At 28.6% G+C, this 72089-nt stretch overlaps 1 protein-coding gene across 5 annotated transcripts; it reads right to left on the bottom strand.

The window, feature by feature from the left end:
* Window positions 1-18167: 18167 nt before the first annotated feature.
* On the bottom strand, window positions 18168-57003 carry LOC129971493 (cullin-2-like). 5 transcript variants are annotated; one of them, XM_056085315.1, is made up of 21 exons: window positions 56814-57003; window positions 54609-54746; window positions 53199-53301; window positions 47244-47338; window positions 44041-44140; window positions 43805-43887; window positions 42334-42430; window positions 38197-38322; window positions 36369-36531; window positions 35335-35468; window positions 33699-33806; window positions 33190-33252; window positions 31613-31741; window positions 31418-31504; window positions 30683-30829; window positions 27894-27971; window positions 26112-26178; window positions 25018-25217; window positions 22790-22894; window positions 20447-20566; window positions 18168-19024 (listed from the first exon to the last, which is right to left on the bottom strand). In XM_056085315.1, exons 2-21 carry the CDS (start codon window positions 54725-54727, stop codon window positions 18893-18895), a joined length of 2256 nt encoding a protein of 751 aa, XP_055941290.1. In that variant the 5' UTR covers window positions 54728-54746; window positions 56814-57003; the 3' UTR covers window positions 18168-18892. The 5 variants fall into 5 exon arrangements, with proteins under 5 accessions (XP_055941290.1, XP_055941289.1, XP_055941291.1 ...); XM_056085314.1 differs by having other exon boundaries at window positions 56818-57003; XM_056085316.1 differs by having other exon boundaries at window positions 35344-35468; window positions 56818-57003.
* Window positions 57004-72089: the final 15086 nt, after the last annotated feature.

The raw sequence follows: 72089 nt of genomic DNA, 5'->3' as shown, positions 1-72089 counted from the left end.
TTAGAACACATATACTTAAAAGAGTGGTAATGCACACCTCGGTACATTTTTTTTTTTTGAAATTTTGATTATAATTTAAATGAAACACTAGGCGAAATTTTAAGATAATTTCTCAAAATATTAATATGAAAAAATAAAATGAAATCTACGATCGCAAATTTCAAGTTATTACGTGAGAACATTATTATTTTGAAGTCATTATTTGCATCAATTAATTTAAGTCACTAACCAGTTTAAACCGGTTTGAAACAATCACGAGACTTCTCTATCGGTCTCTCTCTCTCTTTTTTAAACTTTTATTTTCAGTTTTTCTAGCTGGCAAAGAAAGTTTTGGACCTCGACCATTTTTGAGACGTAAAAAAAAAAACTCATCGTTTTTCTAAATATCGACGCATGCGTAATCTGATAGTCTCGTGATTGTTTCTAACCTGTTTAAACTGGTCAATGACTTAAATTAATTAAGACAATTCGTATGAATTCAGAGAATGAATAATTTAGAAATCAAGTTCTAACTTTAGTTGGCAATAAATCGCCAAATGGGACAACCTTCTGCATTATTTTCTAATAACCGTAAAAGCAAGAAATGGATGCCTGAAAAGCGGTAAATCGCCAATTTGTTGCCTACATATTTTGAGGCTTCAAAAACCTCAAAACAAAATAGCATCATGTTGTCACATGATAAAAAATGTATAAAACTTATTCTGATATCATCTTAAAATTCCAAAATTATCTTACCAATGTTACCATTTTTGCCGTATAAATTTTATTTCTGTGTTAAATAATTTTTTAACAAATTTAAGCACATTTTCCAACAGGAATACAAAAATACAAAAAAAAAAAATTATGAATGATGTTAAATGTATCATCAACATATAATACAAAAACATTAGAATTCTGAAAGAGAGCATCTGCTATAGATAAATGCCTCTATTAAAGCTGCAGATGTTTTTCCATGTCGGTTTATCAATCCAAATCACTCTCGACAGTAATACAAAAAGTGATGAAATGTGTAAAATACTGAGATTAAATTTCTAATTTTCACATGTAAAATGATTATCAAAACAGATTTCAAGAAAACAAACGATATATTTAATTAATTCTGAAAAGAATTTATAGAAGATTTAAATTTAATTTTAAAATACTATTAACAAGTAGAAAAATGTTGAATTTTATATTGTTTTGGTAAAAAATTAAATTATATAGTTAGAAGGCTAGAAATAGAAAAATGTATCTACTTTTTGTGAATTTTAAGAGAGACGACAGAAAATAAGAGAAGTTCATTTTAAAATGAACAGAATTGAGTTAAATGAAGTAAAACTTCAAGATATTTTGCTCTATGAATATTGATGCTTAAAACTAATTTTAAAGAACCACTAAAACCAAGTTACACAAGATATTTAATTAAAAATTATGGAAAGCATTAATCCAGGAGAACTAGACAGTTGCCAAAGGCTGCAAATAATAGCCATGATGGATGCAAATTTTTCCTTAGAAGACAAAAAGATATGCAATTGGAATTTCGTTCTTTACGAAGACGAGTGACAAGGTAATATTGTGATGAAATTCTATAACTTTTAATTCTCCATTCGTTGACACATCAGCTTAAATTCAACATAAAATTTTTAAAAAATCGTTTGCTATAACCTAATTGCATGATTTGATTAGATAAAAAAATTCTTCACAATCATTAACCCAATAATAAAATACAGGAAAATAAAAAAATAAAATCGTTTACATATCTTTCTAGATTCTTACTGAAAATTATATAGTGAGACAAAAAACAGAGTATTTATAAAATTCTGTGAGAACTGAAGGAAAAAAAATTAAATAAACTTAATTTTCCCGACATTTATTTTTCCTCGGCCACAATTTCTTTTTTCAAGTTGCATTCTAGTCTCGTATCTTCCCATTCACAAAAGACGTGACGACAAAACTAAGTTCTTTAAATGGTACTAGACATGTCTAGACGTGCTCCACTCTGTTCCACTATTTAGTTGTATTAAATTGTGAAACTTGACACTCTCCAGGCAGACATTAGCTTAATAGGGAACATCCAAAATGCTTTATCGTTCAGATTGAGGTTGCAAACAACCCTATTAAAGTGTTTTCTCTAACTTTGTGTTACAATTATTATTATTGCGTTATGTCCCACAACAGAAACTTCATTACTTTTGTAAAAGGAAAATATCAAGGGATGATGTGGGATATGCCAAAAATTGCTTTTTATATGGGGCTCTTTTTTTTCATTCGATTAGAAATATGATATTTGTTATGTTTTAGTCTCTTAAGTTCGAGTAATACATAGTATTTTAGCCAAATATTACACTTTAATTTATTTTATAACTACGTAAATTGTGTGTGTGTGTAAAAACATATTTTTTAAGAAGTATCGTGGCCGAAGATATATTTTTTTTTAACTTCGTATTATTTTATCCCGGGAGGCATAATTTACGTACAAGAAGCAAAGACGAAACTGACGTCCGTTCACAAGCAATGCAACAGCAGAAAAGTGATAAAAGAGAGAAATATTTATCCCCAGTGATTATATACAATGAGATTCTGATAGGGATTTCTTTACACGTGTCAATTTAGATAAGAGAATCATAGGTATCTTTTAAAAGAATTTGCGTAGCTTGACAGATATTTTATCACTTTACTCGGAGCGTGGAAACCGCTGCTTTAAGGATTTTTACAGAACTCATGTAGCATTAATTAAATAAGAAAAATGGAATTGGATCAGTAAATAAGAGAACATTTTAGAGTGAAGTTGATATGGGTAAAATTAAGATAAAAATTAGGAAAATAATTGTTTAAATTAGATTTTAAAATATCATTACACATATGTATATAAACTTGAGCGAAGGTTAGTTTTGGGTTCTAGCAACCACGATGGGCGATGAACTGAAGAAATTTTTCCGAAGTCTTGTCTTGAGAATTATTGCAGTCTTCCTGTTGGAAGCTACCTAAAACGAATGGAATGTTTTGCTGACTCGTATTTGCTATCTAATTAATAAAAGAACATAGCAAGCAATAGTGATGAAATTTCATATGCAATCTTTATATCAACATAGATTTTTATCGATTTTGAATGATATACTTCTATTGAAATCTATTCATCTTTGTGCATGTAAACAAAGTGCAACAGTTTACATATGTAGATAGAATTCAGGGTATAGAATATGCCATGGGCGTTGGTCTTCTAAGGTACCAAAGAAACAAAACTTTGGAGTATTTATTTCTTTATTTAAGGGTGGAATATTGCAAGGCGGAACAAAATTGATACCAAAAGAACTTTTTGTTTTGAAACAGAAAAGGTTGATAATATGCAAGAGGAACAGAATCAAGTCCAAGAACATGATATTCTAAGTCAAAATCGTAAATGTGCTCAATATCGATATGTATTAAGTCAAATAAATAGTCAAAATGCTTCTAGTCAAGCAAGAAAACTCTTATTATTCGCTTTGTGGTGGATTGTGATGAGTGACGATAGAACCTGGGACCTTGTGGTTCGCAGCCCAGTAACATGACCATGATACAAAAGCAATTGCTTGGGTAGCGTAGCTGTTAACTGGCTTATAAGCTATTCACTACAAACTCTCCCTCCAGTGAGTCGAACGATATGGTTGTTGAGTGGTGATGTATTTAGCTGTTGATTCTAATGTGCATGTACCCTTTTGAGCATTTGAGTTGCGGCGAGCGTGTGTAGCTGATGCTGTTGCTGCGTCAAGTGAGTCTGACGACTTTTTTTGGTTTTGCTGTGGGTAGATGGCGCCACAATAGCTGTACGAAGGTTGAAGGTTCAGTGTCCGAGGTTACCAATGTTGCGAATTGAGATGAGTGAGGATAGAACTTGGGATTTTGTGGTTCGCAGTGCAGTAACATGACCATGATACAAAAGCAATTGCTCGTGCAGCGTAATTGTTAACTGGTTTATAAATTTTTACCACAGATTAAAGTTTTCAACTCATTTTCTCCTATGAAACATATTGTCATACAATCGAAATCAGACAAATGTTCTTTTCATAAATACTATACGAGTATTTAAGAAGAAAAAAAAGGATAAAATCGATATTATTCAAATTTTGTTTCAAATGTATGAATAAAAATCGGTGGAAATGGTCACCCTAAAACTTTCTCGCATACTCACTAATAAACTTGTCATGCCAGTGAACATCTTACATGGCAGTTAACCTTTGGCATGAATTTAGCATTTTCACTGAATCTATCGTGTTACCCTTTTCGAGTTATTTGGCGTTTAACACCTGCATGCGTTAATAAGATCCAAAAATCAAATTTGTGTTTTACACAGGTTTTTTTCAACTGACTGAAATAAAAGTTCGACACAAAACTGCACCTGTAGTCACAAAATCCAATACCGCATTTGATATATTTAAGTCAGAGCGTTTTTTAATTTTTGCGTTTACATATTTCTGAAAGTACAGGTCGACAGACAGACATCCCGTGGTTGGATTTGGTACAAAATTTGACAGATGTCTACTCTATAAATTATAAATATGTACACCAAATTTTATCTATCTGTTTCCATGTGTAATTATCGTGTTAATTTATATAAGAATAACCGAACAGAAGGGCTTTCTTTGAACAGATTTTATCCACAATTTGATAGAAATCTACGTATTTGGTGTAAAAACCATATACCAAATTTCAACAGTGTAGCTCAAAGACTTTTTGAGTTATCTTAGTCACTGACAATCAGTCAGGCGTATATTTTCCAAAAATGAGTGTTTTGTACTGTGAGAGGTCTAAAACGCGGAGATTCGTCAAAATCTAGAGTTCGAATTTTTTGACGATTACTATACATTCTCTATGCTACGTATATGAAAAAGTAATAATCTCCTTAAATTCCGAACTTCTATTCGAAAAATTGTAGTATAATAATTTCTTCGGCTGTATTTATTTCCTGCCTTTGCCCGATTTGATTGCAGTGCTGAAAATAACTAGATATATTCAGATCTGTATCTAATAAGGCCCACATCAGATCTGCATCTAATTAGATCCGCATCTAAATAAAGCTTCATCTAATTAGGTCTGCTGCAAGTCTGCATCTTATTAGGCCTGTATGTGGTCTGCATCTAATATGATCCATATATAAATAGATCTGCATCAGGTGTGCATCTAATTAGGCCCTCATCAGACCTGTATCTAATTAGGCCGGCATCAGATCCGCATCTAATAAGGCCCGTCTCTAAATAGATATGCATCTAATTAGGTCTGGATCAGGTCTGCGGCTAATTAGACTCGCATCAGGCCTACATCTAAATAGAACTGCATCTAATTAGGCCCTAACCTAAGCATATCTGAATCAGGTCTGCATCTGATTAGGCCCGAAGAAGACCTGCATCTTATTAGTTCTGCTTCTAATTAGAACTGCATGTAACTAGATCTATTTAGATCTGCATCTTATTAGAACCGCGTAAGATCTATCATCTAATTAGATCCGCATCTAAATAGAACTGCATCTAATTAGGATTGCATCAAGTCTGCATCTAATAAGACTCCCATCAGAACTACATCTAATTAGATACATATCTAAATCTGCATCAGGTTTGCATCTAATTAGAGCTGAATCAGGTCTGCATCTAATTAGGCAGCATCAGTCCTGCATCTAATTAAGCGCTCATGAGATCCGCATCTAAATAGAACTGCATCTTATTAGGACCGCGTCTAAATAGATCTGCATCTAATTATATCTAAATCAAGTCTTCATCTTATTAGGTCCGAATCGGAACTGCATCTAAATACATCTGCATCTATTTAGAGCTATAAATAACTAGGTATACTCAAATCTGCATCTAATAAGGCCAACATCAGATCTGCATCTAATTAGATGCGCATCTAAATAGAACTGGATTTAATTAGGCCTGCATCAGATCTGCATCTAATTAGATCCGCATCTAAATAGTTTGCATCTAATTAGGCCTTTATTAGATCTGCATCTAATTAGATCCATGTGAGCCGTTTATTTTGAAAGTGGGGCAAGATCGTTTTGGAATATATATATATATATATATATATATATATATATATATATATATATATATAAGCATTATTTTATGTGAAGCAGGATGCAGTTTTGAAGACAGTGAAAAGACTTTTGATTCGTGACGTCGTTTTTGGAAAAGCAAGCATATGCACAAGCGACGAGCGACTAGTAACACACACACAACGCAGAAAGAAAATGAGGAAAAAGCTCTTGGACATTTTATCCCTGGTCTTATATAACCAGAGAAATTGATGGGGAAAATATTTCTTCATAGTGCTAATATAATGAGATTTCGAAAGGGATTTTCGCTACACGCGCTATCAAGGCAGGGGAAACACGAATTTGTCTCGTCAGTGGTACTTTGTCTCTTCACGCGGAGTGTGGGAAAGTTAAGCTTTTAGACGATCCAGCAATTTTACATAGCTTCTCTTGAATTAATTAAGTAGAGACAGTGGAATTGGATCAATAAATAAGAGAATATTTTAGAATAAAGTTACTATGGGCTAAATTAGATAAAACCTTGGAAATTAATTAGAAATTAAAGTTTTATATATATATATATTCGCTTCTTTAAAAAAAAGGACTTCAATCGGAAAACACAAGAAACAAATCTTAAGAAAAAACAGAAGCATTAAAACAAAAGGCTAAAATATCCAGAAAAAATACCTAACACCAAACAATTTCATAATAAATTGAGTATGAAATCCCAAAATTCTTCGCCTCGTTTCTGGTAATATATATGGTTTTTTTTTTTTTTTTTTTTTTTTTTTGCTCCAAGAAAAAAATTCTAATTATTTTACTTTTTTCAATGACTTTCACCTTGTAATTCAACCCACATTTTCTCTATTCTGCATTTATTCACCAGAAACATACAGAGTCCCTTTTTAAGGTCTATTAAGCTTTTAAAACCAGTCAACACAAGCACTTTCATTCTATTAAGTAATTCAATGTTGTTATTGAAAAAAGTGACTTGCTTGTGCTTAATTTTATTTATCGACCTCATTAAATTTTCTTCTTTTTCGCAACAAACATGTTTTTTTATTGATGATTATTTCTTCCTTCCCATAAAATGTTTTATAGGTGAAAAGGCAAAACCACTAATTTTAATTTCCTCTTTAAAGAACAAAAAAAGGAGGGCTTTCAATTAAACTAGTAGCGGTTTATTTGTTTAAGATTTTTTTTTTTTCAATCTCCGTTTCATACACACAGGTTAAAGAACTTAATTCATCGAAACAAGAGAACCGAAATAATTCGTGAATTTTTACTGCCACGATTCCACTAGTTTGGCAACAAAAGAAAACGAAAGTGCCTCCTCTCTCATTCCCAAAGTTTATTTAATTGCCTGAAGTCCTCTGCTCTCAACTGCGCTAATGAAGCAAAAGCTCGTTAAGAGAGACAGTTTTCCTTTTTATGCCACTTGCTTTAAACTGTTTTCGATTCGATGAACTTTACGCTCTTTTTTCGTTTCTAAAACACTCTTTAATCGTTCGCACCCGCAGGTGAAAACTCAACTTCAGTCTCTTCCAGATTTCTTTTTTTATTTTCACTTCCGAGCAGACGGGAAAGTTTTAAATACCGACAAATAGATGGCGCTACGTAACGATAATGGAATGTTTAATAAATCGTCTAAGCGAAAAATTTTTCCCTATTCATTTTATATCAAACGAAAAGTGTGAATCTTCGCTTTATTTTCTATATTTCTGATGATTTTTTTTTCTTCTTTTTTTTTCCTTCGCGTACCTTTTTCAATGTAAGAAACGAAAATGCACATCCATTTTAAAAAAAATTGTGAAAGAAAGAATTAAATTCTTTCAAATTGAATTTCCAATTCACTTCAGTTTGATAGATCAAATATATTTTTTAATTCTGAAGCAGATTTTTTATCTCTAATTTTTTTAATGTTAATGTAAAATAGGTAAATAAAAAAACAGGAGAACTAATTTCACTTTATTAGATAGTAATGAAATGATATTGAGATGTAATATTGTAATACAACAATGTTTGAAACAGAAAAGTCATAAGTACATTGATTTTCAAACAAAAACTTCAAAACTGATGCGATATTCCCATTCTAAATAATTAAAAAAAAAAGCAAAAACTAAGCAAAAAACAATGGCTTTATAAGAATTTGCCTTGAAGATGTCCTAAAAACTTTTAGACAACCTAAAATCACAGTACTTCTTTGAGACAAAACTCATGTTATTTATTATTTAGAGATTTTTTTTAAATACTTATTTTTAAAAAATGAAAAAGATTATTTTGTTTTATTCCCTTTTTTTTTTTTTTTTTTAATCTATTCTCACCGTTTTACCATGGCAATAAAGGAACTTGGTGTAACCTTCTTACACAAGCAAAATAATGAAACAATAATAATAAAAAAATCAGCGAAAAGGATCTGCAGTTGATTCTTGTAATTTGGTTTTTGAATCGTTCATTCAATATTGTTCTGTCTTTTGTATGACTTTCTTGTTCTGTCTTCTTTCTCCTTCAAGACTTTCTTGCTTGAAAGGATGAAAATTCTCGATTTAAATCTCCTAAAGTCTATTCCTAAGCTTTGGCATGTGTTAAAAATATGATAATTCAAATCCTATATTCTTTTTTTTATTTCCGTATAGCCGTTCTTTTAATTTCCAAAACCTCAAAGCCTCCAATTTATGAGGGGTCAACAATGTGTCCTGATTCCTTAGTTTTATTAAACTATGCAAAAAATAAGCCTTTTAAGAAAGCGTTTTTGTATTCAGTCTTTGTTTTTCAATCTTCAAAATGTCCATAAATATTAAAAAATAAACGCTACAAAGTGTACAACGTGTACAAAGGAACGAATTAAGATTTGCAAAGCAATTTCTCAGGAAATGATTGCTCTGGCGCGAAATATACTCTACAGAGTCATTTCAATCTTCAAAATAACATGTAAATGAGTTTGGTAAAAAAAGAGAACATGTGTTGACCGTGGTCAATAAAAAATTGAAGGAGAGAATGGATTTTAAATAAAAACAAAAAGGACTTTACTAAGAATAGATTATTTCAGTTTCGTAGGGAGTATAAGTGGAATCCGAAATATAATATGATTTCATAGCCCCGTCCCCGTCGTTACCAGCTACTTATAAAAGGAAAACCTATGCTGACACAATTCATCCTGATTAGGGCTTAAAATCCTGAGTGATCCTGCTGGGAAAAAAAAGGCAGTTCAACACGCCAAAGATTGCCGGTTCGGCCCCACCAGGGAGATTAGTTTGTTTGGTTTAGTTTAATTATATTAATGTTCCTTTTAAAATCAACACTAGGGCTATTTTGGGACCAGCCTCGTAACTTTTAACCATGGTCAGGTGACAAAGACGACACTTGAGGTGGCACCCTCCTCTCTGACCTTCCACAGCACACCAGCAGAAGGACGTTTGGCCCGACGGATTTAGCGTGCACGAGACGGTTCTTCGGTGGAATCGAGTCTCGAGCCTTAACCCCTCCGGTTCCGAGGCCTTACCATCAAGCCACCGAGCCCATACCCCACTGGACAGAGGAGAGCATAAAGTTCTTTTAAGAAGCGTACAAGCTGCCCAGGGCACCATTACATCCATTGTCACTCCTCCCATATTAATTTATTGAGTCACCGAATGGCTGGCTACATGTACTACCTGAATTATGGCAGTAATTATATAATCTTATAGAAGTGGGGAGAAAAGTCTTCTATTGTACAAGTGGTCAACTTACCGTTATGGTGAGAAAAGGAAACATTAGTCATTGCTATTTTTCGCCCCTTTTCACCAAAGACATAAAATAGAAATGACATCCGTCTTATTAACACATCTTGTTCTCATAGGGATTCACGATGCTATTCAATATCTTGAATACCGATTAATACTATTAGAATATAGTGATAATAATACTGGGCCTTCTATGCCAAAAGAATGGGATATGCTATTATTATTTTGACCATTTCTCACACTTAATTTCCAAAAGTGGCATAAATGCTCTAACATGTTATCTCCATCATGCCTCCTAAAACTGGTGTTCTAAGCATCTATAACCACCACCATACCTCTTGCGTCTCAGTCGCTAAACTGGGCTAAACTGTTGCACAAAAAAAAACGTCTTCCAAAGAAGATAAAAGGCAATTAAAGATTATTTAATATGAAATATCGCTTCTTTTAGAAGTATTTACTTGATATCTATTCCCTGCATTCATTGCAAGTTTTAGCATGCAGTTTCCCAAACATTTCTATCAATTTTTGTTTTAGATCTTATTTATTCATCATGGATATGCAAATATACAAAGGTTTCTTCCTAAAAGCATCTCACACATATTCAGTGATATATAAAAAGTAGAAACAGGCAGAACGATCTCCTATTCATGCGATATCTTTCTTTCCAGCAATTCAGCTACAAGAGTCTGACGTTGCTTGATATTATCATCCTTTAAAAAGGTTATTTGGTTTAATAATACTTATATTCTCCAAAAATGTAGGGTTCAGTGCTCTCGTACATCTCTATTTCACACTAGAACTCCAGGGCAGATAAAACGGTTTTTTTTTTTTTTAAGATAACTCTAGGGCAGATAAAACGGTTTTTTTTATGATAACTCCAGGGCAGATAAAACGGGTTTTTTATGATGATAACTCCAGGGCAGATAAAACGGTTTTTTTATGATAACTCCAGGGCAGATAAAACGGGTTTTTTTATGATAACTCCAGGGCAGATAAAACGGTTTTTTTATGATAACTCCAGGGCAGATAAAACGGGTTTTTTATGATGATAACTCCAGGGCAGATAAAACGGTTTTTTTATGATAACTCCAGGGCAGATAAAACGGGTTTTTTATGATAACTCCAGGGCAGATAAAACGGGTTTTTTATGATGATAACTCCAGGGCAGATAAAACGGTTTTTTTATGATAACTCCAGGGCAGATAAAACGGGTTTTTTATGATAACTCCAGGGCAGATAAAACGTTTTTTTTTTTGATGATAACTCCAGGGCAGATAAAACGGTTTTTTTTTTTTTTTTTGATGATATTGGAATGATATCCGTTTCCTATTTCTTAACCTATGTTAGCATCCAGAGTTATTTTTAACCGAGAGAAGAGCGTTGTCTCGTCATTGTTTCCCATCCAATATGAATTTCTTCTACATAAATGAAGATGGATAGGAGTCGTCTTCAATTGCCGATTATTGGATGTACCCTAATAATAGGCGAATCGATCACTTTTATGAAGACTCCAATTTAGGTCACTCACTTTTATGAAGGTACCGACCTTTAATCAATTGGACCAATTGCTCCCTACTGGGTTCTGCGATTAAGGAGTCTTGCGCCAAAAGGCTACTGATTCTCAGCTCCCATCAGTGGTAATAGCATAACAGGATTAAGTAAGGCAAATGTCTTTTCACACATTTGCAGAAGTTGGGAAAATTATTTTAAGATCCCTTTTTCCCTTGCTTTACAGCATATAAAATAAACACAAGAAAAATATTGTTTTCCTAAATGGATTAAATCCCAAAAATATAGTGAGTTTCTACATTTTACATCGATATCAGTGAATTTTTTTAAAATCATTTTTGGAATTAAGTCACTTTAACACAATAACACAAATGCAACAGAGGAAATTTGATTTGTAGCCATGCATTGCTGGTATAGATTCAATTTAAAATGAAATCCTTCGATAAGAAACCTATCTGTCCGTTTGGGTATGGGCCTGATAATACAAACACACACACACACATAAAAAAAAGCAAGAAAAATTAATTCTAGAAAATGATCATAATTCTAGATTTATACCATATTTTGAACCAAATTTATCAAATGGTAAACTGTTTGTCAGTCTGTTTGTCGCGAATATACGGTAACTATAATTGAAAATTATACTTAGGGAAATGAAATTATTAAATGTCATCGAAATTTTAGTTTTGTATAAAATTTTGTTTCCTAGTAAAAGAAGAAAAATGCTTGCTCTGCTGTCCTCATTTTTCTGCGAAGTATATAGCATATTGCATAGTGTAACTATAACAAAAAATATTGAGGGGTAAATATTCCCACTGGTTGTGTTTCCGTAATCCGATTCTGACAGATCTTTAAAACATAAAACAAATTGTTTTTAACAAATATCTAATGGATTTTTCCCCCCAAATCAGTAATCGCTTTCCCTAAAACCGGTCTTCACCTAGCTGTAGTAAACCATAATACTTGACGTTCGTTTGTCTCATATAAATGTTCTTTAAAGATCGGCATAGCGGAAATTTATTTTTAACGAGATATATTGGTAATTTGTTGAGTTTTTCAGAAACTGTACCAGTATGAGGAAATCTCTAAATGAGTTGGAAAATATATTATGTGAGGTAAATCAGTCCAACATTTTTTCGATTTCCTGTCCCTATCATAAATAGCACGTTATATGTCGGCTTTATCAATTCCCCCCATGTGTCCATTATAGTCTTTTACAGCAATGGGTGCGGTAACGTCAATCTTGATACCATTTTTGAGTCTCCTTTGGACTTTGCAAGTAAAATCTAGCTTATTTTTTATTCGGAATGCAAAAGCAAATTCATATTCAATACTAACATTTTCAAATGCTCTTGACAGTATTAGTGAAAAATAAATAATTTTAAAAAATCTATAATTGAAATCTATAAAAAATACTAAAACATATTGCTACACTACACTTTCAGAATTATATTATAACAAACAGAAATACTATAGATAATTACATGGACAAAATGAAAACAAGTTTTTCTCCAGCACTACGTGTACTGGCGGTACTTATAAGTACCACCGAATAATTCGACCTGTCAATCACATTACATAATCTGTTATCTTATAATGATTGGACAAATAATATTCTAAGACAATACAGAATGAATAAAAAAAAAACAACACTTAAATTTGGTTTGATATTAGATATTTATAGCAAAGAAAAGATAAGAGCGGCAATCCGTACAAAATGGCAGCAAAAGAACACCATGTCCGTTCGAAAATAGCTTCTTTCTTCCTCGCAAAATTCATCAGCCTAGAACAACTACTGTCATCTATCATGAAAAAGTAGAGTTAAAAGACTTTAAAAGTTTCTAAAACGTACCATCAGAATTTAAGTAATGGTTGCTATGCTATAAAGTTTTAAAGTGATTGGTACTTATAAGTACCGTCAGTAGATAAAGGGTTAAATGGCATTTTGTGAAAATCTAATAATAATACTGCTAAATCCACATACAAAGAATTGTCTGTGGATGATACCGCAGTGTTACTATAATAGTACTTTATTGAATGATTTTATTCAATCAGACATTTAACATTATATGAATTCGCAGAATGTAATACTGAATTTTGCTTCTGTGCTTTTTCTTTCTTTCTTTCTTTTTCAATAATTAGAGACTTCAAAAATATTTTCTTCAAAGTTAATCGTCTCCCATTTATGCTAAACAAAATTTCTCTTGAAATATAAGCCGAGGAATCTGCTGCGATCATTTTTTTTTTCTCTCACCTTTTCATTTCAAAAAGAATTATATACGTATTTAATCAAAAACAATGTTAAAAGACATATTTTGTTTGCAGTTTCTTTTTATAAATTGTTCATTCTTGCAAGAGAATACTTTTTTAAAGCTGAAATACTCCCCACCCACCCCTCCATAAAAAGCAAAAACCTCGCAGTTCTGAAAACTTTTAGTTATTGCTACATAACTTTAAAATTAATTGACGAAAAATGATAAAATTTGGAACAGTGATATTTTGGGACTTGTTCCTTTGATTTTTACCAGAATCCTTGTGAGTTTCTATATATAAAAAAATAAATAATAATAAAAAAAAATTAGATTGTGAATTAAAAATGATTGGAAAAATATAATATACATTTTTCTATTTTTTTAAAAGAGGAATTAATTGTTCCAGTGATACACATTAAAGTGATAAATCATCAAAGTCCATTCGTTTATAGGCTTTTTCGTAACTACTATTCACGAATGATATACATTTAGTAAGATACAAGAGCTATTATTAGAGAATGTATGAGAAAATTTCGCAGAGACGACTTCCGTTAAATTAAAACAGGCAAATATTTATTGGCAGACGTATTTTTACAGTTTTCATGACATCACATTAAAAAATGAGTAATTTGATATGGTACTATAGTCAAAACATTTCAAACTATTGAATTAATATCAGTTTTTCAATTCTGCCTTCTAGGGGTTTCTTCAGTTTAGTTTAGTTATATTAACGTCCCGTTTTAAAGCAACACTATGGCTATTTTGGGACGGTCCTCGTCAGATGACGAGGACGACGCCTGAGCTGGCACCCTACTCTTCAAACTTCCATACCACACCAGCAGGAGGACGTTTGGCCCCGTCAGATTTAATGCGAACCAGACCCGGTTTCACGATGGTTATTCGATTGAATCGGGTCTCGAACCTGAATCCTTCTGGTTCAGAAGCCGAGACCTTATCACCAAGTACTTGGCGGTTGAGTTGAACTGAAGTTCGCAGTATATCAGCAAGTCCAGAGACAATAGTAGCAGAACGAAATCTTTAGAATATTGATATCCCGTGAATTCTCTCCGCGAACTTTGGGCTGTTACAGTTGTTTATTACTGATTTGCTTCTTTTGAGTTATTTTACATACTGTTTCGTTTGTTGTCGTCGATGAACTTCCAGTACATAGCTATGTATCCGCCATCGACGACCAGTTTAAAAAATCAAAGATGCATAAGAATAAAAAAATCAAATGTTAAAAGTGCTTGAATTTCGCCTTCATTTAAATATTTTATGTAAAAATTATTCCACTGAAAACAATATAATGAATTATTAGTGAGGCATACACTATAGTCTTGTGAATTTGTAATATTGCTTTCCAGCGCAATTCTTAGTGGGGAAGAGAATTTTGGAGATATCTCCAACGTATGTTAGGTCAATATGATAATCTTGACAGAACTAAAGTTCCAGAAACTATAGGAATTTTGGGGACATCTGGATTAGGAACGAAGATAAAAGCTTCTTCGATCTGTCATGGGAACTATAAAAATCCTAGACTAGTCAAATGAAACAAAATTGAGTGAAGTCTCTTTTTGAAATATTCTCTCAACACCTTATGCTGTTATGGTTGTTTAATAAAGATTTGTTGTTTTGTGTGAGCTTCTTCGGTGTTTTTGTTATTAACCATCGTGTAGAATAAAAGAGTCGTTATTTGCTATTGAGTCTTATCGACTTTTCAACGTATGGCACATCAAGAGTATTGGAATTTTCAATAACAATAATTTAAAAAACTCTACTTCAGGATAACACTTTTTAACTACGAGTCAAAATCCCAACTAAATTTTGTGACCATGTCAGTAAAAAGTGTTGAATGCTTTAATATAAGTAAGTAAAAATAATGCAATGAATCATCTTGTAATTTTAATTTTATAAGCAAATATATTGAACACGACTTCTTTTCAAATATCATAAATTAATATTGCATTTTTTAACTTATATATTGGAGAGATCCAAATTAAGCCTAGTTAGGGTCCTTAGGTAGATTTGGATTCCTTCTAATTCTCATTATTTGAAACCTCTTATTGTTCAGTAATTTTAATTCAATCTATATTTAAACAATTTTTAAGTATCAAATGTTTTGACAGAATTAAGTGATAAAAGTTTAAATAGCAGCTCACTTTCAGAAAAGTTGGTTTCAGTATGTTGAACATAATTTAAATTCAGAAATAATTTCAAACAAAAATATTAAAAAAACTTTTTTAACACAATTATATATATATATTGTAATATAATGTTTGCCAGAGCTATTGAATAGTGTCAATTAATCAAATACAAAAAAAAAAGGGAAAAGAAATTATAATAAAATCATATATGTGAGTTTGAAATCATGGAAAAAAATTAATGTTTTGAAATTTAAATATTTGATTATGATTCGAATAAATTAATATCTTTATACTTGAAATGAAAGTACAAAATTAATATGCTCAAAGAAATATTGGGACATTCCACATTTACCTACATTGATAATGACTCTGACTAGAGGCTACAAAGCACTGGAGCAGCTGAGATGCTGCTAGGAATAAGCAAATGTTTCAAATGCACATCTGTCACACGCATAATAAATTGCTTAATAATACAAAAATATGATTCATGGGATATTCCATTTTAATTATAAAAAACATGCCCTAAAGTTTTCATTGTTATTATGTAGCCTGGTGCCAGGTTGCGTTTTATTTCTGAAATGCGACGTCCGACAGACATACAAATGAACCTGCTAAAGACTGCAAGCTAATTTCCAAGTGTGTCATTAAAGCTTTTAATCAAGCAAGTTTTTTTTTTTTCTCCCTAAAATTGCTTTAATAAGCCATGGAAAAATTTTATTCTTGCAATTGAAAAGAACAAGCTAGAACAACTTGCCACATTATTAAATGCCACTGCAACTATCTTAATACAATACAAATAGCAAGAGAAAGTCACAACTATGTATGTGATAACCATGACGGAGAAGTAAGAGAACTCTGATCTGCAAGGAAACAGTTCAGTCACACACCTTTTTCTAAAAATAGATATATTATCTATATAGAATCCTTTTAACGCAATTTCACTTTTTATTCCTTTTCATATCAAGTAGTAGAAAGTTTCATATGAGTACTCAATAAAATAAATTTTTGAAGAATTAATTGAATTAACATTAAATTTGAAGAATTAACATTTAACAAAATTTTGAAGAATTAACATTTTAGTCCCATCAAAGTTTGAATATGATTTTTGGGAATTATGTTAGCTTAACTCAAAAACTGGAAAAATAAAATTTGAAAGTATCTTTACAAAAATAACCACGCTTTTGTCTCAATGGATGATTTTTTTTAAAGCAAGTTTATGCAAACACAAATACAATAACTTGAAAACACAATGAAGTAGATGGAGAAAATTCAATTAGATTCTATCACCAAAATTTTAAATTAAACCTTATACCAAATATGTCAATAGACTGATTACTATTATGGAGTAAGCCCACCTTTGAAATACAAGTTAGAAATGTGAATCATGTATATAACTGATATTAAAAATGTAAATAGGCGCCAAATTTGGACCAATTCACCAGAAAAGACACTAAAATGCATATTCAAATTATTTTCATTGCACTGCAATGCTTAGAAAATGCATGCATATTGTGTATACTGGCAATAGTTGAGGGGAAAATATTCTTGCCTTTTTTTAAAAAAATAGAATAAGCCAAAGATTAAATAGTTCAACTTATTTTGTTAACATAATAATTAGATTAATATTTATCGAATTTGAAACAGCTAAATATGTTGTAGGAGGGGTGAAAATGTTGGCTCATGAATAAGATATCCAGATGAAAAAAGATATAAATTGAGGTAAGTTAAAAATCTTTCCCCCATAACAACTGAAAAAAAGCAACTTCTGCAAATAATTATTGCTTTATCATAATGTTTATAATATAATGAACAACTTCTGAGATTGAGTTTTTCAATAGCCCCCCCCCCAAAAAAAATTAAGGAGTTGAAAAGTTAGTTTAAATACCTTTTAAACTATGTATGGAATACCTTGTAGGACAGCTTTCATCATTTGCATTCTTTTACTCATTTCAAGCAGTACAAATTCAAACCTTGTGAAATTAAAAAAAGGAATAATTTTCTTTTAAATCTCAAAAATCTATTCTGGCTTGCCATTAAAAATTTTCAAGTTTAATCCAAAAGTAGCAGATATAAAAAGCATCTTCCCCTCTTTTATTAAAATTGCATCCAACTAATTAAGATTATTGTTTATAATATAATTACCAAAACCAATGCATGTTTCATAAAATAATAGATTAAGCTAAATAAAGGAGTAAAATAAGTATATAAAATTAACAATAAAATAAATTTTTTAACTCTACCGATGAGATATCTTTCAGATACTAACAATTACAGGCTTCTGTGGGCTAAAATTTGTCTCTTATGCCAGTTTAGATAAGGTGAACTTTCTAATATATATATGAAGAATGCTATTACTTTTTTTAGCCCAAGACGAGATATCTCGTCGGTAACATTGAAAATGTTGAAGTGCTTGAGATATTTAAAATATCTGATACAACTATGATAAACAAGTGACCAAGAATAATAAAATTTGATTTTGAAAATGTTGGAATTTGTGGAATTGTATCATGTCCAATAAATAAATAAAAGACTATAAACACAGTTACAATTGCACATGTAGAAATAAAAATTAATAAATTTATTATATGCTGCAGAACATAGTTTCATGCCAAAACATCAAGACATATGCATTCACAGAAAATTCAACAAGGAGCAGGATTTCGGATTACACAGTTTACACATTTGTTTTTAATAATCTATTATTTCTCCTGAATGGAGCGGAGAAAACTTGATCCTGGTGAAACATTTAAGGTAACCATTGCTCAAAAATAATAATGAGCAGAAATAAAACTTATGCATTCTTTCGAAAAATTCTTTCCAAATTTCATAATATGCATATATCCTCGAAATGCAAATTGTTACTACTACATATCCAACAATATATTCAGTTTCCCTATAAAAATAGGACTTCTGATGGAAAACGTAGCTAATATATCACACAAGACATTTCTTCATCCACCACAGTCCAGTTGAAGTTGACTGACTGGACAAAAACTTGTAACTTTCCAATTTTCATTAAAATGAAATTCTTCAATCATTCAAATTTTCTTCATGATGATCCAAATGCAATGAAATTCATGGTATATACATCAACTTTACATACATTCATGTGAAATGTTACAAATACAGCCTACTTGTCTTTTACAATTTATTGTGCACAGCAAAGAAAAGAAACTTTTTTTTTTTTTTAACGATCACATAGTAAAACAGAATACACAGGAAGTTAATGTACAAGTCTGGGGCAGTTGTCATTTTCATATAGGTTCAGTTTTGAAAATTCTTTTAAGCAACATAGCTGTATTCATCTGGGTAATTAGGAGTCCTTTCAATATATTGCTTGTCTATTAAAGCTTCAATGCACTTCTTAATCATAGAAACATTGGGCACAAAACGATTCTTAGCTTGGTTGATAACCTGTAATGAAACACAGCATAATATATATATATAAATAATATATTGAATATATATTTTAAGTTTAAATATCACTTTTATGCATACCATTACTTAACATTTGTCTGGTAACTATACAAGACAATATTTACAGAAATAAATCATATACAAGCATATTAATACATAGCTAATTAAAAGTATCAATATTAATTGTACCTAATACATACAATTAATATTGATACGCAAGTTACAATTCTCTGAGCAGTTGCAGTCAAAGAGAGAATTCATTTGCCTGTATTGCAAATATAAATTCTTAAATTATAATTTTGAAGGAAAAAAAAATATTTATTACATAGATAATTTGATTATCCATACTAAATTAAATTCAACCAAAACAAACCAACTACAGTGGAGCTTATTCAAAATATAAAGGATTACAATAAAAATCCAGCTTATTTTAAATTTCATAAAAGAAAAACTATATCAACAAATAATCAATTTTTGAAACAAAAATTATAATGTTTCAGTTTTAATAAATAATATATAATCAAAATTAGTAATTAACTTATAAGACAGTAGCAATAAACTTTTTCCTCATATTTTTACATCCAATAAGCAATTCTACAATCAAAATTTATATAAAATGGAAGAATTTTAAGTAAAATGTGTCCTAATATTTTTAAAAGGAAAATGTTTGCATTTTTAAAAAAAAATATTGAAAATATTGCATAATAGCAAAGTCTTCAAAAGAATTCCTTAAAAAGAAATTTTACTCCCTTAAATTTATTCAATAATAAATCATTTATGGCAAAGTATGGATTATTAAACTAAATAATTACATTAATTAATAACTAGATAAATAATTAAATATTCTGTGGTTAAAGCATCAATGCTACCTGTGAAAAAAAATCGATTAAAATTGCAAGATAAACAAAAAAAAGTTCAACCAGCTAAATATAGGGCAAAATTAATGCAAAAATCTAATTAATAATAATATGAAAAACTCTGAATTAACAGAAGCTGAATTAAGGATAAACAAAGTATTACAACAAACATTATTGCATAAAAAAAAATACTTTTTCCATATATCCACTTAGATAATGAATTTTGAAAATTATTGGTACAAAATTAAAAATACAGGAATTTCTAATAAAAATTAATCATAAAATTTTTTTTTTAATTTCTATTCACACGACAAATTATTTCTAATGATGAGATTTAAAGCATTATTTAATGCCTGAAAAATTTAAGTCAAAAATATTTATTTAATAAGCACTAATTTATGCACAGATCCGATTCTACCTAACTTTTATGAAAATTTAAGAAAGACACTACCAACTCTAATACTATGAACTTAACAAGATAAAATTAACATAAATAAAAAATTAGTTCTTTAGTAATTTTCATAAAAAAAGGGGGGAAATATGAAAAGTTTTAAAATATTACCTCCTGTATCAAAGTGTTATGTCTTAGTACTTTTCTCGCTTTCATAATGCGCACTATGGCTGCCTGCAAGTATAGCTTTCTGTCTTCATCCACAGACACATGCGTCTGTTCTACTTCTTGCTATAAAATATTAAAATACTAGACTTAATATTAAGCAAATTAAATATATTTAATCACAGAACTTTAATTATTATCAAAAGACAAACATCTTCTTTTGAAGCTCATCAAGCCCCTCCCCCAATGAAAAAAATGTTGACCTCCCCCTCTCTGTTAGGAAAATATGAGTCATTTACTAAAATTAACAGAATCTTGAATAAAATGACAAGATACAAATCTCTAACTATAGATGAGAAATATAATATAGATATTGATGTTCTGCATGACGGACCATTTGACCTAGAACTACCAAATTTAGCACATATGTATATTCAGGCATCACACAGGTATGGATTAAAAAGAAAAGAAAAAAAAAGTCAAATTCTATAAAATAATAAAATACGACAAAAACAGAGAAACAAAATAAATCTGACTAATTAAATAATAAAATGACTAGATTTACATTAGAAGTATGGAGATATTAAAAATACTTCAGATTTATTACCTAAAAGAAAATTAATTGATCAAGAACAATAAAATTCTATTGCAAAAACACTAAAATCTGCATTATCATGGAAACATGTCATGCCCTGTATTTTAGAAGGTGGGAATACCCACCTCCAAAATACAGAGGGCTTTTTTTAAAAAAATTGTAACTAATAATGAAATGAAATTTTGAAGCTTGTTAAATCATATCTTTCAAAAATATGCAGAACAAAATCGATTTTAACATTTAAAAAATTATCTTTCAATACCAATTTAAGTGTCAAGCAATTCCCCCCCCCCTAAATCTTAGGTTTTTTTTAAATATATATTTTGTGAAGTTTTAAACAATAGATTGAACGTTAAAAGTTGCACCATTTTCAGAATGCCATTAAATATGTAATCATATCATTCCATTGTTGAAAGTTAGGAAAACAGGATTCATTTAAATTAACTGAGAAATTTACATGAGGAATAATAAAGTAAAGTACTGTGAAAGTCAAAAGATAATTTATATGGTCAAATATGTATAATAAATTTAATTGAAAATGCATGCAAAATTCTCACCAAACTTGCAAGTTATCAAAAGGGGCCAGTACTTAAAATATGCATTCTTAGAAATTACCAACATTCAACTTGTATGTTTTTGCATATCAGTAGCATCAAAGAAGCAATGCTGTCCAACATTGGGTTTCACCAGTAGACCTTCTTACCAATATATACAGCATGGTATAAACAAATAATTGAAAAATAAATATTATCTAAGAAATTGAATTAAAACAAATTTTTTAAAGTATTATTCAAAATTCTTTGACATTTAAGTTTGACAAATACACCAGTAAAATAATTATTTTAAAAATCGTTACACTCCCCCCCTTTCCCATTTTATAGCAAGCATTTTTTTTAAACCATCATTACTCAGCTTAACATCATAACAAACTCCCATATACATTTTATTATGAGAAGCAGCATGCTGGAACAAGATACCATTTATTTATTATTTTTTTTTCTTTCTAAATATGCTAAAAATATGTTCATTACTAGAATTATTGCAAATAATTACTTGGGAAGTTTTTTTTTTTTTTCTGTTCTTTCTTACATATATTAGTTCATACATTTTTGCTATGTACTCATAACTAATTTTCATACCAACAACGGAAATTTCGCAGCAGTTGGGAGATAAGCAGAAGTGACATATGTAAAAGTTGATGCATATTTTAGAATATCCATCCTTAAAGAGAAAATAGAATGCAAGCAAAGTAATAATCTATATGGACTTTTCATAACTTAACTGCTGAGTCTTCACATATTTTTGAGTCATCAAGTGCCCATAAAACCTCAATATAATGGAAAGCAAATATGATGCCCTGTGTTGATCATATGTTAAAAAGAACTTATAGATAGATTCTAAGCTACATAAAAAAAAGAAAATTCATTGACAAATTTCATTGAATTTAACGTCTTCTGGTCAATTTCTAGAATATAAACAAGCAAATTCTATAAATATATCTGAATGCAACCACCATCATGAAAGCAAAATTATAATTACTGCAATTAACATATATAAATAAGAAAGAAAAAAAATCACATCGCAAGATTATTTTCATACACTTGAAAATTTAAATATTAACAAGGATATGAAAAATAACAGATAGATATGTGATTAAGAAAGCATATACAAAAAAAAAAATCATTTAATATTTGAATCTAAAAAATTTTATAAGGTTTGATGGAAAAAAAAAATTGTGAAATAAATATAGATACCTGAGTAGTTTCTTTCTGGATGACAGCTGTCAGCTTAAATTTTGTCCTTTTATTTGTGTAGTCTTTATTCAGACTGTAAGTACTGTCTCCTTCAATAGGTTTTTCCTGAAAAAGAAAAAGAAATGCTTAACAGCAGAAACAATTATTGGAAAGAAATTTGAGGCTTCAATCAATACTTCTAAATAATATAGGCTGAACAAATTAATTGAACTTCATACTAAATTATTTTAACATCATAAATAATCTGATTATTGAGCTTGAAGTCTAAATTCTGATTAAGGGTTAATAAGATATATACCCAGGCAGAATTCAAAGAATTGAGATATATTCTTCTATATATTAACACAGTTAATTGTTTTTAGCCTTTTACTAAAGGAGAATTAAAAATCCTTTTATTAAAATAGTTTTGGCAAGAAATAATATTTCTCCTTTTTACAAGAAATTGACAGACAAAAAGTCAACATTCATACAACTGTGATGAATAAACTTGTCATAATCAGGAGAAAAAAAAAATATCTTGGTTAAAAAAAATTTCAAAGATTTTATATCTTAAATAATTAATTATCTGCTCAAAATTGTTCTGTAAATTTTGAGCCCCTCAACACAAAAAGCTCTAGAAAATAAATACATAATAAAAAAACGAGAATAGGGGTGCATCCACTAGCTCCTTATTGACTATTGATGTAATTATAAATTAATTTCAATTATTAAAAGAAGAAAAGGGAAATTTAGACTTATTTGAAGCAGAAAACTTAAGAATGGATATTGGATTAAAGACAAAGCAAAGAACAATATGAAACATTAAACCAATTATAGGATTAATTTTATTTTTACATTTACAGGAAAAGTACATTTTTCAAGAACATCTCAGATAAAGATTCTCATATCTGATTTTTGAATACATATTATATTATTCAAATCAATTAATCCTGCAAATGGTCAAACAAACCTTTTCAATTTTTCATAACCAGATCAAATGTATATTTTGCACATTTATTTAAACATATTTATAAAACATTAGGATTTTAAAGGAATATAAAAAAAAGTAGTTTATTAATATTAAAATCTCATTAATAAGATTTTACAGAAATTCAACAAAATAATTGTACACTTCAAGAATATTAAATTTAATTTAAAAAATTTCTGATTTAAAGAAGTTAATTATTTAAACAAAATAATTTAATTTCATGGAAAATTAATTTCTTTATACATTTATACAGGGGATGTACTCTAATTGGTTCCAATAACCAGTTTATACTTTTAAATGGAGGGGGAGGGGGGGGGGAAACAATGCACTAAATGTTAAGAATTACAGTTTTTATGTATTTTATGTTGTTTAAGCGAATAAATATATTGCTGAAAATTTACAATGCCTACAATTTAAGAAGTTTCACTGATATTCAGTTAAACATTCTTGGCAGATTAGTATTTTATATTAAGAAAGTGCTGCATTTCAACAAATAAAACTACAGTAGACTCTCGATTATCCGCGGGCGGGTTATCCGCGCCTGTCGCACAAAGTTTTTTGACTGATTTCTTCAAAAAGATGCAGTTATGCTTTTGTAATTACATAATACATTACAGTATTAAAACAGTACATATGTATTGATTTTTCTGTGTATCCTGTGACGCCTCTCGTAAGTACAAAGCACTTTTCTGTTTTCATTAACAAAATGCATTTTAGGTTAGTTTTGAGTGATATACTAAAATATTAAGCGTTAGTTAAACATTTCCTGCTGTTTATTTTCAAAGTTGGAATGACTGTTTTCTCTTTTGCTATACCCGTTTTTAACTTTTTTCGGATTATCCGCGATTTTAGTTATCCGCGGCGGCCGCGCCACCCAATTCCGCGGATAATCGGGAGTGTACTGTACATTATAAGGTTTCAAAAATGACTATTTTAGAACATTGTAACCATTTCAAGAAATGCCAAAGAAATTCCCCAACTTCTTAAATCAATTAATGTTGGTCACTTTTTCTTTCTTGTGCGCCAAAAATATTTTACTAAAATATAACAGGGCGTTTTCATAAGAATCAAGACTGATTTTTTCAGTAACACACTGAATCAAACTAAACAAAATATAATTCTTTACATTTTTTTAGAGCACTTTTCAAATTAGAAGTAAATTTTCATCTAAAGGTTACAGTTATAAAGTTATATTAATTTTAAAATACAAAAAAGTCATATTTTTTAGAAGAAAAAAAAAAGATAAGAGAGTTTCACTTACGCTATCAACAGCTGAAAGAAGTTTCGATTCCAACAAGCTCTGGATCTGTTTCGACAGTTGCTCATCACTTAATTTCGTATTTTCTAAAATTTCTGCATATGTCAAAACATCAGCTTTTTCATACAACAAAAGAATTGCCATCTGGTAAGTGCTCATTGTCACAATGTAAGATTTCTTCAAATAACATAATTTCAGTTCAGCTATTCAAGAAATAAAAATTAAATATTTTTTTTCTTCTCTTTACATTAATTTATAGTATTTGTATAAAATTAACATTCACTCAACAAGAAATTTTTAGATTTATTAACTTGTTTAAAATTTATTCTACATAATTAAAATTGACACAAATATTTATTTTAATTGCTTTTACTACATCATCGCTAATGTCTCCCTCCAAAAAAGTTGCTTTTGGCATGTACCAAAGAAATTCATGAACTGAAGTAATTTAAAACATTTTTCTCTCCCATTTTTTAACTATACCATTTCTACATATCGAAAAGAAAAAGAAAATTGATAAGGACTGATAAATGATATTTCAATGACATATATACTGATGTTAACTGTAATCAATTTAACAAATTAAAATCAATAATGGCTTATAAAATTCAGTTATTCAACAAAATCTAAGATTTCTATGAAAGGATTTTTATATATAGGATTTTTTTAAAAGCTGTCCTAAAATGTCTTAACTATACCTGAAATATTTTACTAATACAGTAAATTACTTACAGTCTTAAAACCACATAAAAATGAAGAGCCTTAAGATACTTTTTTTTTCAAAGTTGCAAAATCCTTAACACTAACAAGAAGCTGAAATTGAATTATCATGAAATTTCAACCTGTGATTTTAAGCTTTAATTTGTTCAGAATTTTTTGCTTTTAATCTGATTTCAACACTTCCAAATGCTATCCAATTTCAACCAAGTTAAATTTCCAAAAGTTCAGTTTAACATGGCATAAAAATGCATGGCTCTTGTGCCACTAAATCAATTAATTATTAATTAACTAATACGCTAATATTTTTCAAATGAGTAAAGGGAATATGAAAAGAATCACAAAAAATTAAATATAAAAGACAAAATAATAAAAATTACCATTGCACAAGTGATGCAACCAGGTTAATTTACGTCCACTGAATCTACTGCTGTAAAAGGATTCGAACTAAAATGGGGTGGAAAAAATAAAGAATCATGTAAAAAATTTGGGGAAAATAGGAATATGAATTTCAAAACTACTACTATCAAAGTATAAGATTTATACTTTTAACAAATAAAATGAAAAGATTAAAAAAATCCTTGGAGTTTTATTTCAAAAATTAATCCTAGAATAATTAAAAATGCATTTAAAATGACTAATCTAATGAGATAATTATTATAATAATGGAAACACCTATGAATAAAAGTGATATTTTTAAATGTGATTCGTAAGCATTAAAATATAATAACAACCACCAGTTTTTTTATAAATAGTAACATATATATTCTGGTAGTATGTGTTAGCTTCACTGAAGTTCTACAATTCTTGCATTCTTTTCAAAAGTGTAAAATGTTGGACTTGTCAGATTTTCAAAAAGGCCAATTTGTAGGAGCCCATCTAGCTGGAACAGGTGTGAGTGAAACATCCCAACTTTTATTTGTTTCTAGAGGTACGGTGTCTAAAGTCACGATAGCATATATACAGCACGGCAAAGCAAAATAGTTGGCAGAACAGAGAAACTCAGTGAAAGTGACCGACAGGTATTGAATCGGATTATAATGTCTAAAAACCAAACAACTGCAGCTAAAGTAATCACAGAGATTGACACCTATTTGGATTCTCCAGTGTCAGTGATTACAGTCAAAAGGCTTCCAAGCCACTTGTCACAGATGTTAATGGTAAATGTCGTTTACAGTGGTGTCACACTCACAAAACTTGGTCGATTGATAAATGGAAGAAAGTAATATAGTCTGACAAATCATGTTTAACTCTTTTCCCTATAACAAGACGGGTGCACATTAGGTACGATCACACACAAGCGTATGATCATGATTGTCTCCGTTCAACTGTCAAGCGTGGAGATGGATCTGTCATGATATGGACAGACATGTTGTAGTTTTCTACTGGGTCAATTGTAACCCAGAAAGGAAGGATAACTGGGGAGAAGTATAGAAAAATTTTAGCAGACCAGATCCATCCTATGACAAAAATTTTGTTTCCTGCAAGAGATGGAATTTTCCAGGATGATAATGCACCTACCCATGCAGTGAGACTTGTCTAACCATGGTTTGATGAACACGAGGATGAAGTTAAAACATTTGCCTTCGCCCACACAGTTACCCGACTTCAATATAATGGAACAGTTATGGTCTACTTTAAAGCATTCAATATGGAATCGATATCCTCCATCGGCATCTCTCCCAAAACTTTCACAATATCTCCAAGAAGAATGGCACAATATTCCTCTAAATACAATTCAACACTTATATGAATTGATTCCTGGACGAATCCAAGTTGTATTCATGCCGTAGGCAAAGCCTACATCATACTAATTAAGGATTCCTTATAAATCTAAGGTGTTTCCATTATTTTGATAATCACCTGTATATTGCAATAAAACCACCAATGCTTTCTAGATAATGAATTCTTCTTGATGCTCCAGAAACACAATAAGCATCTATATTATACATAACACTATTTTAATAATTGTTTTAACAAGTACATAAAATATTTTTAACAGGTAATGATTTTTTACAAAGTTTCTTGCCCTTATATTTATTACCAAACAGAGAATGAATGAATAAATGAAACAAGATCAGCACCTTATACAATGAAACTTCTTAGCAAACAATTTAAAGCTGACAAGTTTCAATAGTTGACAAGAAATTTTCTTCACTAACCTGCTGAACACTTTTCTCAAGTTCTTGAGGGATGGCAAACGTCGAAATGGCAGTCTGTCCCAAAGGCCAGGCACCAGCCTATAATATGAAATAAATTTTATTGTACTATTAAAAAAACTTTTTTATATGACTTCATCAGTACAGCTCAACAAAATTAAGTGGAAAAAAAAAAGAATGCACAATTAGAAAATAGAAATTCCAGGCAATCTGTTCATATGAGAAATAAATAGAATAAGACTGAACAATGATTTAAAGTCTGTAATAATTTAATCTTTAAAAATACTTAGTGTGAAAATCATGAATATTAAATTGCACATAGAGTTAAAAGAGATTTAAAACAACCAATGCACCTGGTGGACCAGCTAATCATCACAGGCAGATAATAAAAAAAAATATAAATGAAAAAACAAATTTCAGTTTTATATGATGGGGAAAAAATATCAAAATTATCATGATGAATAGAAAATATGAGTATTTTTTATAAATGGTAAAAAAAAAAAGTTTTTTTCAATGTTTCAAATTAAATCAAGTTAATGAAATTCAATTTATCAGATTCATCACTACGTAGTAATAATTATTGTATTATATTTAGAAAATGTTATATTTTCCTAAAATTGTTTGTGATAAATAGGGAAGATAGAAACTCAAAACAAAAAGCAACTGATAATTTATTTTTGAAAAAAAAGTTCAATATTCAGTGCACAGCAAACAGATCTGGGAGATTTACATATGACAATATATATATGTATATAGCAATGAATATACAATAGTTGCAACTTAAAGTGCTCACTTGGGCAATTCAGAATTTTGACGACATCAACAGATTTGGGTAAAATCAACTATATTAAAAACTTTTATCTCAGGGTTCTCTACAATTTATTTCAAGAAGAACAATAAAATACAATCATTAATAATTACAGGAATAATCGTCAAAAACAACATTTTATTTAAATATTGTGCATCCTTGAAATATTTTTTAAAAATTTGCTGAAAATGCAACAAACCATGCATAATGATATAAACGAATAAGTGTTTGCTTCATTATGTTGTTCAATTAAAGACTTCCTTCAGCAGATCCATTGCTGTTAAAACCATTAAAGTTTATTGCTTGGTCTTGCTCACAAAAAGCTCATGATTTTTTAAAAATTTCACAAAAAAGGAAACTGCTAAATTTTTAAGTGTGCTCCACTACAATCTTGATTAATTTTTGGCCAACTTTCAAATTTGTGAAGAACTTCAAATTTGTTTTTAAAATTCAAATCAATTTTTTCATGGACCAATCTAGCAATCATAATACAATGGTAAACAACAATGGCTTACAGCTGTCATAAAGATATCAAACTAAATTAGACAGCTAAACTGTTCATTTAACTCTTTGATGCACAGTAGTATCAGAGAGAAACCACCACATTTTAAAAATAATTTCTCAACATGCAGTGGTTACTGACCAAAATCAAAGGCTCTAAAATATTATTTTAACGTTAATAATTGCCTGTAGATGTCAGCACACTAATTAATATCTCTCTTATATATATAAAAAATATGTTATTTTTAATGCTTTCTTTCAATACTTAATAAATAAACAAATTCAAAATACCACTCATAAATTTGTTGCATGAAAGCTGTCTACAACATACACATTTTTTTCAAATCAAATCATGAAAGAAAAGTTCTTCATATTTGACAACTTTTTATGTGGTTTCAGAAGCATACCACCGCGCATCAACGGCATGCGATTCTCTGCTACTTGAACCACAATAGCGAAACAGATGTTTTCTTTCCCGTCTCTCTTAGTCAAGTGGCTGATAATTTACAGAGGTTTTGCCATGTGTTTTGTGGATGAGGAATTTATTTATATTATTTATATAAATTTATTATATTTGAATAAGTTTTATATGAATATGATAGTTGAAATTTTTTCTTTTCAGTTGCTTTCTTTTTGTATTAGTAAGCAGCCATATTCTGCGCATGTTAAATATATTTTCTAATATAGTATAATTTTCTTAATTTTTAAAGGGTTGATTTAAATATTATGTTTCTTCATAACTTGAATATAGTGCTGATTGTATTTAAAGTCTAAATGCCACATAAAGAACTTGCCATTGCTAGCTTTATTTGAGAATTACTTGTTTTTAAAATTTGTCTTTTATAATTTTGTTTCCAAATTGTGAGATAGTATAAGTAATTTTAATTGATAATATTGTATGTTTTAATATTTACATAAATAAATATTGAGTAATTATTTTACAAAATGACTAAAAAAGTATTAATTTTTCATAAAAAGAATATGTCATAGGTGTGCAGTGGTACTCCAGTGAACCCCCTTCTCCTTGTGGTGCAATCCACTTTAATTTTTTTTTAAGGTATACTCTAAGCATGTAAATTATTAACAAAATTTTTAAAATTTCAGAAAATTTATATTTGTGCAGTTCAAAGGGTTAAACGAATCTACACTGATTTAGTCCAGACAAAGAACACAAACTGATGATAAAGAAGACTCCTGATTTTCTTATACAAGTGGAGCAAGAAATTTAGAAAAAGGAAGAAATATCTTTAATTACATATTTAATTTGTTTATGAATGAGATCTCTAGAAGATTTTTTTTTTCTTTGTGAGGAAAGAAATTGATCAATTACAATATTCTAAGTAATTGCAGCAGGGAAAAATTGCATTCAAAACATGATTTGCTTGGGATGTAAATCTACTGAAGTATATTTCAAGTTCTTTAAGTTGCAATAAGAAAATGTTGAAGGTTACTGAAATAGATTCCCTTTAGGATGCAAACTCACCTGCAGGACCGATATAGAAAAGTTAATTCCAAGGTCTATTGTGTTATCTCTGAGATACTGCATGAAGCGACCGTTGAGATCAGTACTAACACTAACATCAGTAAACATTCGATGAAGTTTACTCGTGAATTCATACCCACAAGCTTGCTGGAAAGAAAAAAAAAAAATATTCAGAAAAATATAATAAAAATTAGTTGATAGGTTTGAAATTACCATAAGAGCACAGAAGAAGTAAAATGCAAGAGAAGAAAAAAATTTTTAAGTTTAGGAATGACATAAAATAACTATATGTGTAAACATAAATTGTGAGGCAGAGTCGTGGCCGAAGAGAGAGATGACACTTTGAATTTTTAACTTTGCTTTATTTCCATTCCGGGAGGCACAAGCAGCATGGACACAAAGACAAAGCAGGAATGTCAGATGAGGTCTCAGGTTATCGAAGGTAGTGAAGGAAGCCAAAGTAATTCAATAATAATTCAAGGTAATAAAAATTACTACATTTTGCAAAAAATTTAGCTTATAAGTAGTATAATCACACTGAAACTTATTTGTGATATTTATATTGATTTGTAAAAAAAAAAAAAAAAAAAAAGCAAAAAAGAAACATGTGAAGGGAATCAATTTAGACACAAAAATAAAATAACTGTCCTAACAGAAGAAGGAATGCAAAGTGTAAATGGGTTAATAAAATATGCATATACATTTGCCTGTGAATAGGAAGAAAGATGAAGTTACCTTTAATTTATTTATCATTGCTTCTTCGGCATCCATTGACATGGATTGATTATATATGAGTCTTTTTGCCAACATTCTGGAATAAAACTGTAAGAAATCAAATAAATAACAATTAATTATTAGATATTAATTAAATTCATTGTATCTGTTGCATTAAATAAAATAAAAAAAAGGGAAATATGTTTTATATTTTACCTTTTGAAAAACATCCTTGTCGTCAATATATTTAAAAATGGTTATTGACTGGGTTAGTTTATTTTCTACTTCATTTTCGGTACATGTTTTGGCATTTTTCTTCAGTAACGAGTCACAATATTTAGCCAACTGCAAAGGACAAGAAAGATACAGGTAAAAATTAAAAAAGATCAATATATAAAGAGATTTGTTATAAAAACCAATGCATGAAATGTTATGCAAATGAATTAAATATAACTTCTTAAGTTATAACTGCTCATTTTTAAACTTCAAGACTTCCCAAAAGTTCCTGTTCCTGTCATGAGATTCTTGTCTTGAGCACTATCACCATATAGCACCGTCTATAGCACTATCACCGTATGAAATTAATAATAAAAAAATTTAAATTTGCTACTTTCCCAAATAACAAAATTTTATTTTTATTGCTTCATTATTTATTTTATCTATTTTTTAAGGATTGTGTAAACTGGACAGTCTCAATTCATTCTCAACAAATATAACACTCAACATGATAATTTTGAAATCTATTACACATTCTATAAGAAAAGGACATGAATTATCTTTTCTCCACAAACTTCCATACCAACCACTGAATAACTGACACTGATAAATAGGAAACATACTGTAAGACATTAAATTAAATTTGCACACATAACAAGACTGGCTTACAAGGATCAAAGTCATCAGATTATTAGAATCCTCTAAACATGGTTCTGCCAAATTAGATTATACAATAGACCTATTATAATAAATATTTCTAACATAATCTTAATCCATTATACTCCTAATATGACAAAAACTAACTAGTACAGAACTATGCTAAGGCATATTTAATTTATATTTCTTGTTTATATTTATTTAAATATTCCCATATATCATCTTAAAATATTCTAAATTATTATTTTAACTGTTGTAAAAGGTATTCAGAATTACAAAATGTATAAATTATTAAAATTATGCTTAGAAAAGGATTTCTGTTATTCAGGGTGCAGTTAGGGTAGCATTATCAATTGCTTACTACATTTTACACAAATTAAACTGAAAAGAAAACTCCTTAGTTACAGATACTTAGGGTATCTGATAACATTATGCTAAATTAGAAAAAGATAAAACAATCTAATTGTAACCAACAAATCTCTATACTGGTATTTATTTTCTCTTGATATTGCATTAATGATGAATTTCATACAAAAAAAAGAAATGATATATGCAGACAAAGCGAGAGCACACACCACTTCATTTTGGATGAAACTAGTTTTGATTTCCTTTAAAGCAGAATTAAAAGTGAAATTTGACCAATATTCATGCACACTAAAACAATAAGATAAATAGTGCCAAATATTTCAAAACCTATTTTATCCTAAAATTGAATAAAATAATTTTAAGAGTTATACCTAAAGATTCCACAACGATCATTATTGTGAAAGATATCTTATACAGAAATAAATATATACATAATGATTAATTTCTTCACAATAGTGAAAATGACAATCATTTTCCTAAAATTTAATTTTGTAAAAGTGAACACACACACAAAAAAATCAATATATACTAGCAACACAAAAAAAAATATTTACCAATTCTGGTGACCGACAAGTAAGTTTGGGATTTCCTTTGTGATTAATAACAGCAGAGCAAGCCTAAAAAAATTAGTTAAAAAATAAAAAAAATAGTTCATTTAAACCAACTATAATACTAAAAATAATGACTAAATAAATAAATTTAGGGTCATACTTATACTCAATGTTATAACATTCTTCAATTTTTTTTAAATTGAAGACTAAAAGTTCAATGTCTTTTTAATCAGTTCAGATGAAACAGTTCATAAATCAAAATAAATTCTCATTAACACCAAATTATAATTTAAATATGCTAATAATGGAGGCATGAAACAAAACATTTTAGTGTATATAGATTATCTACTAAATTCGATGTAAATCAAGCAACAAGGAAGAACTAATATCATTTTATCACAAGAATACTTTACATTTGATTTTCCAATCACTTATTAAAAGACCTTAATTTAAAATATATTTTATAAGTTTTTTTTTTTTTTTTTTTTTTTTTTTTTAAACCCAGCACATACTTTGTCTAGAGCTCCAACAAACTGCTGATCACCAGAAAACACGGTCTTGATCAAGTTACTAAATTTATCATGGACTGCAAGGAGACTCTCTACAAATGCTTGTGGAACCTAAAAGAAAAATATTTTACGAGCAAACAAAACATAACAAATGAAGTTTCCATTAATACATTCACTACCAAATTAACTATTAAATTTTAAATAGAAAAATAAATGAGAAAAATATATATATAAAAAAATCTGAGTAGATTTAGGAACTCTGCATAAGAACTCATTTTATAATATTTATTTCCTACTTGTGTATTAACCATTCACCATTGGAGAACATTGGTTATCGTAAACGTGATATTGATGATTAGTTATTGACATGTGGTTAATGCACAAATTCTATTTAATTCATAACTTCCTATTCATTTCATCCTATTATTTAATGAACTATATTCATTAAATACAACTTCATTACATGCATTTATTTTTTTTTTAAAAATCCTTCAATCATAATAATTTCAACACTTTTTAATTGTACAAATTTAAGAAGGTTTAAGAGTAAATTCTGACTTTTATATGTCTTGTAAATATTAATGTAGAAATAATGTAATATTAATGTACTGCCTCGCAGACTTTTATTCATCCTCAGCTATTGAGAAATCCTGCAACAAAATATCAAAAAGCAGATTATTCAAGTTAAGAACATAAAATGGCATTTAAATTAATCCATTTGAAAGAGGTGAAAGACTCAATGCTTTGCCTCAAATGAATAACATTCGTAAATAAAGAATCAACTTCCAAGCACTATTTTATCTACCCATATCCGTTTTCTATTTGGATTTCTCGCACTAAAATTTTCTAACTAATAATAGTTTTTTTTTTTTTTTTTTTTTTGCATTTTTACTAGATATTTCTATTATTACAAAAATATATACAGAGAGAAATTTGTTTCATTTCAACCATATCATTCTTCAGCCATTATCAAATGCTGCATTTAAATAATGAAAAAAGGACCATTCTTAAACCACTTGATCTTGAATAACAAGGACACAACACTTCAAGGACTAATAAGAGAAGTGCAAAGTGACCTTGAACTAACTATTAAAAATCTGGCTTAGCCTGAGTTTGAAATAAGTTGTCTCCCTGAAAGACTTTTAAGGGAAATTATTTCTCCATTTCTGTTTCATTTGGAAAAAAATCTACCATGCTAAGTTTGTCTTAAATTGCTTACCTACATAGTAAGCAATTTAATGCTGACTCATTGATCAGCGAGTTTTTAAATAATGCTGGTTAAAAGCAGAGTCCGAGAATCAATAACCTTCCTAATCTAGATCATATTTCTTAGTTATACAATGCCTTGACACATGATCATAAGTTGTAGTTTTTAAAAGCTGAAAAGATTAATAAATAACAATTCACAATATCCTGAATAATGATATTAAAGTAAGTTCACATATTTGTAAAGACCTTTATTTATATTGATAATAACATATCAAAAAAAGGATAACAAAAGCTTTTAATTTTTATTTTTTTTTATTTTCTTCTCAATAAAACTGAATTATCTTTTAATAATATTTTATTTTAATAATTCCCAATTGATTATAAACATGCAAGAAGATTAAGAAAAACTGATGATACAGTTGTAACTTACAATACTCACATTGTCTCCCCGGAGAACATTAATTGCTTCTAATCCAATTTTAGTAATATGCTGTTGCAATTCCAGTATTAGAGCCTCAGATGCACTAGGGATTGATTTCAACAAGAGGTACAAATGTTGCAGATCTAAAAAATAAGAATTAAAGTACTGAATTAAGAGAAGGAAATATGAATAATTAAATCAGAATAAAAGTTTACAACAAATAATTGTAAATTTTTGTTTAACAAGCAAGTTTTTAAAAAATGTGGACACTGAAGCAATTAATGCTAATTAAAGAGTTTCAAACAATGAAACCAAATCTCAATCCTTAACTCTTTCACAACGGCCATGTCATACATGCATCACCAACGAACGTCTCACAGCCAGGCATACCACCTGTATATTTCTGGAAATCGAGCTCATGGGACGAAGATGCATATGTGCATTTTAAGCTGGAACAATTCTTCCATCACTTTTGAATTAAATATAGTTTTTGTATCCCGACTTTCAGTTTGCTCATATTCAACTTGACTTTCGCATTTCACACATCAGCTGTTGCAGGGGAAGGGAGTAAGAGTAATGTAAAGAGTAAACATAGCTGGGTTGTGTAACTTTTCATTTGACAAAATCTTTCACCTTTCTGGTCTCCCTTTGCATTAATTTTTAATTTTTTTATTACTGTGTAACTGTAGTCTTTTCGGGTTTTATTGTCAGTTCTGCTGTATTTGGCATAGCTTTAGGATACATTTCATGCATTCCTCATTTTATTACGGAAACCCTTGCAATTTGTCAGAGGAAGAATGTGCTCATATTATGAAAGAACTAATATTCTAAAAAGGTATCAAAAATAACAAAGTTAGGACAATCTTTTTGTGATTTTTTTTTTTAAAGTACGGCTTAGTGACGCAAAAGCCTCATCCTGCGAGATGACTCCTTTTGTGTACTTTCTGTCCTAGGTATGCATCTGGAATGGAGGCCTCTCGTCTAAAAAGGATTAAATATTTTCAACCAAAAGAATAGTGAGTACAAAGTCTTCACATAAATACCTTTTCTATTTTCCTCCTGAACCATTCTCTTGCATTCCCCATGCAGGAATTGGAGATGATCTGCTACCATGCGTTGTTCACATTCTTGTGTCACTCTACCGTATGAGCTAGGATGCAAATATTTGCGACTTCGAAAGTCTTCTTCATCCAACTTTTGGAGAACCTGCAGATCAATTTTAAATATAGATTGTTACACAACATAATATTTAATTTTTTAAAAAAGGGTTAAGTATTGCAAGCTAATTTAACAGTTTATGTATTATATGATGAAATAAAGTGAATAAATAAAAACAGATTTTTTAAAAAAAAAAGTTTTATGTAAACAATCTGTAAAATGAAAATGCCATTCAATCTTTCAAATCTTTTCTTCACACAAAAAGAGGATAAGGGTTAAAACTATTGAAAATAAATTAATAAACAATTCATAAATAATTTTTAAAAACAGAATCCTGTCTTTTTTTTAACATAATTAATAGAATTCAAAAATACAATTTCCAAGCAGCATACATTTGAAATAACAAACATGTATTATTTGTGAGTTTTTTTTATAAAAAACATAGAAATAAATAATGATTAAACTCACTATAGCCTTATCATAAGAAAAAACAAAAACCACAGCCATCACAGTTATATTTTATAACAAGACCTTAATACTAAAAGTAATTTTTTCTTTCAGAGGACCAAATAAATTACTATCCAAATTAATAAAGAAGCAATTTGTTATAATAAGCCAGGAGGAAGACCCCTGAAACTTTTTCACATATTCTTTTAACAAGATATTACACCTCTCTACTTCCTTCTTCCAAAAACACTGAAAGGCCATAAATAATTTTAGTTTTTATTTTCAGAGTTACACATTAAAATGTTGTGCTTTGTGACATAGCAAAGAAAAGGAAGTGTTTTATATCCTACCCTTCTGTTAACAAATTGAAACAAAAACTTAATTATCTTACAATTTTAGTGGCATAATCACATACTAAGTTTATATTTTTAAGTCATTGTGTTTTTGGGTTATTGCATTTACTTGCATACAAATATGAAGATCAACAGATGGCCAATCCTTTAACAGATTTAGTTTACTATTTGATATAGATCCATAATCGAGATACCAAAACTGAACATCAAATTTTATTCAACTGGTTCTTTGGGATTTGAAGTTATAGTGTTCTCTTCATCACAGACTGATAGACAAACTTCAGTGAATCATTTGACAGAATATGTACAAATTTGGTGTAAAAATTACAACCTGAATTTTTTTTTTATCCATCTAGCCCAAAGTGTTTAAGTAAATTTGTTCATGGGCAAATATAATTCAAAAATATGCTTTTCCAGATCTGGGAGATTTGAAATGTGAAGATTCATAGAAAGCTCAAGATAGAATTATTTGACAATTACATTAGTTTCTCTATAGAATTATTTGACAATTACATTAGTTTCTCTATAGAATTATTTGACAATTACATTAGTTTCTCTATAGAATTATTTGACAATTACATTAGTTTCTCTATAGAATTATTTGGCAATTACATTAGTTTCTCTATAGAATTATTTGACAATTACATTAGTTTCTCTATAGAATTATTTGACAATTACATTAGTTTCTCTATAGAATTATTTGACAATTGCATTAATTTCTCTATAGAATTATTTGACAATTACATCAGTTTCTCTATAGAATTATTTGATAATTACTATAATTTCACTTTTTGTGTACTTCATATATGAAAAAATAAAAATTAGATTGGAAGTGGAATCAAGCAAATGAGAATAAGTTTTAATCATTCAAAACAATATGTTTTTCTTCCAAAAAACATTCAAAAATACTAACCTTTTCCATGTATTGTGAGCAATCATTTTCTTGAAGTAAGCGACTAGCTTCTAACTTATAATATTCTCCAGTAGCCCTTAGAAAAGGAGTTTCAAAAATCTGCCGATATAGCTGAAAATAAATAAACTGAAACTGAATATTTTAGATATTTTTGCATATAAGGCATAGATATTTTATTTAGATATTTTTGCATAGAGTCAGGCTTTTTCCAATTTCTATCAATTGATCCAATCCTATAAAAACTGAACTGCATTTTTTATTTTCCCCCCAATACATTGTTCAAATTTTTCAGAGATGGACATCAGAAAATGCAATGAAGTCATATTTCATAATGAAAAGGCTTAGACGGATTACACGCAGCTTCCCCCCCCTTCAGAATGTAGATATTTTACCGTTACTGCTCACAGAAATCGAAGATTTACAAACACAGTAGTAAAATTTCCGTTGCCATCTTAAGAGTTGGCTTAACTTCATTAGCAAACAAATTTAATTTAACCATATTATTTTAACTATTTACAGTTTAAGTGTAATTTGAAATAAATAGAGTGCAGATTCTATCTTTATTGATATTTTGTCATCAAATAAAGAGGAAAAGGAAAAAACCTTATATACATTTAATACAAATATACAATTAGAAATTAATATACAATAATCATATAATTAATATTACCATTCAGTTGTGCTGATAGGTAATGTGGACAGAAAATACTGTTTTATTTTGCACTTGCCACGTACAAAAAGCCCAGAAGTTCCATACTTTTTTGTTGGTGATGCAGCATTTAGGCTGCATAAAAATTTGCTAATGCCATATACTAGAAAACATTTGAAAAGCGAAAAGAAAATATTCAACTTTCGATTTGTTAAGCAAGAAGATACACAGAATTATCTTTTGATATTCTCAGCAATAAGTGGAGAATATTCCATCGTCCTTTTAATGTTCAGCCACAATTTGCGCATGATATTATTCTTTATAATTATGTTAGGGATAGATATATAATTCAGGATACAATGTCAATTATAGGATTGGAAGATATTCACGGAGAGAATATTACAAGAGAAGGCTTCAAAGCAAACAATATGAGAAACATTCTATGTAGATATTTTGTTTCAAATGCAAGCATGATTTCCTAGCATACATCTACAGTATAAAAGAATTTTGATTGCCATGATATTAGCAAAATATAATTGTAAAATATGCCTCTTTCTTAATTAAAACAAATATTGCAAAAAAAAAACCCTCCTTTACATTATTTTTATTTATTTGTAAAATAATTCTGATTTATTAGAAATAAGTTAAAAGCATAATAAAACTTGTTGATAAGTGTAATATCATTACTAATTTTTCAAATGTTTAGATTTTTACAAAAACATTTGTTAATAGCTAGCTCAGAAATAAAAAAGAATTGCTAATTAAATCCAGAAACAATAGTGCAATGTAAATAAAATTCTTCAGAATTAGAGATTGTTACTACTTTCATTTCTAGATTCTCAAATTTAAAAATTTTTTACGACTCCATCTTTTATCTAGTAAGTACATGAAAAAGTATGGATTTCCAATAAACCATTTCACACTTTTCCTTCTAATAAATCAAAGTTATTGCAAATGTCTATATAAATTTCATGTCAACCGCTGCGTTTCTATATTTTAAAAAAAAAAACCTATAAAACAGGCCTCTCTTGGATTAACCCTTTCTACTGCTGTGGGAAGTATGCTTCCCACCAAATTTATCAATATTTGTATGAAATTATGTAGGTTAGCATAAGTTCTGACAAATTTTTTTAGTTAAGTCAGAAACTTAGATGCTTCAGTTCTTTATCTCAGACAAAATGCTGTCTTGATTTGTTACTGAATTATTAATTAACTAAATTAAATTTATGTAATAAGCTAAATGAATCCCTTTTCTTATTCTAATTTCAAGCCTAAAAATATTTTAACATAATATGACTAGAAAAAAATGGCCCTTTAAAGGGTTGAAACAATTAAAATTTCATTATTGATTTTAACTCACTCATGTTCATAACAGATGAAAACCTATTGATGCTAAAAGAAAAATTGTGTTTCAAGCAGGAAGGTAAAACTCACTGTGAAAAAGCGAGTCTAAAAATCATTCATCATCACAAATCAATAGTATGAATTTTGATAACTAAAAGACTTTTGTTAAAATGTAACCATGCAATAGCATCTGCATTTTTATTTGTATTAGATATAAAGAATTTGGTAAAACTTTGTGACGAGAAAAAAAAATTAAGATTTAAAATTCAACACTTTATTATATGAGGCGATAACACACTCAGAAAAAAAAAAATCGATTATAATAAAATATCTCCTCCACAAAGCTTAGAGTTACATTTAAAAATAAAACCATTATAAGAAAGTATTTTTAAAAAAAATTTCAATAACAATAAATTCTATTTCATGCTATTCCTTTTATCTACAAAAAAATTAGTATTATCTCGTTATACAGTTTTAAATTCATTAGAAACCATTCAAGTAAATAAAATTGCAATATTAAAATGTTAATTAAAAAATCTAAAGAATTACACGAAACTTTAAAGCTCTTTATGCTTAAAGAAAATTAGAAATAAATAGCAATGTTCATTTTGAATAAATCAAACTCATTACTAACTTTAAATAGTTGCTAACTAATTCAAACTTTCCCAAAATACTTTGTCAAATTTACTAGAATAATCTTGTGTATAAATTCGAATTTTGATTATAAGCTTGAAAATATTATTTACCCATTTTTATGAAAGAAAACTAAGAATTATTTCAGATTCATTATGTTAGAAATGTGACTGAATACTCAATCATTTCAACTGACCAAAATGCCAAAAATGATATAATGTTATCCAGTTTTCATTATCAAATGCCGGACTAATTTTTATACAGTAATAAAATTTATTTGGATTTAATAAATTGTTATTTAATTAGTGTCACTTTGTCAGCATTTTTCAAAACTTCTATCTTTTTTTTGCGAGGCGGGGGGGGGGGGGACAACAGAGCCAAATGCAAAAACAGAAATTTGTCTCAGTTACTATCTATTCCACCATGAGAAAACTTCCAGGCAAATGTCTTATGTTTACAACAGGCATTATAAAATCAGGTTTTGATAGGGAAAGTCCATTTTGAACAGGAGGAATTGGACAGAAGTCTGGAGTTTTTTTTCTTCGCATCAATTTGAAGCAATAGAAAACACAGTTGACCATTTATCTTCTTGCTTTAACCACAATTGCTCATGACTTTATATTTTCTTGGCTTACTTGTTTCATATTTTATTAGCCTTTATTTATTTATTTCTTTGGTTAATATTAATTGCATTTCGATATTTAATAATTTTTTCGTGTCTCTTAAATTTTGACATTCTTTAAAATGCCATTTCATTTAAGAAAAGATGAACTTTAAAATCTCAAATGCCTGAAAGAAGCACCTGAATTATTTTCAAATTTAGAATACTTTTACATATAAACTTTTTGAAGTTAATTATGTTTCAAAAAGCGTGAGCATATTGAAAATAGGTTACTATTGTTTTTATGTTAAATTAGGCAGATTACCTCACACATGTTTTGGGGAATTTTATTTTAATTACTTATATAAATTTAAAATTCAAGAAATTTGAAAAGAAGACTAATTTTTTTGTCATGCAAAATTATACTTTACATTTTTTTTTTTTTTTTCCTTACGCAATTGTTAAACACATGTACTATTCAATATCACAACTTGATTTGTGTATTTCTTTGTATACATTTGGTAGGAATATCAGATATTTCCAAGATTTCTATTCAAATAATTTTCGGCTTAGTTAATCAATTTTTGAATTTATTTTCAAAAATTAAATGCAATAATACCAAATATCAGCAATTTGGGACTAAACGTGCCAACTGAAACTTGGATGAACTTCTACCTATGCAAAATGAACTCTTCTTACAGTAATCTGTTCCTTTAGCAACCGCTATAAACAGCTATTTGGCAGGAAGTGTTCTCCTGGTGGATACACAATAAATAAAACATCTGTTCCAATACACTACAAAAAATAATTCAAACTCAAACAAAAAAATAAGATATGGTAACACACATAATGCATTAAGGTAGAACTGTAGATGTATGACATAAGAGAAAAAGAAAAAGCTAAAAATTACTTCTAAATTGTCATTCTTTTTGTATTCTTCAACTTGAACAAATGACTGGATAACACCATGAAAGACAGACTGATTTGGGCAAACACCGCGACGATCACTAAAATATAATAAACTTTTAAAAGGTTTTACTTCGAAATCACAAAAAAGAAAAAAACAGTACAATATCAAAAAATTGCACATTTTTATCATACACATCTGATAATTAATCAAACATGAACCTTTATTTTGCCCATCAAATTTAGAAATGTTAATATACAAGAAAAATTTCCTTAACCCTTAAAAAGAAAGGGTTTGGCTATGTGGAACATCTAACTTTGCTCGTTTCTAAAAGTGTAATTCAACTATAAATTTGAAAAACATATGTTTAAGACTCCCTTTTGACCTTTTTAAATAATAGATGCTAATTTAATTCAAACTGATTCATAATTTTCAACTACAATGTTATGTAAAAATTTATTTTCATCCAGGGATTTTGCCTATTTTTTTTTCTAGTAAAAAAATAATTGCTAGAAAAATAATTTCAATGTTATTTTGTTAGCTGTATTTTAAACTATTTATTCTAAGTATTAATTAAAAATTAAATTACTTAAAATTTTTATAGAGAAGGCATATGTATGTATAATCATCGGATAAAATTAGGCGTTCCATCAGCTAGAATACTATGCCGATCCTGATCCTGTTACCCTGAGGAACATTCATTTCCAACTCTTCTCTTCTTTTCTTTTGCATCTTCATTTCTTGTCCTCTCTTTTTTGTGGGAAATAAACTCTATTTGAGAAATAGTGTTTGGAACATTCAGAATTCTTACAAATGACCAACCCTTATTACGGGTCTGAAGTTTTGTGATTTTTCTTTGTTTTGTCTTGGTCATCATTACTTATTACAGCTGCATGTAGTTTCCCTGCTTATTATTACATAAAACAAATGCTAACAAAACTAAAAATAGTGCCAATATTTCTAATTATATTTACATACTATAGCTTATTTTTTTTATTTTAAATATAACTGTACATTTTTTATCAAATAACTATTGAAAATGGCGTGGAAATAAACTAATTTCTTCCAAAACACCAAAAAAGGCTTCAAAAATTGCCCTCCAGTAACGAATCTGAGCATGCCTCCTTGTTGTGTGCCTTGAATCATGCTAAATCTGATACACAGGTATAACGTGTGTGTATGTGTTATAAATTCTAGAGATTTTATTCATTTTTGCATTTTACTGCCATGTTCGTTTAATCACACTTTTCAGAACTCTAGCAGCACATTGCTCCAGGTGACGTAACACCCACAAAATTAAAACAATAAGTTAGAATCTACACAAAAGTTAACCTGTATACTCCTATAGACCTAAATATGGTATCTACAATTCCTTTAGTTTGTGTATAAAATTTAAAGGATAGTATGGCACAAAGAATTATACTTTGGCAAGATGGAATAAATAAACTTTTATGGATATCAGAAAAAGACTTACAGCTGGATACCCTCTAGAAGTAAATGCACCAATTTGCTTTGCAATGGTTCTATCATGTTCTTTTTCCATATTTCTAAGCCTAACTAAAATAGAATTTTAAAAAATGAATTCAGGTATCAGCACTAAATATACAACAAAATAATATTACTATTTTATACATGAATATTCTTTTTTCTCTCATATTTTTACATTAATAATATTACAATAAAAGATGTTAAAAGGAAAATTTTCATTACCTCTCCAACTTCCATCATAGTATCTCCAGACTCATTCCTTCCATATTGCAGGTCTGCTTCATTGAACTTTTGTTTTTTGATATGCTGTGTATTTAAATACCTACGAAAAGAAAACACAAAATGAAAAGAAAAACAATGTTTCCTACATAAATGTTAAGTCGATATTTTTAAATGGCATAATAATACAAGTCATCAATATTAAATAATCAAAGCACTGAAATTACTAATGTAATCAAACTAATACAGTAAAAAAAGCAAGAAAAACACCCAAATAAAATGTATACTTTCAAGCAGAAATTAAGACAACTAAAACTAATTGTCAGATCATTAAGCTGATATAAAAAGCATTTCTAAGAACAGGTATTCAGCATCAACCTCAATAAAGGGGATGTTAGCTCTAATCATGATTCAATAGGGAATTTCTACACTATTAAAAAGAGACATAAACATCTAACTAAAAATGCCCTCTAAATCCAATGCAACTATATTTTACACTGTTTCAATTATTAAATGCACAAAAAAAATTACAACCTCTAAATTTTCATACCATCTCACAATCGTATGTTGTAAATTATTCTTAGTAAATTAATATATTTTTTAAAAAATTACATTCTTTCATTACCAAAAGTGACAATGTTGAGAAATTTTGAATTTCAATATTTTAGCCAGTCAACAACTATATCCACGAAACAATATGCATTGGATGGTAAAATCCAAGTGGTAGCTAAAACATTTAAAATATATAATTTGACTAAAAAACAATAACTTGATTACATTCTTCTGCAACTAAAGCTGATTATTTTTTTAAATATTAAACATGTCAAGAATATTCTACTAAATACGATTAAACCCTTCCAGTAAAATGACGAGTATAGCTTGTCATTAAATTTTCATGCCATACAGAATGATGACAAGCTACACTCGTCATGCAACTAAAGTTACTGTTGAATATGATAATAAACTTGTTAAAAATTTCTAGTCTACTGAATCCGGCAGTACTTCTTTATTACCTATCTTGATAAAATAGATGACTATTACATATTGTATACTGTTAGAATTTGATATAAATCACAACCAAATTGTTGTTAGTCAGTAGGATTTCATTTGAATAAACATTCCGAGTGAACATCGGTTCAGTCAATATATATTTTTACTAAAGGAAAAACATGTGAAATAAACACTGTAATGGATAAGAGTAGTACAGACTATGAAGATCAAAGTGATTATAGGGATTCTGAAAACTCAGGAGAAATAAGCATATGTTTAGCTGATTCTGATATACTGATATGGAAATTCATGATAGTGAAATATTATCAAAAAAAAAAAAAAAGATACACTAGGAGACTAATAAGTGATTCTAGTGAACATTCTGGAATCATATACATACCTTCAGAAGTATGGAAGGAAATAGATAATGTGTCTGAAATAAAGAAATTTACGGGGGTGCCTGGCGTAAACGCTCTGATTTTGGGAAAACTAAATGCTAATCCGAAGTTGTTTTTGAAGAAATGTTGAATATGAATTTATGAATTACAATAATATCCATATCAATAATCTAATATTAATGAACAATATGTAAAAATTATAAAATGAAACAAGTTTTTTTAAATAAAAATTAAATGGTTATTTCATGGAAAAATTATTAAATCTTACCAGAAATGGTAAATATAACTAGGGGACGGTATAAAAATACTGAAAATTTTTCAACAATATGCTTTTTGACTTAAATAACATTAAATGTGATTTTTGAATTATTTGCAGCATTCTCAACCAAAAAATGTATGCATATACAGCAGTTTATAAATTACTTACTAGACCAAGATTAAATTGTACACAAAACAGAATTAATGAATTGACAGTAAATTAAACAGTAAAAGAAATCATTTATACCCATTTTTCTATGTATATCAGATTGCAAATTGATATTATATAAAATATGAATTAGAAGAAATTATTCCTTTTTACATTAAAATGCACTCTTTCATATTTCATAAGTACTTATTACAACACAAAGAAAAATTTAAGAAAAAATCATTACCAAATTCATAAATTTTCCTAAAATATAAATTTTAAATCATAACTTTATAAATTATTACATTTACAATTCTCAAGCACTAAGAGAATAGTTCATAAAGTACTATCTTAAAAATCATATCTATAAAGAAATAAAGGGGGGGGGGATATTCTTAAAAATTTTTGTAACGAACACAAATATTCTATTTTATGTAATGTTATGCATATAGGCACCTAGTTGCAATTCAGCATACAACTAGCAAGATAGTATAAACGTCATTAACCATGGCACAATACCAAATGTTAGTCAAAAGTAAGCAAACTTAACAATTGAATTAAAGACAAACTTGACAAAAATCAAAAAGATTTTGATAATATTTACCTTACTAAGATAATTTCTATATTCCCTGAAATTTTAAAAGTGGCTTTCTAAGTTTATAATTTAAAAAATACATATTCTTTATGAAGAGACACTTATTAAAACATTAAAAAGAATTTCTTGTCTTTTAATTTATAATTCAATACCATATATGCTAAGAATTTTTTTAGCTTATTATCAGGTGATGTTATCAATATGAAATTAAAATCAATTTAATTAATTTAATTTATTTAACTAAATTAAATTACAAAATCAATTATTAAGTTAGAAAAATTTGACAATGCAGTGAGTGTATCAAGAATATGTATTTACAAAGCTTTAAGACTTTAAGAGAAAGTGAAATCCATCAAAAAATTCTGTTAAAAAAAAGATGAAACAAATCATTAAATAAAAAATATATGAGATCTAAAAATAATGGAATGCCAAGAACTACATGCAGTATAGAAATTTCTCATAATGTACGCTTAATGGTTTATTCAATATTTTTATTTTTAAAATTCAATTTCGGCTGCATTCTAATACTTAACATAAATACATTTAGATTTTTTTCTCTCTCTTATTTTAAGATATTTATGAGAAAACAGTCAAATTCTCTTAAGAGCATCTTTGGTAAGTAAGCTCTCTGAACAAATTATCATTTAGAAAATTATCCACTTCCCTTCCAATGAATGCAAGATATCATTTCAACTACACTAAGTTACAAAACATTCATATCTGTAATAAGTACACTAAATGAAATCTAAACATCATACACACAAAATAACTTTATTTAAAATAGAAAATTTAATAAAAACCAAAAAATCTTTCTTACATATATAACTTATTTAGGTAATTGATTCCTTGGCTAAATTGAGTCCAATTTTGGTGATACGCTACAAGCAGCTCTTCAGAGCATGCTATAACAGCCTGCAAAGAAAAAAAAAAATTAAGGAGGAAAATTTAAATTGAATAAGAAAAACCATCTTCAAAAATTCAATATTTTTAAAATGTGAACATAAATTATAATAAAATAATACTAAATATAACTTGTATCAAAATTAAAATCTAAAAAAAGCTGCTCCAATACTCCACACTTTCATGATTACCCACTTTTAAACAAAATTCATTTTCAATCAAATAAATTATTAGTCAAAAGTTTAGAGTTAAGAGAAGGTTATTATTTTGTGGAAGGTCACATAAAATACAATCCCTTTCTGATTTATGTATATGAAACATGTTTGACAGTATAAATATTTTGATTTATTGTTAGGAATCTAATATTGTTTCCCTGTACAACTAGTCAATTAATAAGAAAGAAATCTCTAGACATTTTTCATTAATGCCAGTTCGTTGGCTTTAACAAAAATGAAGGATATAGAAAATACAAGAATTATGGCAATACCTCTAAAAAGAGCGGAGTACAGCAAATACATCTAAAACATGATTTACTCTGTTAGGAAAAAACTATAAAAAAATGACAACCACTTAAGGAATCAAATGAACTCTATTTGGAATGTTGATTTTGAAGTAATCTAGCTAAAGTATCTGCACTGTTTTCTATCTGTTTTGGTTGAGTCACCATATGATATGCTTTCAATACATCTTGGCTGTGAAATTACAACCAAAGCAAGGCAAAAGAAGGAACCACAACTCTGATTTTTTTTTTTTTTTTAATTAATCCATCCAACTTAATATCATTCAGTTACAGTTTTCACATTCATATGAAAAAAACAGACAGCCAATATATATTTTTAATTGAAAATTTGATAATCCACAATTTTCATATAAAAACAACATAGTAAATTTCACTACTTAATTTATTATTTTATTTTGTTGTATTTGAAAAGAGATGTAACAAAAATGAAGGATCCAGAAAATACAAGAATTACGGCAATACAACTAATAGAACCCAAGATCTACAGATCCATCTAATAAAGTATTTACTCTGTTAGCGAAAAGCTATAGAAAGTGACAGTCTTGTAAGGAGTTAAATGAATTTTCTCTTTGAAAGGTTGATTGTGAAGCAATCTAACTAAAATATCTGCATTATTTTAGTTGAATCTACAAATGGTATGCTTTCTATACATCTTGACAGTGAAAACATAGCCAAGGCATAACACAAGAATGACAGTTCTGACATGAAGACCATTTTCTAAAATTTACCTATTCAACTTATATCAACTGTTTACAATTTTCACATTCATATGAAGAAAAAAAAAAAAAAAAAAAAGACAACCAATGGATTTTTAATTGAAAATTTGATAATCTACAATTTTCATTTAAAAACATAGTAAATTTCACCACTTAAGTTATCATTTTTTTCTGTCACATTTAGAAAATTAACAAAAATGAAGGATCTAGAAAATACAAGAATTATGGCAATACAACTAATAGGAGCTGATATCTGCAGATCCATCTAAAAAAAATTATTTACCCTCTTGGGGAAAAACTATACAAAGTGACAGTCACTTAAGGAATCAAATGAATGCTCTCTTTGGAATACTGATTATGAAGTAATCTAGCTAAAATATCTGCAATGATTTCTGTGTGTTTTTGGCTGAGTCTCTACAAATGATGTGTTTTCTATATATATGTTGGCTGTAAAAACACAGCCAAGTCAAGGCAGGGAAAGGATCAACAGTTTTCACATTCATATGAAGAAAACAGATAACCAATAGATGTTTTTAATTGAAAATGTAATAATAATCTACAATTTTCATATAAAAATAATAATTTAATTTATTATTTTATTTTGTTGTATTTCAAAAGAGATGTAACAAAAATGAAGGATCTAGAAAATACAAGAATTTTGGCAATACCTCTAATAAGAGCCAAGATCTACAGATCCATCTACAAATTATTTACCCTCTTCGGAGGAGGGGGGGGGAATATACCAAGTGACAGTCACGTAAGGAGTTAAATGAATGCTCCCTTTGGAATGTTGATTGTAAAGTAATCTAGCTCAAAATACCTGCATTGTTTTAGTTGAATCTATAAATGATGTGCTTTCTATACATCTTGGCAGTGAAAACACAGCCAAGGCAAGGCATAAGAAAAAGATGGGCAGTTTTGATATGAAGCTATTTTCTAAAATTTAACCATCCAACTTATATCATTCAGTTACAGTTTTCACATTCATATATAAAAAAATGTACATTTTAAATTGAAAATTTGGTATACTACAATTTTCATATAAAAACAGCATAGTAAATTTCCACATTTAATTTATTCTTTTATTTTGCCATATTTAGAAAGAGATGCAATGAAATTAAAGGATCTAGAAAATACAGGAATTATGGCAATACCGCTAATAGGAGCCGAGATCTACAGGCCCAATTAATAAAAACTATACGAAGTGACAGTCACTTAAAGAATCAAATGAAAGCTGCCTTTGGAATGTTGATTATGAAGTAATCTAGCTAAAATATCTGTAATGTTTTCTGTCTGTTATTTGTTGAGTCTCTACAAATGATATGCTTTCTATACATCTTGGCTGTGAAAACAACGTCAAGTTATAGGAAGGATCAACAGCTTTATCCAACTTGTATCAACCAGTTATAATTTTCAGATTCATATGAAGAAAACAGACAACCAATAAATGTTTTTAATTAAAAATATGATAATTACAATTTTCATATAATAACAACATAGTATTTTCACCACTTAATTTATTATTTTCTCATATTTAGAAAGAGATGTAACAAAAAAGATGGTTCTAGAAAATACAAGAATTATGGTAATACTTCTAATAAGAAATGAGAGCTACAGATACATCTAAAAAATTATTTACCCTGTTGGAGGAAAACTATATAAAGTGATAGTCACTTAATGAGTCAAACGAATGCTCACTTTGGAATGTTGATTATGAAGTAATCTAGCTAAAATATCTGCATTGTTTTCTGTTTGTTTGGGTTGAGTCTGAAATTATATGTTTCTATACATTTTAGCAGTGAAAACGCGGCAAAGCACAGGAAGGATCAAACAGTTTTGATATGAAAATATTTTTTTTTTTTAATTCATCCAGTTACAATTTTCCTATTAATATAAAAAACAAATGGATTTTTAAATTGAAAATCTGATAATAATCTGCAATTTTCACATAAAAACAAACAGCAAATTTTGCAACTTAATTTATTATTTCATTTTGTCATATTTAGAACGAGATGTAACAAAGGAGTTTCAAGGTTATGGTCATTACAACGGATGTGAGAACAGCCCTTTACTACTACTATTACCATGGATAACCCTCTGCCAAAGCTAGTTACTCCACCAACCCAACTCACACAAGAGTTTCCAGACTCATAATTAAAACATGAAAATTAATGAAAATCTCTATACTTACTGTAAGAATGAATTCAGATCACATTAATGTATTTTTTATATTTAGGAAGCAATTAAATATAAATACTGAACTGAAAAATTCTTATGGAATTAAACAATTATAAGATATATTAAACAAAATTATAATTCCTGTTTCATCAAAGAAATGGAAATTATTTTAATTCCATTTCCAACTTAAAGCAAGTTTTTATCAAATAATGTGTTAATATCTAGCACATATAACCTCTTCAGTCCTGAGGTGCACATATGTGTATCTGCACTTTTTTTCATTTTTCTTACCTGGTAAATTCAAGTTTTAATGAAATAATGCATGCATTTCAACATTTATGAATGTAGCTTCCATTTTGCCTCAATAAATAACACTATAGTTCGATATTTTTTTCATATCCATCTCTATTAATTAGAGACAGAACGAAAATGGCGTTGAACAGAAAACACAGCAAATACAAGTACATTTTTTAATATTTATTATTAAAATAAATGCTTATATATTTTTTTATAAAATACTAAGTATCTGGTTTAAGGAATTACCAAATTATATCTTGTTATACATAATAGAATCGGTGAAAAGTCAAATTTAATTAAGGTACACATATGTGTACCTCAAGTGTTTTTCGCACTCATTTCCTGACTGCTTGCGATCCTTTGTGATGTTTATCTTTTGAGTGCTTATTTTCAAATTGACAGTTCTTGTCTAATATATTTATATTTTTTTTAAATAAATAATTCTTATGTTCTGTAATGTAATGAGATATAAATTTAAAAATATTTTTTAACTTTAGTAAGAAATTTAATTTTATAGCTGTCTTGTAGTCAGCAATTGATATTTCAATCCGATATCATGAATAGAATATACGGAATTTTATAAGCTAATAATAATTTTTTTCACATCAAGTGGCTTTAACTCAAAAGGAGGTTTAGAAAAAAGATTTTATGGGAAGCAATAAAATTTCTCATGTATCGAAAATAATGAAACCTGGCAAATGGAATGAATGGGTCACCAACGATAGTCAAATGTGCCTTGTCAAGTAGAAAGATAATAAATGTGTGACTCTATTATCCACATGTATAGCTAATGAGCCAATTAGAATAGGCAGTAGGCAGTAAAAATAACTCAAACAAAAAGATGATGTAAAATTATCTTCCATTGTAAAAGAATATAATATGAGGAGGCATAGACCATTATTTTGCATATTACCGGTATGCAGTAATTACAAAAAATGACCGATGTATGTATTTACACATTTTGTAGTTGTCAATTTCTGGATATACTATAAAATGGTGGCAAAGCGACAAGTAAAGCCGTTGAAAATATTACAACCTGATTGCAATTTCAAATACATATAACTCGGTTCCTGTTGAAATATGAGGGAATTCTCATCATCAGCAAGAAAGGAACCAAAGAACAAATTTTTAAAAAATCCTCTTTGAACGAAAAATTAATAGAAGAGTCATCAAATGATGGAAATGAACCTAAAAGACCATTGGAGATTTCATTACCGTCATCTGGTGAAATTATCTCTAAAAGAGCAAGACAAATTGTCCCTTCCCAATTAAAAAGAAATAAGACTAGATATGTCAAGCCATCTGCAACATTGCATGGACGATAAGTATGTATCAAAATGCAGGTATCCAGGATGTAAATATAGGAGAACAGTCAAGTGCTCAAAATACAGTATCTACTTATGTAATATTTAAAAAAAAAAATGAAATTTCATTCAAAATAAGGCTTGATAAATTATTAATGTAAAAAATTTTGTATTTTTTTCATTTATAAGGCCTTAGAATATAGCTATTAAATTACCAAGTAAGTTAAAAAAAATTTGTCGAGGATACTTTAACTTGCTCAAGACCTGAGGCACACATATGTGTACCTTAAAATTATAGGACTTGCAATTGTTTGATCAGTAAATATTTTTTCTCACAAACTGCTGAGATGTAACAAAAGTAAAAAGATCTTGAAATCAAATTTTTAAACCAGTTTTTAAAAAGTCAGGGCTGAAGAGGATAAACATAAATTATTTCCATATATAAATTTATTAAACTTCATAGCTTTAACATAAAAAGTGCATCTATAAAACAACTGATTTTATTGAGAGCTTCATAAATTGATTGTGCAGTAAAATATTACTATTTTGCAATGAATTTCTTCCAAGAATATTGAATATTCATAGGAAATAAATTCTGAATTTCTTACTTTCAATTTATTATCATGGATAACTTCTCCAAAAAATAAAATAAAATAATTACAAATGTGCAAACAAAAATAAATTATGAGATATTCTTTCAAAACAGAAAATACAATAGATATTTATGTAATTCTTTTATAAGTGTGAAATGATTACGATTCAGATACATTTGTATTTATTTTATATAAAAATGTCACACCACATGACATATCAAGTCAAAAAATTTTATAAAATGGTACCAGTATTATTCTACTCACTTTGTGAAGTTTTTTGACATGACCTTCAATATACTTTTTGGTTTCTGAATACAACTTGTCTGCTAAAGGCTCAGGAAATGCCACGCATAATGCATACACATCAGTAGAAAACATTAAGGATAAATGCAACAATTCATAAATATCGACAATCTGACATTCATAAATCAAAGAATAATGAGTTGTGGTAAGAATTGGCTGTTTTTTAAAAACTGATAAATTTAATTTAAGAAATTCAAACCATTAAAAGATTTTTTTGTACCATTTTATACAAAAGCTTTCACAACAAAAATTAGACATGAAAGTATATTAACTCTGACCTACAATTTACTAAACTTCTTAATTAGATGATGCATCGTGTTACGGACATATTATTTTAATCCTTACAATAATGTAAGACACGTTTGGGATATTGAAGCATTTCTAGCGCTTATCATATTCTAAATTACTTAATGCCATCCCTTAATTTAAAAGATTTATAATTTCAGTAATTTGACATGCATGTTAGACACATCATTGTAAGAGAGGGGCTTAATCCCAATCAAAGACAAATAGTAATTAATATAGAGCTAAACAGGCATAAAAATGTTTACTACTTTCAGATTTTGATACATTTGCAATTTGTATTAGTTCAGCATTTTCTTTCTTTTTTTTTTTTTTTTTTCCTCTTATTTCATTACTTATTCATATATCTATAGAATTATGCACAAAAATATAAAAAGAATAATCTTCATATAGCTTTAATCACAAGGCAAAGTGTCAGATCATAATCTAAAACACTTTAGGGATTATTTCAATTGCATACGACAAAAAATTCTGCAAGTTTAGCTTAACTGTTATATTCATATCTTGCTTAAGAATAGCGTGAATTAATTTTGAATCTCACTCAGATAACAAGGACAGTACCCGAGAAGTCCCTTTTAAATTTCCTCACAAACATTAATGGAAGAATGATTAGATTAGCTAACAATGCTCGATATAAATGTGCACCAGATTTGCATGCATAATAGATGTCAAATGGAATCAAGTCCTCAAGTTGAGGCTTTTCTTCTAAGCTATTTTCTTAAGTGAAAGATGACAGTTTTATTTTGCTTTTCAGTTTTACTCTTAAAGGAAACTCGTACCGAATCATTGTACCAACTCAAAATACAGAAATTCTAGGTACAACTTTCAAGCATTTTAAAGTAATATACAGCTATGAAAAGAATTAGGTTTTGGAATAACTGATATCTTACATTACAAAATTATATTCAGAACAAAAAATTCTAATCTCATGAAGCTACTTCTACAAACCTAAGATGTACAAAAATGCACCAATGTCATTTAATACTAAGACAATTTCTACCTTCATATAAATTATTTTAAAACTAAAAACCCGAATTATATAATAGCTTACAAAGAAAAAAAGGATATCTGAATCGGTCATTCCATTCATGCCGATCTATATTTCCAAGAGTGATCACACCCTCGACTGTTTGATGGAGCTGCGCCCAGGTTGCATTAAAATCAACATTTTTTGGCCTAAGAGACATTTTTAAAAAGCACCAAAATCTGAAATAAAAAAACAAATATGAATGTTTACTGTAAATAAATTTTACCTTAAATATTAAAAAGCACTTTTTTCTTTATAAAAAGAAGATCAAGCATAAAAATAGATAAAACACAATGAAATGTATGAGTATCAGGATATGAATTACTGGAAAATGCCTTGATTAAAATTATTAATATGTGTAGAAAATTAAAAGATCTGATATCTACTACTTCGAAGATTTTTTTAACTTTAGGGAACAAATAATTGCCAGAATACGGTTAAGAAAATTAAAAAATAAAAATAAATTTTGTGATGATGAATAATTAAAATATCCAGAATCTTATTTTAGAGTGACTGTAGTTTCCAAAAAATAGATATTTTATGCACTCAGCCTCATTGTTTTCAAGGTATGAAAAATGTTCTTGATACCAAAAAATTCAACCTGAATTTCTGATGTAAGTAAAAAAAAAAAAAATCCATGACAAAGAATATAATTTTTAATGAAAGTTCCCAAATGATGTATCATCAACATTTCCATCTTGGTTATCTTTATCAAGACACAATTTAAAAAGGGAAAACAATATTTCAATCTTAGTTAAAGCCTTAAAAACTTTGACATAATACATTATGTGTTGTATCAGGAAAACTAAATCGCAGTTCACTTTTATTAAATTTTCCAAGACTGAATTATTATTTTTAAAATTAAAATTAAGATTTAAAAAAAAAATTGGAAGCACTGTAGAGGACAGTAAAGGCTTACTAATTCGTACAGAATAAACAAGCAACAAGTATTAACCTTTATATAATAATTAATGAGATAATTTATTTAACAGAAGGCAGATTTTCCTAACCCAGACAAAAAAACACTAATTTGGTAATAAACATTCTATCTTAATTAAATTGTACATAATTCATGTTACATTCTGTATGATATAAAACAATTTTGGATACTTTATAATCTCATACTTGACATGATTAAACTGAAAAAATAGCACAACATATTAACAACTTATCGATTCTTTTTTTTTTTAATTTCTTTAACAATTGAAATACATTATGACAGAAATGATCCCTCATAAATAGAAAATAAAAATGGTACAAAAGAAATCATACAGAGAAAGTGACGAGGGGAACATTACTATATGTTGCCCTAGGTCCTTTAAGTCTAATTACAGCCTTGAGAAATGTAATTTTATAATTGAAATCAGACAAAAAAAAAATCTAATAATGTTAATATCAAACAATGAAAAAAGAAATAAGACTTTAAAAGGAATAGATGCATGTATTATTACATCTTTAAACTAAAATGTTAATCAAGCAATTCAGATACAGATTCAGTCATTTTAGGTAATTTTAACAAATATAGACAGATTAATTGAAATGAAAGAATTGAGATAATTTCCATAGAAGGACAAATTACATAATGTGATTATTAAATACATGTCCGAAATCTGTCATTAAGCATTAGTAATCTAAGAATTTTTAATTCATGTCACATTTTATAAAATTCTATAAATGATTTTTTTAATATATATTATTTAAACTACAAAGAATAGGAAATCTCATCTGCAAAACCAAAACAAAAAGTATAATTTCTCAGTAAAAGCTGTTTGAAAAGAGTATACAAGATTCCACATCACAATTAATGAATTCAATGGGCAAAACAATTTGCCCATCACAATCAATAGAGAAATCGTTGAATTTTACAAATGCGATATTGTTCCTATCTAGAATTATAAGATGAATACAAAGATATTTATTTATTATAAAATAATTTTTCTGAATCTTTACGCAAAAATCTTGAATAAAATAACTAGTTTTGTCTAGTAACCTTTCACTACTGACAATCGTAACATACTGGATTCCGGTAACATCCTAACTTGCATTCAGATAACAAAAGGGACGCTATTTTAGCATCATTTACTATGAATAGATTTCAACGCTTTAGTATTTCCCAAAGAAATAACAACCTAATCAAACAATATACAGATTGAAAGTAAGAAAAAAATATTGTTGTACATATATCTAAGGGCAACAAACTACAGACTATTTTTTTATGAATCTTGGGAGACATATTAGAAACGTACTTACAAATTTCAACTGTACAAAATATAAATAAAAATTACAAAGTTTCTAATAATAGCACCTAAAAACTTTTCAACTACATAATAATTTTAAAAAACAATTCAGACAAGATATAACACGCAAATTTATATTAACAACATGATTAAGGTGAAAGAACGGTACACGGCTCATGTCGGAATCACTGCATCAAAAATTGCCATCACTAACAGTTCATCAGTTAACCGCGGGGGATACCATGAAATGACATTTGTTCTAGAGAAATAACTAAGGAACATTATGAAAATCAAAAACAGTAAATTATAGTAATTTGCTAATAATTTACTAAATTTTGTTAATTTAGTACAAAATATATTGATTGATACTTTTTCTCAAAATGTGTAGTATATTGCATATTCCGATTTGCGTCAGCTTAAAAAAAAAAAAAAAACACTTTATGAGAATTTTTCCTAAAAATTATGCATCATAGTCTTTTTCTCTATTTAACCATTTCTTTTAAAGTAAAGTGCTTTAATTTATTATTTTATTCTATCCATGGCTAAGACAATATTTCTGCTCACTAACTACTAACTGATCTCGGGAGAAAAGTGGTGTCTTATAAAACACCTGCTGAAAAATAACACGCCACTAATTATAGGTTCGATTCCGCTATTGGCTTTGGAATGAAATTAATGGTTATTTAATTTCGTGAGTATATTGTGTTTTAAAAAGTAGCTTGCATATCGATGAAACAATTTACTTTACGAACGGTATTTGCTCACGAGGCGAGAAATGTAGGAAAAGGTATTTTGCTTGAGAGCAATCATTATCCACGATAAGCTATACCACTGCACTATTTTAATGTTTGGTACAATTTCGACAAAGCATAGGATTAGTTTTTTTTTTTTTTTTTTTTTTAATAAATGACTATTTTGACACATTTTTTTTTATTTCTCTTCCCATTTCAGGCCCCAATGTATCATAAATAAAAAAATCATTTAACCTAAAGTATGTTTTAGAAAAATCATTAATAATGTGTAAGATGTAAATAGATAGAAAAGAAACTTCGACTACATGAGAGTGTGCAGAAATAACAAGCCACTCCAGAAAATTTCACAACGAATTTAAACATCCAAAATATTATCAATCTTTATTTTTTTATCGCAGTAGTTAATAATAGTTTCTCCCTAAAAAATTAAAATAAAATAAAAAAAGAAAGAATATATAAATAAGAAGGAAAGGAATATAAATAAAATGAAAATCATTAAATGCTTTTTTTTTGGTAAATAAATATATTTATATTCATAACATTTTATATCAAAAGTTATGAAAAACGTTTTTAAAAATAAAAGGAAACTTTTAAACCCGCAAAAGAGGTAATGCCTTAAAAATTAACAGGATATTATATATATAGTTCTCTCTATATACAGACAAACAGAGAGAAATATATAGAAAGAAAATATATAATATAAAAGTATTATTATATTAGAAATTATATTATTAGCAAAAATATATTTTCGATAAAAATTAGCCAACAACTATATTTAAGAGGAAAAGATTAAAGAAAGAATTATAACATAAATAAAATATATAGATATAAGATGAAAAATTTAATTAATAAAATATGGTATATAATATGACAATGTAAATTGTTTTTGAAATCAATTTACAAATATATTTAACTTATTTTCGATGATTAAATCTAATTGGCTCGATATTATTGTAACTTGATGAATTTTGATTTGTAAAAACTTATTTCTGAGTAGTCCTATAATTTCCAATTTTTTTTTTAAACGATTGTAAGTGAAAATTTTACGCAAGGGTTTTTTTTTTTTTTTCCCCATGAATCTGAATCAAGTAAAAAATGCTTCTATAACAGAAAGAATTTCCCCAGGGTTTTAAAAAAATTGTTTAGACTAGAGATGTACTACTTTAAAAAAATTTAAATCATTTCATAACAAATGATTAAAATTTTCATATTGCAATTCTATTTGGCTGAATATTTGCTAAAGCTTACGCATTAGCTAGACATATAATATATGAAAGATAGTTTATCTCCTTTCTATGAGAATATTAAGCAACTCCTCATCCATAGCTACATCTCTCTATATTTTTTTCATCTGAAGCTTCTTTCTTTGTTGAGAGGGATTACGGCTCATTGGGGCCGCAGGCCCCACCATCCGTAAATCTAAAAATGGTTAACTTTGGAGTGATATGAAACTGACCTTAGTAATTACAGTGCATCATACATGGTTTATTTTAGTTTGGATGTATTGTTTTCTTGTGTGTGGGAAAAAAAAAGGGTTATGTATTATTTGTCTGCAATTTAAATTGCAAGGGCACAGCGAGGTCTGCGTTTGTTGCAGGGGTCGTTTATATCATATGTCGGTAGATTACTTAGGGTGGGGTTGTCTATATTTATGATGTTTCCATAGAAGTTTTGGGCTTGTTTGAGGATGAATTGTTTGATTGGGGGGATGTTCAGAGCTTTAATGATTTCCGCATTTCTGATGAACCATCTGGCCCTGACTATCATCCTTAATGTTTTGTATCTGAAGCTTCTTTCCGTGAATTTGATACATCTTTATAATTTTCCAAGGAATTTTTTCCGAAACATTTCATGCCAAAATTAGTTGCGCGCTTGCCTACTATTAAAGTCTGCCTTGGTTGATAATACCAAAATGATATTTTTAGCAGTAATAAAAAAGTAGCCAATCAAGATTGATCAATGATTTGTGAAACAGTAAACTGGAAATGTAGAAAGTTAATGATGCAAAAGGCTACTACTGAAGCAACATTTTATTTATTTTCTGTATCCCTAGTAGCACACGTGTATTGTACAATATTTTATGATATAAAACAATATTCGCAATATTGTATGATATTGTTTAATATTATATAATACCGTACAATATTGAACGGTATTGTGCTACAGACTGTGCTATCTGGGATGTCAACTGTCATCAAAATGTCAACGAAGCTCGTCACCACATAAGTAAGCTGTTCTTTTTAATGTGAAGTTCGTCTCACTTAAATGACACTTAATTAGGATGACATTTGCATCCACAGACTCACTAACATAGAAATATTGATGAGGCAAGATAGTTCGCTTAATATATGAAATGCAAATATGAATATAATAACGTTCGTAAGCTGATATGCTATCTGTAATCTTCGTTATAGGTGATACGGCGCTCACGGTGAAAACATTTGTCCCAAATATTCAACATAGCAGATTGTTGGACCTTTATTTACCAAATATGGCATATGGCTATTTCTTAACTAGTAAGTATCACTAAAAAAATTCTTTTTTTTTCAAAATTTTAGTTAATTTTTTGATTAAAAATGAATAACATTTTCCTGTTTTTCCTTTATAATTTCAAAGCATATATATACGTAGTCTGAACAACATTTTTATAAAATGTTTATAAAAAAAGTTCTGCGGTGCTAATTTTATTTCTGAACATTTTTTTCCTCTAATTTCAATAATTTTCAAAACTTAATTTATGCTTTTTATTAATACATTTCGATATTTTAGTCACTAAATTTATATTCATGTTTTGCGACCACATTAAAAACATTTTTTGTGTATACTTGTTTTTACTGGGATATCATTAAGAGAAAATTTTAAAAATAAAACAAAGATAGACCAAACAAATCTGAAAGATTATTATACTACGATTTTACGGATTAGAGATTCGAATGCTCTTTATTTATTTATTACTAGCCGCCTTTGGCGACCAGCCGGTTCGCCAATCTTAATGTTCGTTAAAATTTTAATAATTAAATATTTTATGCAATTTCTACTTTAATAGCTTCTTCATCAAAATATTTTAAAACTTCTAATTTTGATAATCATATAATTCATTCATAATATTATAAAGGCCTTCAGTCATAACGTAATATGTATCTCTCTCATTTTCTGTTAGCACCCGTAGAATTTATGCTTTCAATTAAAGTGGAAAGAATTTATCTTCAATTAATATAATAATATTTTTTACTGAAACAAAGAATTTTTTTATAATAATATGATTACTGATAATAGAGTCACTGAGCGTTTAAACTTTATGGGCACTAAAGAATATCTTTATTAATTTATGTAATATCTCAAGAGTTGGTCAACGAAATTTTCTTAGATTCATTATGAGCAGATCGATTCATTAACAATGTTTAAATTTAAATGCATCAAACACTAAGAAAATAAAACGAATCGTTTAAAATAAACGGTTGAAAACAGGTTTTAAAAAAACTACTTAAAAAACGATGTACTTAAAACTATAAGCATATACAAAAAATATATAACTAACATAAATACAATTTACTTACAAAAGCATGCAACTAACCCAAAAATAATTTAAATCATCCATTGATAACGTTGTCATGGCAACAATCAGAACAGAATGCGCATGCGTGAATTTTCTTCGCCGGTTACGTAACACAAATACGTGATTTTTTTCTACGCCAGTTGGGGTAACGCTATGCGGATTAGAAATTTTTAATTTCCTTTATTCTGTTTTATTTTAATTCAAAAGTACTTCAGAATGAATCTGAAAGATTGATTCATTAACAATGTTTAATTTTAAATGCATCAAACATTAAGAAAATAAACAGAACCGATTGAAATAATCCGCCGAAAAATTTTAACCCTAGCCTCATTACTGTTGGGAGAAAAAAAAACTGAAGCCTTTCTCGTTTGGCGCTGGGGATAATGGAAGATTTTTTTGGCGGAAAAGCTGGCGGTGGGGGAAATGGAAGATTTTTTTGGCGGGAAAGTTAGTTTTTAATTAATAATTAAAATTCTAATTAAAAATTCGAAAAAAGAAACCCCAGGTGCACATTCCCAACCTCCAAGGTATACATGTACCAAATTTGGTAGCTGTATGTCAAACGGTCTGGCCTGTAGAGCGCCAACACACACACACACACACACACATTGAGCTTTATTATAAGTATAGATTTATATTTATTTTATTTTCTTAATTTTTTCTATTATTTATTCACATGATTGTAAAAAAAAACTTTCTTCTTCTTTTTCACTGATACTTCAGCCACGGATGGACCCTGGCCTTCATCAGAATTCCATTCCACATCGCCTTGTTCTTGGCTAAGATTTTCTAATTTGTAGTCTTAATAATTTTCTAGTCTTTTTTCTGGCAAACATTACACCAAAAATCTCGCTTTTCTGTTTTTCGGGTACTAGAGGGTTTAGCCAAAAAGATTTTTTTAATGGCGTTATTGTAATCCAATCTTATTAAGTGTATTACCCATTTAATTCTCTGTAATGTTTAAATTTAACCCTTAACTGAGGAGGTGAAAATTTAGGACGTAACTGGGTAGGTGCGGTCTACGAAACCGCATTTTCTTTACACTCGAATTAAATTTTCTAATGAAAGTATTAGATTGAAAATCAGCCAATATATTCTGCAGATATTTTTCTTACTATAAAACTATGTTTAAGAAATTTTTAAATATATGTTATCATTGAAAAAACTGAATGCGTTTGAACATACATTTTCTTCTCAAATTACATGTTACAACAAATAATATTCTTAAAAAACCATATTATTTTTTACTTTTTAAATCATGTTCACTTTTTCAGCGTAAAAAGGTACATAGAAAACAATAAATTGGAAAATTCATCAATTATATGAAAAATAAAAAATTGACAATAGGTTAAAATTGACCTTTTTTTTTTTTTATCGGCATCATTTCTACGCATAGACTTGTAACATTCATAGCACGGTTTTTGAGGGCATTTTAAACATGCAAGTTAAGTATTAGGATGAAAATCAGCCTTTAAATTCTGTAGATATTTCTCTTGGTATATTTATATATTTTAGAAATTTTTCAAAATACATTATCATTAGAAAAATTTATTATGTTTGAACATACATTTTCTTCTCGGAATACATATTACAACAGTTATCATTCCAGAAATAGCTTATTACTTTTTACTTTTTTAATCACATTTATATTTCCAATATATAAAATTATACAGAAAACGCATAATGAGAAATTGGACAGTTAGATGAAAAATAAAAACGCAGACATTTTGTAAAACTGGCCTTTTTTTTTATCGGTATCATTTCTATGCAGAAACTTGAGAACATTCTTAACAGAGTTTCCAAGTACATTCTAAGTATACAGGTTTCTTACAATATATGCATATATATGTAGTTTTTCTTTTTTTCCTTTGGTGGACACAAATTGCATGTTTTCCCCATCACCAGCTTTGTATAATCTAGGATAGCCACGTGCTCCTGGACCTCTGCATCACTTCCTAAAATGCACTTCATTGTAAGGCATAATTCCTGATTGATTCTTGGATTTCTCATTCTTCGCATAATTTTGGGGATAACTAACTCTGTTGCTAGTGTTTTAAAAAACCCAATCTATTCATAACCGAATTTACAGGAGAACTTTGGTACAAAATATATGAATTTACAGTACTCATATCCAATAGTCTATAAAAAATAGCCATATGCCATCGCCTTTTTGGTCTGCTGCATGAATATATGGAGCACTTTTCATCTAATGAATCGACTCCATCTTTGGTTCGATTATAAAAAGATATAATTTCAGGTTTTTCAGTTTCTGGGTCAATTTCTTTCGAAAGAAGCATGGATGACATAGGAATTACAGATTTTCTTTTTTTAGGGACATAAGATATTATGGTAATATCTTTTGTAAATCAATATACTGTGGTTTATTTGGTAAGAAATCTTTGGGGATATCTCTTTTATTTTTATTTCACGTTTCGATATATGTCAATCCATTGTTTTTAAATTCTGAAATAAGCTTAACTGAAGTAAATCAGTTGTCAGCTGTTATATTTCTATTGGATTTCAAGATAGATTTACTCAATCTTATAAATGTCTGAGCCGGTTTATTGTATTTTTTAATTTTTTCTTCTAAACCAATGCCATTCGAACCTTTGCACCAATATACCAGGGGTGTTCAAATGAAAAAGTACGAAACGTCGTAACAACGTAACCGTTAACATATTTGCCTATGCCACTATGGGAGAGCGTAACGAGACATCTAGGGATGCGATTGGAGTCTCCGGCGTAGATCGGAGCACGCGCGGGCGCCCGCATGCGCAAGAGAGAGAGCAGAGGCTCCTATAAAGAACGCCTTCCAATTGGCGCAACTTGTTGAATTTCTCGAGCACAGAAGAACCATTAACTCCGATGTGTATTGTGAGACACTCCGAAGACTAAGCAGGTCCATCAAGAACAAAAGACCGGGCCTACTCTCGGAGGGTGTGGTTCTGCTCCATGACAACGCGCGCCCACACGTCTCCAGGATCACACACGCAGAATTGGCCAGGTTCAAGTGGGAGCAGCTCGCCCATCCGCCCTATAGCCCGGACATGTCGCCCTGCGATTTTCATGGGTTTGGTCCCCTGAAAAAACACCTGAAAGGGAAGCGTTTCAACTCGGGCGGCGAACTCAAGGATGCTCTGAAGGACTGGATCTCGTCACGGCCACAGGAATTCTGGGAACAAGGAATCCTTAAGGAATCAATAAGATCGTTGTGCTCAGGCCTATGGTGCATACTTTGAATAAAGTTTTCATTTTTACCCACAGAGTCGTTTCTTACCTTTTCATTTGAATATCCCTTGTAAATAAGCGTTATATACATAATTATTCCGAGAATCTGTTAAGCACATGAGTTTTAGCCCATATTTAAGTGGCTTCTTCGGAATATACATTTTATAACGTGATCTTTATAATGTGTGTGATGTGCATTTCCCTATGAGGTGAGAGCTAGGTCACTTTGGCTATTGTTTTAGGATTATATAAGATGCTGGCTGTGGTCATACCATTCTTTGCAATATATATATATATATATATATATATGTGTGTGTGTGTGTGTGTGTGTGTGTGTGTGTGTGTGTGTATGTGTGTGTGTGTGTGTGTGTGTGTGTGTGTGTGTTTAGAAGGTAGATTCGAAGACAGTGAAGAGATTTTCGATTTTTTAATGTCGTTTTATTTCATCCCGGGGAGGCACGCATTATGTACAAGCAGAAGCCACGAGCACATCACAGAACGACACAACACGAAATGAGGAAAAGCTCATGAACATTTTATCCCTGTATATATTGTGAGATTTTAATATGGATTTCCATCATATGTCAATCACAAGCAAGGGGGACACGGGGATCCTTTTGTGGAATTTGTTAAGATCAGCAATTTTCCATCGCCTCACTAGGAGCGTGGGAACCGCTGAGGAAAGCATTTTCACAAAGCTTCATTTGAATTAATTAAATAGAAATAGTGGAATGGGATCAGGAAATAAGAGAATAGTTTAGAATGACTTTAATATGGGCTAAATTAAGATAAAAATTTGGAAAGGAATTAGAACCGAAATTTAAGTTTGAAATATCATTGCACACACATACACACACACACACACACACATACACACACACACACACACACACACACACACACACACACACACACACACACACACACACACACACACACACATACACACACACACATCACAAAGCGCAACGTCCTCGCGTTCTTTTCAAATCTTTTCCCATAAGACTGCCGAGTATTTCCTTCTTTAGATTTCGTAACAAGAAGGTTTTTTTCCCGGTGTGGGCTAGTTTGCTGCATGCCCAACCCCAAACCTAGAGGATCACTTCTCTGATATAATACCCAGAGGCAGACTATACTCCAAACACTTGGTATCCATTTTAATCACCTCTTGCAATATGTATAAGCTTAATTTGAACTATTCTTTCATACCTATTCACTATAAGGGTGGATGATCAGGATCTAATGGGACAATAAAATCATATATTAAATGTCCCGGCCAAGGTTCAAAGAATGGTACAAAAAGAAAATTTAAATTTTTATATCAGATTTAGAATATTAACATTACTTTTTTACTCAATGAAACATAATAAACCACTTATGGTTTTGCAATAAATCAAATTACTTTCTTGATCAATCAAATTGAATTAATCGTTAAAAATAGTCTTGACATTATTTGATTTCTTTAAGAATTATGCATTCGGATTTATTTGACAAAAAATTTCATTAAATTAAATCGATATTGCATCATTAATTTATTCATAATATTCCGCGCATGCACATTTATTTATTTAAAATAGTGTTTATTGCCACATAAGGTTTGCTGGATTTTACTTTATCTTGCAGATTATATCATGACAGATTTAATTATGTTCTTTTATATTCCATATAAAATAAAGATTATGACAAAAAATCTTGCCAAATCAAAATAGTATGTATAACATTTTTTTTGTCTGATATAAGAAAAAATAATATTAGAAAAATTTGAGTATTCTTAGGAATTTTAATAGCTACTTGCTGAAATTCCTTGCATCGTTCGGAAGGAAATCTTCATGTTTATTTAATAAAAATTAATTACTTAAAAACATAGTTAAAACTTCGTTTAAACTAGAGTATTTGTCAGTAAAATTTTAATTATGAATCCTATGCGAAAAAGTAAGGACTTGTTTAATACTGGCACAGCTAAAATTGCAAAGCTCCCACAAATAAAAGCTTTTTTGAATTATTTAATTTTAAACCAAAAATTTATTTTATGTAAAGTATTATAATATACAGAATCTTTCTATTTTATTTATTTAATTTTAATAGCAATAAAGTATCCAATTTCTTTAAAAAAAACATCCATTGTCAAAAATATTTAAAAATAAAATAGTAGTATCAAGAATAAAAATAGAGTAGTTCTTATTGTTGTCTAGCAACGGAATATCATTTCCTTATTATAATATCGTCTGCATCTATTCCGTTATTTATTAAATTTTGAAAAAATTAATAAAACCGAAACAAAGACAGCATAGAAATTCAATAGGTATCATTGAAAGATAAAAATTTTGACTTTCAAAATAATATAAAAATATCTTTTGTGGAATATTTTGTTCTGGAGTTACTGCGGAAGGTATGATAGAACTTTATTTAATTTCTAATTAATTGAATATTAAATAACTTTTTCACTTAGAAAGATCGACATTATTTATTTATCTTCCTTTTAACCAGTAGGTATACAAAATTTAGATGAATTTGGCTTAGTTATTTACAAAGAGATATGGCACATACATACATGTATGCACATATTGTCACCATGACTTTTTATTAATATTAAAGTAATATTTATTTAAATATTATTTTAATATTATAGATAAATATTATTTTAATATTATAGATAAATATTATTTTAATATTATAGATAAATATTATTTTAATATTATAGAATAATATTTTATTTTAATATTATGATGTCTAAATTATAGAAATAAATAAATTAAAACTGAAATAATAAAGGTAAAAATCTTTTTCCATATCTTTTCTTCTCTTTCAAACGCCATAGAAAATGCACTTAATCAAGGATTCTGAAAATTATTTTCAAGATAAACAACTCTCTAAATTTTCAATTGATTAATTTTAAAGGTGAAACAGCCAAGAGATTGTACCGCTACGTAGAAACGAATAAATAATATCGAAACAATGGAGTTACGGAATTAGAATTCATTTTAGAATCATTAAAGGATATTGTGAAATTTTTTCCCTGCTTTTATAATGATGCGCCTATCTAATTATGCCAGAATTATTCAGTTTTAATTTTCAAACTAAATTCGAATTAATACATGTATATAAAATGACCGTAGATTCAATATATGGATTATAAAAATACGATTTAAGAAAACTAATATTAATATGATTCGTACTTCAAAATGTAAGCAACATAAAACCTCGGCTTTTCTAATTGATACAAATTTTTATATTTTGTACTAATAATTTAAATAATAACCTATTTTCATTAAAAAGAGAGGGAAAACAGATAGTAAAAGTTCTAAATGTAAGCGTTTTTTTCAATGAGTTTTTTTCCAGTGTTGCTTCAAAAAATAGTTTAAGACTTTTTCCTGCGAATAAATATATTGATACATAAATAAACTTTTTTATCTGAGTCTGTACTCTTACTAAAAGCTTGTCAACAGTAACATAATTTATTAATTGCCTTTTTTGTCGCATTTAGTTAGGCTTAGCAATGCCTGATAGATATACTCAGGCATTATAAGATTCTTGACGCCACTTTCCGATCTTAATTTCTACGGACTCTCATGCTTATTTGATTTTAATATGATTTTTTATTATAAGTTTTTAAATAGAAAATATTTAAACAATAATAATAAAACTTTTAATTCTGAATGACCTTTAAGAGAATGTGTTTCAGTGTCTACTATCTAATAAGAATTCAGATTTAAAAGTGATTAAAAAAAACCAAAGCTAAAAAAATTGTTTTATATGATTAATTTTAAAGATGGAAACAGCCAAGAGACTGTACCACTACGTAGAAACGAATAAATAATATCGTTTTGTAATATATGTAGATACTCTAGTACAATCTTTTTCAACTTACAAACTTTTTTTTCTTATCAAGGTTAAAAAATTTTTTACTTATATCTTTGCAAATAAAATTCGGCTGAATGAAAAACAACCTGAACCACTGAAATAAGAAATTCCTTGCAGTCAATGATGCTATACTAAAAGACGGAATTTTCACTAACCCACATTTCCGCAAGCTCCTTAAGAATGCAAATTTTGATAAGTACACCAGGAAAAAAAAAAAAAAAAAAACCCTCCGTAGGAGGGGGGGGGGGCGAGAAAAAAAAGCTTGAAATTTTTTTCAGCTATGTGCCAACAATTTTCTTTATAAAATGTGAATCAAAGTATATAAGAATAAAAATCCTCATGCTATGGGAACACAAGAAACCTGGCAACAAAATATCTTTAAAATCTTCTTTCCAAAAAGCTGTGAACACTTTATTGACGAGCAAAATAAAGACTGATTATAAAGTAAGTAATTGCCCAGGAACTCGCGTGCGATATCTTCAGAGTAATTTAGGTTTTTCACTTTCATTGAATATTCAAAGTCCGTTACAACGGATGAATTTAAATCATATTAAAATTAAGTACAATTTAAATTTCGGATAGTTGTGTTAAGAACGTTCCTAATTAACTTCTTTTCGGTAATTTAAAAAATAAATTGCTTTATAATTAGAAATATATTTTGCTTTATGATTTAAAAATATATCTATACATTTAGATTGTGCTAAAAGTTTTACCTATCAGTGTTAGCAGTAATCAGTAACTGCTAAAAGAGATCAATATCTTGCTATCAATGATCAGTAAAGCTATATTTCTTAATACATGCCGGCGCCTTCAATATACATTTCAAGCAATTTTGTTGTTGTTGTTGCGTAACATCAGAATCAAAATCTAAGTACTAGATTTTGAAAATTTGTTTAAATGTTGCAGAAAATGTGAACAATATTGCTATAGAAATAGAAAGAAATGAACACGAATCACAAAATTTGCAAAAAGCCAAGAATATTTTCACAAAAATAAATATATTAAAGCAACCACGAATATTTTCTAAATATATATTTATTTAGATACGTGTTGACATTATACAACATGCACATTGTGCAATAATATTTAATCCCTGAAAATAATTTACTTTATATGTTATCAGAATTTATAACTATGGAATTCTGTTTTCATTAACCGTTTATTTTAAAAGTCTGAGAGTTTCTTTCTTTCTTTTTTTTTATCTTTAAATTATGGGATCATTATCTGACATCAAAGAGCTTTAAATTTGCCTCCTCTTGGCATTATTAATTTCTTAAAGTAAATCTTAGCCGTTTAAAATCTGATATGAATCTAGAAACTGAATGTTTTACTAACAGCCAATTATATGTTACTAGATAATAAACCTAGCGCTCCAGGATTAAAACCCTTTCATGTGTAATTTTTTTTAAACGCAAAAACTACTTTTCTACGAATCTTTAAAATCCTTTTATCGTTCGTAGTCCTATCTATTTGTAGTACGAATAAAACAAACAAAAAAAAATTATCGTTTCAAATGTTTTTAACTGAAACATTAATTGAAACAGACGATTATAAAAACCGCCGACAGTTGATTTTCTCCATAAGTTTGAAATAATTGTTATGTTAATTCTGAAAATTGTGTTCATAAAGGCTAAAATATAAGAATGATTCAAGGAGCTATTCATTAAAAAGTTAATTTTCTTTAATAAAAATAACTTCAATTAATAGTTTTCTGATACATATTGCTAATCGTCTCTGCTTTTAAATTTTCTTTTAGAATTTTGCTTATGAATTTTAGCAATAGCTCTTCGTACGTATTCTTGTTCGTCGCTAATAAAAATATTTCATTTGTTCACGAATAATTTACTTTTCAATCCATCGTTTGAATTTGAGAGGTCCATCTATATTTATTTTTGGTCAGCGTTAAATAACTATCTTAAACTAGACAAAAGACATCGTTAACTTAAAAATAAGTTGCTTTTTTCTTTATTTACTTGCGAAACATTGTATAAATTTATTCGATGCAAAAATATAAAAATATATTTGGTTTTGTTTCAAGAATTAAATTATCTTTCATATCTAATTCCGGGAAATGATTTTATAATTCTATGCAATATAATTTTTTTTTCATAAGAATAAAAAAAAAATCGTCCTTATTCCAAAGAAACGTAAACATTTAATTTGAAACAAGTAGACTAATATCAAAGAAAAAAAAAAGACTTTTTTCCACATAAATTTTATGAAGTGATTTATGAAAAAGTCGAAAAACGATCACCTTTCCCACACAGATTTGATGCATATCAAAGCTACATAGCAATTTCAATCTTTTCTGAGAATAGTAGAAATGCCCGTTAACAAAACGAAAGATTTAGGGGATAAGCAACAGATGTCCAGATATACTTAAGGGAGTGGTCGGTTTACTTAGCATTCCTACTGTGAGCAAAATCCATAGCAGACAGGGGAAAAGTAACACCTTTGTCCAAACTGAGACACTTTTTCTGAATGTCTGCTGACAAGAGGGTTAAATGTTTCGCTATTTCAAGAATTGACATTTAAAATTGTTTATATAGAAATTAAATAAATAAAAATGATTGAAAATATCTGCTTTTGCTAATTGAGAAGTAAAAGACACGTAATGCTTAAAGTCATCTGAAAAGATTTAACCCGGTCCTGGAGAAAGCGAACGTTTTTACTAAAACATGTCCCCCTCAAAAAATAATATATAAAGGATGTCAGAGAAGATGGTCTCCTTCAATATTGACAGACTTCTGTTGAATAATTTTCAATGACGATTCGAGAAAAAGCATAAATAATAATCCACGTGACTCCGTTACATGAATAATAACACATTTATGGTGTGAATGCAGTTTTGGACATTATTTCCTTTTAAAAGCATTTAGTTATAAATATCATAGAAGTGAAGTCAAATTTTATGCTTTCGTTGTCATATTCATATTCAGCAACCTAAAGTTAGTATTAAATCGCTATTTTAATCTGAAGAAAAAAAAATTCATTGAAATGAAATGTATTGTCTTGTGAAACAATATGATGGCAGCAATGTAAGTGATAAATATATATTTAATGTACAATTATAATCATTTAAAAACAAAGATTATAAGAGATAAATTGCATAATATCTGGTTAAGCATTTTGACACACGAACACTGCATATCAGTTTATTGTGCCATTCTAAGAGCAGTTGGATTTCGATTTTGATAAATTCCATTCACAAAGTTGAGTTGAATTATTAACAATGTAACATGATTTAGAAATTTGGAATCGCAAATCAAACTTCTTTTAATAAAAAAAAAATGTTTTATCAATATATTTTATTTATTTATTATTTGTTATGGCCAACATTTTTTTTTATTTTCAATTAATACTGTTTTCGAACACGTATCCTTCCTCAGAGCTTCAGATATGCTAAACAAATGATGGTTTTTCTTTTGGCGTTTCCCGGAAATGTCAATTAAAAATTCTGTTTTTTATTATTATTCTATTTTTTTCTCACTTCTCTTTTTATTCTAAGAAGCAGAAAATGGAATTTGGGAAAAATGTCTCCGATATTATGCTTAACAATGAAGATTTAAGTTTTGTCTTTCATTTAAATTTTAAGAAATTTTGTTTTTCCAAAAATCTAATTTCTTTAACTATCTGCCTATGTAAAAAAAAACTCATTTTTGACTGAATAATAATAATTTTTTTTAATGTTTTATCTGAAAATTGTTCTTTTGCTTTCGCAAAATTGGTTTTATCTTTTGTCTACTATGATAAGAAATGAAATGTAAGAAATTTTAAATTAACTTAAGGCTGAAAATGGAACTGTAAGCTACGCTATAATCAAGCTTTAAATTTTTTAAAAATTTAATTTATTTAAAGATTATTGTCTCTTACTATTTCATTTTTTTT

Source organism: Argiope bruennichi, chromosome 6, assembly GCF_947563725.1.
Source record: "Argiope bruennichi chromosome 6, qqArgBrue1.1, whole genome shotgun sequence".
Classification (NCBI taxonomy): Eukaryota; Metazoa; Arthropoda; class Arachnida; order Araneae; family Araneidae; genus Argiope; species Argiope bruennichi.
The sequence above is the reverse complement of the archived record's forward strand: the minus strand, read 5'-3'. Positions and strand labels throughout refer to the sequence as shown.

What these genes read in the sequence shown, in the direction of transcription:
- LOC129971493 (XM_056085315.1), bottom strand. Translation starts at nt 54,727, where the DNA reads ATGTCTCTTAGGCCAAAAAATGTTGATTTTAATGCAACCTGGGCGCAG. An exon ending in ATGTCAAAAAACTTCACAAA is followed by an intron (nt 47,339 to 53,198) that starts GTGAGTAGAATA and finishes TTTTCTTTGCAG; the next exon opens with GCTGTTATAGCATGCTCTGA. An exon ending in CTTCTAGAGGGTATCCAGCT is followed by an intron (nt 42,431 to 43,804) that starts GTAAGTCTTTTT and finishes ATTATATTTTAG; the next exon opens with TGATCGTCGCGGTGTTTGCC.